Source organism: Staurois parvus, unplaced genomic scaffold, assembly GCF_062004578.1.
Source record: "Staurois parvus isolate SC_StPar_1 unplaced genomic scaffold, SC_StPar_1.0 ptg000144l, whole genome shotgun sequence".
Taxonomy (NCBI): Eukaryota; Metazoa; Chordata; class Amphibia; order Anura; family Ranidae; genus Staurois; species Staurois parvus.
Window position 1 is genome coordinate 2,112,120 of NW_028317940.1, and position 71,612 is coordinate 2,183,731.

Here is a 71,612-nt window from a genome sequence, read left to right on the forward strand (position 1 = left end):
AGTGACCTCTTGGAAATGAGCCAGTCAAGGAATTGTTCTTGTGGAACAATTGACAAGTTAATAAAGAATAAAGACGGGGGGAGTCTGGCCATACGGCAAGCAAGAACGTCTTAGAGAGGCCAGGAGCAAAGCCAAGATTCTGTTGAAGTGTGGAAAGAGGGCCCAGAGTTGAGGAGACTAGAGAAGCTGAGCAGGCTACTCAAAAGGTACATAAAATCGCCCAAATCAGTAGATGTGCCAGAAGGAGGATAGACCTCCAGTGTGACTGTCAGGTCCTTGGGACAAAAGCCAAAGGGACTGTCACAAACGCCTGTTCTAGGGTGTCAGGAATGGACTCACCATTGGTGGTGCTGTGGCTCACTTGCTCTGTGGGCTGCAGTACCAGCTCCTACCAGAGGGTGCTTTCAGCAGCCAGGGTCTCACTCCTGCAATGAAGCCATCACCTGAAGCTGATTGCAGGAGGTCTATTTAAGCAGGACCCAGCCTGCAATCAGTGCCTTGGTGTTTGTTTCCCATGAGCCCCTGTACCTGGTATCCTGTGAATCATCTGTTGCCGACCTCTGCATTGTTCCTGACCCTGCTGACCGTCTCCTGTTTAACCCCTGGCTTGCTTGACCATCCTTCTGCCTGCTCCTCTGTACCGCGTTGCCCGTGAGTTACTGTACCCGGCTTGTGACCCTGACCATTCTCTGCCTGCTCCTCCGGTACCTCGCTGCCCGCACGTTGCTGACCTGGCCTGCCTGACTACGCCTTACGCTACCCAGACGATCCATCCATCCCGCACGGATCTGTCCCTGTTACCAGGTCTGCCAGCCTCTTCACGTCAGGCTCCTTTCCCCACACACTTTTGAGCATGCTCTCTACCATTGCCGGACGTACTCAGGGGTCGCGACCTGGTCTCAGTCTGCTCCAAGTCTATCCCCACCATCAGGGGCTCTGGTGAATAAGCAGATTGGGACTTAGACCCCGCGCCCTGAGGAACCCAGTGCTATGGGCTGCTAGAGACGCCGCCAGGCGGTGCTTAACCAGTTGCCCTCCAGAGGATTTACCCCACTTAATGACCAGGCCTCTTTTTGCTACTCTGTGCTGCACTAATTCAACTGATAACTGTGCAGTCATGCAATGCTGCACCCAAACGAAATTTACGTCCTTTTTTCACACAAATAGAGCTTTCTTTCGGTGGTATTTGATCACCTGTGCGCTTTTTATTTTTCACGCTATAAACAAAAAAAGGCCAAAAATTTTGAAGAAGAACGATATTTTTTACTTTCAGCTATAAAAAATATATAGTAAACTCAAAGTTGGTTATAAATTTAGGCCAAAATGTATTCTGCTACATGTTTTTGGTAAAAAAAAATCCCAATAAGTGTATATTGATTGCTTTGTGTGAAAGTTATAGCGTCTACAAACTATGGTATAGATACTGCAATTTACGCCATTTTTTTGCTATACAGCGCTGCGCTAGTTTAACAGACAATTGCGCGGTCATGCAATATGGTACATACATGAAATTTACATCCTTTTTTTTTCCACCACAAATTGAGCTTTCTTTCGGTGGTATTTGATTGCCTGTGCGGTTTTTATTTTTTGCACTATAAAAAAAAAAGACTGACAATTTTGAGGGAAAAAAACAATATTTTGGACTTTTGCTATAAAACATGTCCAGTAAAAAAAAAATTTAAAAATCAAATTTAGTCATAAATTTCTGCCAAAATGCATTCTGCAACATGTCTTTGCTAAAAAAAAACCCAATACGTGTAAAATAATTTTTTACGTGAAAGTTATAGCGTTTACAAATGGCGGGAAAGATACTGGGATTTTTAGTTTTTTTTTATACTAATAATGGCGGCGATTAGCGACTTATGGCGGCGATCAGAGACTTATGGCGGGACTACGGCGGACATTCTGACATTGGGGGGTACTGACTTGGGGTTACTGACATCCCCAGTGACGCCAATACAGTGATCAGTGCAAAAAAAAAAACACTGACACTGTACTAATGGCACTGGGGAGGAAGGGGTTAAGTTTATTATTCAGGGAAAGGGTTATCTGTGTGAGAGGAGTGTTTTACTAGGGGGCGGGGGTGTGTACTGCAGGGAACACCGCTGATCGGGAGAGAGAAACTCTTCTGTCCCGATCAGCGTGTGCTGGAGATGTCAGGGAACTGACAGAATGCACAGCTGTGCTCTCTGTCAGCGATTGCCGGGACATAGCCGGTAACAACGGGCTGTGACCCGGCGACTGACATCCGCGGCTGTGATCGGCGGGACAGGTAGGGGGGCGGCGTGCCTCGTGCGCACCCCCTACCTGTTTACAAAACACACGTTTTAAAACGTGCTTTTGCCCAGCAGTGCCGCCCTGCCGCCGTATTTATACAGTGGTTGGGCGGCATGTGGTTACCAGTACCAAATGGCCTGCCTGACCATTCCACCTCTCCAGCCCTGACTACACCTGTGTTCCCACACATTTCTGGTCATACCCTGACATAGGGCTACCTGGTCTTTGTAAAGCCCATTGACTGAACAATCCACAATCGTGGTTAGATGGGTGGCCCAATAATATTTTTGAATATCCGGAAGTCTCATCCCGCCCTTGGACTTCAGAAGGGACAAGAAAGCGAGACTAATCCTAGGTGCCTTGGCGCCCCAGAGGAAGTTCCAGAAGGCCCTGCCAAGGCTGGAGAAAAAAATGTCTTTGGAAGGGCCACGGAGCCAACAAGTGTGCCAGAATATTTGTCTTTAAGACCTCCACTCATCTATATTTCTCTACACAAACATCTGCAACAAGTCATTTAAGTCTGAATGTATGTGAGGACTCATCTAGTTTGGGTGGATGGTTCAAGTGCTTGGGTGTAATTTTGTTCACTTTGTATTCACTGAACTTTATTGCTACCGTATAAGGGACCAGTAGCCCCCTATGTGATAGCATTTTATTGTGACAGGTTCCCTTAAATGAGACATCAGGGTTCTTTTTGAACCAGCGGTGTCCAAACTGCAGCCCGGGGGCCAGATGCGGCCCTTTGCTTGCTTTTATCCGGCCCTTGGGGCACTATTTTATCCACTGATACAAACAATGAGGCATAATTCCCCCCCAATGACACCAACTAAGGGGCACAATTCCTTCCAATGACACCGATGATGGGGCACAATTCCTCCCAATGTCACCAACTATGGGGCACAATTCCGCTCAAGTACACCAACTACGGGGTACAGTTCCTCCCACTGACACAAACGATTGGTTGCAATTCTTCCCACTGACACCGAAAATGGGGCGCTATCCCTCCCACTGACACTAAAGATGGGGTATTGTCTATTCTTACCGACATCGGGACGTTTTCTACTCCCAATGGCCACAGTTCGGCCCCCCCTAAAGTCTGAAGGACAGTCAACTGGGTTTTTGTTTAGAAAGTTTGGAGACCCCTGTTTTAGACCTTTCAAGTCTGTCCTGCCCTGCAGTGAAGCTAATAGAGAGCAGATTATGGTCCAATCACAGCTTCTCCGGCCACGCTGACTCGGGAACAATATCACTGAATTCCAAGGTGACATAATACACGTCATCTGGAGGCCCCGGCTTGGAATGTACCAAGACTTAAAGGATCTGCTGCTGATGGCTTGGTGTCAGATACCACAGTACAACTCGGGAGGTCTAGAGGAGTCCATACCACAACAGATCAGGACTGTTTTGGAGGCAAAAGTAGGCGCTATTCCATATTACGTTCATCATCACCATTGTATGGCTGATCAGCGTACAGTCCATACACACCCAGCACAAGGCTGGGGCCACACTACCAGACGGTTCTCGGGGCTGCAGTTCCTCTGAGCTCCACAAGGTGGGGATCTCATGTCTATCCAGACAGGAAGTCTCTATGGAAGATAGGAAATGATGTCAGGGACAGACAGGAAGTGATGTCAGGGACAGATAATAGGCTCTTTGTACGAAGTAGAGAGGAAACATTGCTGGAAGTGGCAGAAGAGGAGGTAATAAGATCTTATTTTCTATTTACACCCAGTAACCCCCCGTCGCATCTGTCCTGTTTCCACACCGTCAGGCGCGTCGCCTTCCCCCACCGTCGGGCGCGTCGTCTTCCCCCACTGTCGCGCGTCCATCCTCTTCCCCCACCGTCGCGCAGCCATCCTCTTCCCCCACCGTCGCGCCCGTCCTCTTCCTCCATAGTCACTGTGACATCTTTTATCTCCAGCAGATGATGATACACACATATATAGTGTGGGAACCCAGATTAACCCCTTCAGGGGCAGAACATTCCCCCACTTCCGGGGCCGAAACATTCTCCTCGTTGTGGAGATACATTCTAGTAATATAATCCTCTAACAAGCAGCACTGACAGTAAACAGACAAGGACCATCCTGAACATACATGGCCTACAGAGGGCGATGATTACACTACATAGGCAGCCAATGGGCAATTATTACACTATGCAGCCAACACAATGATGGAGTGCCGGGGTCAGGAGTATGGAGCATAGAGCCCCTTACATTGCTGGTCAGGTGGAAGAAAACATCCCCCAGCTGGCCAAGAAGACTATGTTCCACCATTGGTGTCAGAAGGAGGAAATTCTGAGGGAGGAAATAGGGAGGAAATACTGAGTGGTCTGAGGGAAGTAGAGGAGCTGAGGGGTCTGAGGGGAGTAGAGGAGCTGAGGGATCTGAGGGAAGTAGAGGAGCTGAGGGATCTGAGGGAGGTAGAGGAGCTGAGGGATCAGAGGGAGGTAGAGGAGCTGAGGGATCAGAGGGAGGTAGAGGAGCTGAGGGATCAGAGGGAGGTAGAGGAGCTGAGGGATCAGAGGCAGGTAGAGGAGCTGAGGGATCAGAGGCAGGTAGAGGAGCTGAGGGATCAGAGGCAGGTAGAGGAGCTGAGGGATCAGAGGCAGGTAGAGGAGCTGAGGGATCAGAGGCAGGTAGAGGAGCTGAGGGATCAGAGGCAGGTAGAGGAGCTGAGGGAGGTAGAGGAGCTGAGGGATCTGAGGGAGGTAGAGGAGCTGAGGGATCAGAGGCAGGTAGAGGAGCTGAGGGATCTGAGGGAGGTAGAGGAGCTGAGGGAGGTAGAGGAGCTGAGGGATCTGAGGGAGGTAGAGGAGCTGAGGGATCTGAGGGAAGTAGAGGAGCGGAGGGAATGCTACTGAGGCTAGAGGACTTTGGGGACCCTAAAGAGGTAGAGGGGTTATAGAGCTCTGAGGGGGTAGTGTGGTAGAGGGCTCTGAGGGGGTAGTGTGGAAGAGGGCTCTGAGGGGGTAGTGTGGAAGAAGGACTCTGAGGGGGTAGTGTGGAAGAAGGGCTCTGAGGGGGTAGTGTGGAAGAAGGGCTCTGAGGGGGTAGTGTGGAAGAAGGGCTCTGAGGGGGTAGTGTGGAAGAAGGGCTCTGAGGGGGTAGTGTGGAAGAAGGGCTCTGAGGGGGTAGTGTGGAAGAAGGGCTCTGAGGGGGTAGTGTGGTAGAGGGCTCTGAGGGGGTAGTGTGGTAGAGGGATCTGAGGGGGTAGTGTGGTAGAGTGCTCTGGTCCCTTGATAGGGTTGGTGGGCAGCAGAGCTCTGAGGGAAGAGGAGGCTGTAGGGCTCAGGGAGACTCTCAGGTAGGGAAGGGGAGGTTCTTGGTCAACAACGGTCCTCCCACCTGCATTTAATTTTTCAGGCCTCCTTACAGAACGCCTGCCAGGAAATGAAGGCAACCTTCATCTTCTTACCATCTCCTGGATACCAAGGGGAATGGAGTAGGACAGTGGCACTCATACTTAGAGGGGGTCTGTTTGCGCAGCATCGCCTAATGGGTGGTTAGCAGTCAGTGTTGAAGATCTGGGGGTTCAGTCCAATACCTTTCCATGACACAGGCTCTGGAAGTGCCCAGTGCTGGAATTCAGAGTTCCAGGAGCCCACCACCACTCTATACAATGTCCTGGATACTACAGCATACTCAGCAACCAGGAGAGGAAACCTCTCAACCCATGCTGTCCTCCTCCTACCCACACTGGGCTGCCATTGGAGGGAAGAGATTGGAGGGGAGGCTGCCATTGGAGGGGATTTCTGATTTGACAAAGCCAAGAGGGTTCTGGGTTCAGAAAAATGTATAAAACACTAAGCAGTCCGAACTAAATGTGTTCCCATGGGGGCCGTAGTTCCTAAATGTCCAGCAACCCTCCTATTCCCCCCTCTCCCCTCCCCCACATCCCCATCCTATCATTGTGTGACCGATACCATGCAAATCATTCTTACTGTCATTTCCCAAAGTTATCCGTCTACAAGGAGACCTGTATAGATCACATGACCAATGAGGATGGAGGAGGACCAGAGTCACATGACTGAGAGGATACTAAACCTCACCCTGGAGATCATCTACCTGCTGACCGGAGAGGTGAGGAGGATTCTGGGAGGTCACATGTCATCACTCTTATCTCTATTAATAAAACACAGACCTGACCGGAGAAGTGAGGAGGATTCTGGGAGGTCACATGACATCACTCTTATCTCTATTAATAATACACAGACCTGACCGGAGAGGTGAGGAGGATTCTGGCAGGTCACATGACATCACTCTCATCTCTATTATTAAAACACAGACCTGACCGGACAGGTGAGGAGGATTCTGGGAGGTCACATGACATCACTCTAATCTCTATTAATAAAACACAGACCTGACCGGAGAGGTGAGGAGGATTCTCGGAGTCTAACATGATGTTCCTATTGGTTCCTCAATACAGAGATTTCCTCTGAAGTCAGGTGATCATATGACCATCACAGTGCCTCTATGTGACTCCCTAAACCCTGAGAGACCCAACATGGAGAAGATTCTAGAAGTCACCAAGAAGATGATGGAGCTGCTGACAGGAGAGGTGAGCGGTGCCGGGAATTCTGGGACATTCTCCAGTAACAGACAAGGGATGTGTCTGGATGGTGACTGTATCATTGTGTGTGTCAGATTCCTTTAAGGTGTCAGGGTGTCACTGTCTATTTCTCCATGGAGGAGTGGGAGTATTTAGAAGGACACAAGGACCTCTACAAGGACGTCATGATGGACAATCAGCCGCCCCTCACATCACCGGGTAAGAGGAGACTTTATTGGAAAGGAGAGATCAGTACGGAGGATCCACCTAGATCCCCCATCATCTGATAAACACATAGAAACAATGGATTCAGTCAATGTGTGTGTTTCCTACAGATGGATCCAGTCATGGGAACCCACCAGAGAGATGTCCCCGTCCTCTGTATTCCCGGGATTCCACACAGGAAGGTCACACCATCCCTCACCATCATCAGGTAGATGGATCCAGTCATGGGAACCCACCAGAGAGATGTCCCCGTCCTCTGTATTCCCGGGATTCCACACAGGAAGGTCACACCATCCCTCACCATCATCAGGTAGATGGATCCAGTCATGGGAACCCACCAGAGAGATGTCCCCGTCCTCTGTATTCTCGGGATTCCACACAGGAAGGTCACACCATCCCTCACCATCATCAGGTAGATGAGGAACAATCACTGATAGTATCATTAGGATCTGTACATTATCTGCATTGTTACCATTGATGTCATTTTATAATATATTCAGAGTGGAAACCTGAGAAAGTCTAAAGTTAAAGGCAAAGAAGAGATAAAAGAGGAAGAGGATGAGGATGGGGGGATGGAGGAGTCAGAGATTTCAGAAGGACACAAAGATCTGTACCAGGATACCATGGTGGAGTCATCCAGCTACAGGAACCCACCAGAGAGATGTCCCCGTCCTCTGTATTCCTGGGATTCCACACAGCAAAGCCACATCATCCCTCACCATCATCAGGTAGATGATTGATAATTATTGGTAGTTATGATTTGTATGCAAGTTTATATGTTACAATAATAAATGTTTTACTTTTTATCCAGAGTGGAAACCTCGGGGATTATAATATTGTTGTTAAAGAAGAGTTTATAGAGGAGGATGAGGTGTATGGAGTAATGGAGGAACTTTCAGAAGAACACAAGGATATGATGGAGCCACCTAATACCAGGAACCCACCAGAGAGATGTCTCCGCCCTCTGTATTCCCGGGATTCCACACAGGAAGGTCACACCATCCCTCACCATCATCAGGTAGGTGGAGTTGAGGGTCGGGAACATAAAGTGATGGAACACTCTGACATGTGGAGACGATGTGTGGACTCTACAAGATGAGATGTTCTATGTGATCTCACATCATAGATCCTTCTATGTTACAGATGTTATTTTCTGCCATTCTGTTGGTTTAGGGTGAAGATGTGATGAACATGAAAGTTGAGGGTGAAGTAGAAGAGACGTATGTGAGGGATGATCAGCAATATACGGAGGAGGCTGGAATGAGGAGGACATTCCTAGTGGAGGATACTCCTACAAAGATCAGCACAGGTGAGAGTCACAAGTCTGAACTTGGACCTTCTTGTCTATCAGAAATCACATGACCCAGTACCTAGACTTGAGGTTGTGTGAAAAGCATGCCCCTCCCCCCAGCCCCCATTGGTTCCTGCTCCTCTGACAAGGCGGTGTAAATGTAGAAGTGATCTGGGAGAACCAAAGGCTCTTTGAAGAGGGGAGGAGTCCCAGCTGGTTGGGACATCCACAGAGAACATCTGCTCCCTCCTATCTCCCTGATCCAGATGGAATCTTGATGGAAGTGAACTAACCCTCTCCTATCTATTGATGATGTTTTTCTATTTTTCCAGGACCTGCCATGGAGAAACCCTCAAAGGATCGTCGCACTTTATCTCCAGGTTGTAAAATGGAAGATGAGGACATCCCAGGAGATTGTGCCGGAGAAAAGACAATGAGCTCCACTATGGATGGTGGACTTCCCAGTGTGGAGAGACCATGGAATCCCTCTAACTCTGAGCAACCTCGTATTGTGGGGGATGGGGCCGGGGCTCCATGTGCTGGAGAAAAGACAATGAGCTCCACTATTGATGGTGGACTTCAACGTGTGATTAGACCATCAAATTCCTCTGCCTCTGAACAACCTCGTACTGTGAGGGTTAGTGCTGAAATTCATGGGGAGAAGAAAGTTTATTGTCTTTTATATTCCTGCCCTGAATGCGGGAATTTTTTTTCCCAGAAATCAGACTTCGTTTTACATCAAAGACTACACACAGGGGAGAAACCGTATTCTTGCCTTGAGTGCGGAAAAAGCTTTTCACTCAAGGCCAATCTCAATGCACATCTCAGGTATCACACGGGTGAGAAGCCGTATTCCTGCCCTGAGTGCGGGAAATGTTTTGCACACAAGCCCCATCTTAACACACATCGGAGGTCTCATACGGGTGAGAAACCTTATTCCTGTTCTGAGTGTGGAAAATGTTTTGCGGAAAAATCAGGCCTTGTAAAACATCAAAGAACTCACACGGGTGAGAAACCGTATTCCTGTCCTGAGTGCGGGAAATGTTTTACACAGAATTCACAGCTTGTTAGACATCAAAGATCTCACACGGGGGAAAAGCCGTATTCCTGTCCTGTGTGCAGGAACTGTTATTCAAAAAAGTCACTTCTTATCAAACATCAGAGGACTCACACAGATGAGATGCCATAGTCTTGTCCTGAGTGTTTTTTCACGGAAGTCTAATCTTGTTGAACCCCTCGAGGTGTATTAGTGTCCTGAGTGCGGGAAATGTCTACTCTGTGGCTGATATGTTGCCGTACATCAGAGATCTCACACTGGGAAGAAGCACGCCTTGATATACACCTCAGAAAACACGTGGCTGAGTTCTCCTCTGATCTTTCTAATGTAGACACACTTTAAATTCTTGAGTAAACTTTTTTCTTTATAAAGTTCTGTCTGGCTTAGTCTGAGAGAAGGGGGTAATATTGCTGGTTGGGTCCCTCTAGCAGTGTAGTCTGATCTCTCCTGACCTTCAGCAGAAGCTTCCATGGAGGACATCATGGTGAGAGAGAAGGGGGGGGTTACTGCTGGTTGGGTCCCTCTAGCAGTGTAGTCTCTGATCTCCCCTGACCTTCAGCAGAAGCTTCCATGGAGGACATCATGGTGAGAGAGAAGGAGAGGGGGGGGGGGGGGGTCACTGCTGGTTGGGTCCTTCTAGCAGTGTAGTCTGATCTTCCCTGACCTTCAGCAGAAGCTTCCATGGAGGACATCATGCTGAGAGAGAAGGAGGGGGGTCACTGCTGGTTGGGTCCCTCTAGCAATGTAGTCTGACCTTCAGCAGAAGCTTCCATGGAGGACATCATGCTGAGAGAGAAGGAGGGGGGTCACTGCTGGTTGGGTCCCTCTAGCAATGTAGTCTGACCTTCAGCAGAAGCTTCCATGGAGGACATCATGGTGAGAGAGGAGGGGGGGTCACTGCTGGTTGGGTCCCTCAAGCAGTGTAGTCTGATCTCCCCTGACCTTCAGCAGAATCTTCGATGCAAAGCTGCTCCAGACTTTGCACCATGCAGTTTTAGTAAATAACCCCCAGAGTGCTACAAATATGCATACATAAACACATTCATCTTACAGTTATCTATCACTTCCTAGCTAATGAACTTTTATAATCATCTGTATAGAATAGAGATACGCTGAAAATTATGTAACTTCTGTTATAGCTGGTCCATGATACACTGAAAAATCCTTAGCTTGTGTTATAGCTGGACCACGATACACTGACAATTTCTTAACTACTGTTATAGCTGGTCCTTGATACACTGACAATTACGTAACCTCTGTTATAGCTGGTCCACGATACACTGACAATGACGTAACTTCTGTTATAGCTGGCCCACAATACACAGAAAATGACGTAACTTCTGTTATAGCTGGTCCACGATACACTGAAAATTACGTAACCACTGTTATAGCTGGTCCATGATACACTGACAACTACGTAACCTCTGTTATAGCTGGTCCATGATACACTGAAAATGACATAACTTCTGTTATAGCTGGTCCACGATACACTGACAATGACGTAACTTCTGTTATAGCTGGTCCACGATACACTGAAAACGACGTAACCTCTGTTATAGCTGGTCCACGATACACTGACAATTACGTAACTTCTGTTATAGCTGGTCCACGATACACTGAAAACGTCGTAACCTCTGTTATAGCTGATCTACGATACACTGAAAATGAAGTAACCTGTTATAGCTGGTCCACGATACACTGACAATTATGTAACTTCTGTTATAGCTGGTCCATGATACACTGAAAATGACGTAACCTCTGTTATAGCTGGTCCACGATACACTGAACATTACGTAACTTCTGTTATAGCTGATCCACGATACACTGAAAATGAAGTAACTTCTGTTAGAGCTGGTCCACGATACACTGACAATTACGTAACTTCTGTTATAGCTGGTCCACGATAGACTGACAATTACGTAACTTCCGTTATAGCTGGTCCATGATACACTGAAAATGACGTAACCTCTGTTATAGCTGGTCCACGATACACTGAAAACGACATAACCTCTGTTATAGCTGGTCCACGATACACTGAACATTGCGTAACTTCTATTATAGCTGATCCACGATACACTAAAAATGAAGTAACTTCTGTTATAGCTGGTCCACGATACACTGACAATTACGTAACTTCTGTTATAGCTGGTCCACGATACACTGACAATTACGTAACTTCTGTTATAGCTGGTCCACGATACACTGACAATTACATAACTTCTGTTATAGCTGGTCCACGATACACTGAACATTACGTAACTTCTGTTATAGCTGATCCACGATACACTGAAAATGACATAACTTCTGTTATAGCTGGTGCACGATACACTGACAATGACGTAACCTCTGTTATAGCAGTGTCAGGGAGCGAGGAGCCAGACACACAAGGAGGTGCAATTAAAGGTAGGTTTATTTACACAGAAACAAGGCAAGAGTCTATGCAAGTCCGACAGCAACAGCGGATGACTTGGTAGGACAGAAGTTCCCCTGCCGAGGTTGTCTTCCAGGATAATCAAGTCGAGAACCAGCAGGATTCGTAGCCAAAGCCAAAGTCAGAAGCCAGGAAGAATGGTCGCCAGAGTCGGGGTCAGAAGCCAGGAGGACTCTAACCCAAAGCCAAGTCGGTATCCAGGAGAGCAAAGAGATAACTAAACAGGAGATTGCTTCTGTGCAACAGACAGGACACGAATGCAATGGACAGCTGCAAACAGCAGACTTATATGTGATAAGCCACCACCTGTCAGGGCTCCAGGGTATGACCAGAGGTATGTGAACTGACGCAGGAAAACGCAGGCTTCAGATATGTTATAAACAATATAATTTATTAACACTAACAATACATAAACGCAGTGCAATACTAAAACATAACACAGTGCAAACGAACCAAACCACCCACAGATAACAATACATACAATGCAAGCGTAGTCAGGCAGGCCGGGTCAATAACAATCGGGCAGGTAGGAACAGGAGGAGCAGGCAGAGAGTAGTCGGGTCACGAGCTGGGTACAGCAACTAACGGGCAGGTAGGTACAGGGGGTCAGGCAGAGAGTGGTCGGGGTCACAAGCCAGGGATCAAACAGGAGAAGTCATTAGAGGTCCGGATCAGGCAGGGTCAGCAACGAATCAGTCAGACAGGAACGCAGGTAAGATACAGGGGCCCATAGAAAAGCACACACCAAGGCACAGACTGCAGGTCTGGCCATCCCTTAAATACACCTGCATAATCAGCTTCAGGTGTTTGGCTGACTACAGGGTTGAGTCTCTGATTGCTGAGAGCACCCGCTGGCCAGCCCTGGTACTGCAGCCCACAAGGCAGGTGAGTCCCACCATTACTGGCAAGTCCATTCCTGACACCACCTCCTGGGAGGAGCCGCAGAGGGCTGAAAGTATAAAGGATCCCACAATGCTTTGCAGACCTACGATGGATGCCAGCACATGGAGCAGCACAAGCCCTGAGGAAAGGTAGGACCTTGATAAGCTGGTCCACAATACACTGACAATTATGTAACTTCTGTTATAGCTGGTCCACGATACACTGACAATTACATAACCATTGTTATAGCTGGTCCACGATACACTGAAAATTACGTAACCTCTGTTATAGCTGGTCCACGATACACTGACAATGACGTAACCTCTGTTATAGCTGGTCCACGATACACTGAACATTACGTAACTTCTGTTATAGCTGGTCCTCGATACACTGACAATTATGTAACTTGTAATGGAGTAATGGAGGTTAAGTGGGAACATCAGGTCCTTTGGCCACGCTCTGGGTGTTTTCCTGCCGCTCCGGTGGTGTCCAAGCCTGTGGAGGTGGAGGCCATGCTCCGTACGCACGCCATCTTGGAAACCCAATCCATGTAGTGACATCCCTGTGAGCCTCCCTGCGCCCCTCTGCTACTCCCCGAGCCCTGAACACCACCGGAGTGGCAGGAAAACACCCAGAGCGTGGCCAAAGGACCTGATGCTCCCACTGGACCTCCATTACTTGACATGCCTACCTGTTACCTACCTATGTGAGTGCAATTTTACCATTAAATCTGCCTAATTTTAACAGTCTACTCTTAGAGTGGCGCTGCTGTCTCTCTTCTCTGCATTGGGAGTATCTACAATCTCTTACAGCCAGCTGCCCCCTCGGACAAGTCCATACTACTACAAGACCCCCACTGCAGATTGACTTGGACACCACCTCCACCTGGACCTTCCACTAACCCCCATTGCTGATGGTCCATCCGCAAAACGCACATAGGGTAGATGTGTCTCAGTGCTCCCTCCCCCCACTCACCTCTGGACCATGCTGCATGTCTGTCTTGGAATCTCTTGTTCCCGGATACTCTTCAAGGACAGACAAGTGGATTGGCATTTCCTAGCTGGGGTCTGAAGAGGTGCTCCTCACAAAGACTGTGCTATTGATTTATCAAGAGACTGTGCCACTCCAGCTGGAATAGAAAGTCCAGGATCTTAGCTTTTTGTCCAGAATTAGGAAATTTGTCCTCAGAGTTATTACCGCAAGTCAAGTTGGGCATCCCATATACCCCTAAACCCTACCCAAGTATCCCTGTCCTGGCCTGAGTTTCAACAGCCATTCCATTACAGCCAGTGACTGAGAAGCAGGATGGAACAGGTGGCCTTGAGACAGCCGGTCTGCTGTTTGGAAGAGGCCAGGAGGGGTCCTCTCTAAGAACTTTAGGTCTGTGTATCAGGATGCTCATGTATGCTAGATGAGGGGAAGGCTGTAAGACAGACTCTTGAAAATGGATTACCCAACCAAAAGCCTGAAGATTCTGAATAGTCTTTTGGATGTTTGCAGATAGCTGAGAAGGAGATTAATTCTTCAGAAGAAGGTCATCTTGGTACTTTCACCTGGATGTCCTGAGATTCCTTGAGGGAAAGTAAGGTGCAAATACCTTTTGTGAGTACTCTGGGTGCAGAGGATAGGCCAAATGGAAATGTGCCAAACTGGAAGTGCTTGTCTCCTAAGGTGAAGTGCAGGAGGAAACTCTGGTAAGGTGAGTAAATGTGAGTAGCCCGTGATGACAAGGCCTCTTGCACAATTCCCTTCCGAGCATGCCTGAAAGTTGGGACAGGAGCTGCAAGGGCAATGGAATGCTGCAGGGGCCAAGAAGCTGGATTTGAAGACCTGATTTACTGGGAGTATTGATGTGCTGAACTGCCCTGGGTTCGGCAAATGTGAAAGAACTTGAAATCAAAGGAACCTTAATCTGTCAAATTAAAAACGCCCATTTTCTGGACTATTAGGCAATAGGGTGTGAAAAAAAATATGCATGGGGGTGGAACACTACCCTGGTTAACATGTTCTAATGTAAACTTATTCTGTAAGGACAGCCTCATAAAAATCCCTTATGCCTACTTAGCAGAGCGTCTTGATATTCCTCCAATGAATGTGTATTGGGTGATCCTAAAGGATGAGCTGCCCCCTGGCTTCAAAGTTGGGTGGGCTAATTGACCCTGAGGTTGACAGTTAATTGGGCTAGTGGGGTAGCTGGGCCTTGGGTTGAAATCTGGGTGCACTAGCTAGATCAGGGCTTGACAAATGATTGGCCTAGCTGAGCCTGGGCTTGAATGCTGGGTGGTCCAGCTAAGCCTGGAGTTGACAATTGAGTTGGATAGTCAGGCCTGAATTTGAAAGCTGGGTGGGCTAGCTGGGCTGTGGTTTGAGAGCCAAGTGGTGTAGCTGGACCTGGGCTTGACAGTTGGGATAGTTCGGGTCTGGTTTTATAAGCTGAGCGAGGTAGCTTGACTTCATCTTGAGAGCTGTGTAGACTCACTGGCTAACTGGGCAGCCTAGAATGTGAGGTTTTGATTTTGGGCAGCTAATAAGTGACAGTTTGGATCCTTCTCTGAGCACAGACATGGAAGGGAGACAAAGGAGGAACTAGTAGATGGGACTTCACTTCGTAGGGGGCATTTTTGTCTTAGCCACCCTTCTCCTGACCCATGACCAATGTGCAACTTCTCCCAGGAAAGTCCCAGGTTGCAACAGTTGTGCAGGCACTGCTGAGGCCGCTCTCTTCATTCAAGTGGAAAACCAGGCTAGAGCCAGACCCATACGCATAAAGGGCCCTTAAGAAGCCATCTCTGGGCACAAATCATCATTCAATTGACAAGTATTTGGGGAAGCTGCAGCTGAATGATAGCTTGTAACTTATGAGCTACCCAGCAAAATATTGGGCCACAATAGGTCAGTATTATCTCATGTAGTTAGCTTTTACTAGCAGGGTGGTAATCTTACTCGGGAGACCCTTGGGGATCCTTCTCAGCCACTAGAAAACTGAGTGTTTCCAAAGGTGACCTGTATTCATCTATATACATATATATATGGATATACAGTACTGCCCCCTTTAGAGATCATTGATGTCAGTTGTTGCTGAGAGACGAAAATGGTTAATTGCTGGAGGAACCCCTAGAACCCCTTGGAGGAACCCCTAGAACCCTTTGAAGGAACCCTAGAACCCTTTGAAGGAACCCCTAGAACCCTTTGGAGGACCCCTGGCTGAGAAAGGCTGGACTAGGCAGTCATATATTTCTGTCCCCCTTGGTGGGAGTGGAGGTGACCCCTCTATGAGGACATACAGTCCATACACACCCAGCACAAGGCCGGGGTCACACTACCAGACGGTTCTCGGGGCTGCAGTTCCTCTGAGCTCCACAAGGTGGGGATCTCACTTCTACCCAGACAGGAAGTCTGTATGGAAGACAGGAAGTGATGTCGGGTATAAATGGGAAGTTCCGGGTGAGATGTGAGTCGGGAGGAAGTAGAGAGGAGACATTGCTGGAAGGGGCAGCAGAAAAGGTAATGAGATCTGATTTTCTATTTACACCCAGTAACCCCCGCGTCCGTCCTCTTCCTCCATCGTCGCGTCCGCCCTCTTCCTCCATCGTCGCGTCCGTCCACTTCCTCCATCGTCGCGTCCGTCCACTTCCTCCATCGTCGCGTCCGTCCTCTTCCTCCATCGTCGCGTCCGCCCTCTTCCTCCATCGGCGCGTCCGTCCTCTTCCTCCATCGTCACGTCCGTCCTCTTCCTCCATCGTCGCGTCCGTCCTCTTCCTCCATCGTCGCGTCCGTCCTCTTCCTCCATCGTCGCGTCCGTCCTCTTCCTCCATCGTCGCGTCCGTCCTCTTCCTCCATCGTCGCGTCCGTCCTCTTCCTCCATAGTCATGTCCGTCTTCTTCCTCCATAGTCACTGTGACGTCTTTTATCTCTAGCAGATGATGATACACACATATATAGTGTGGGAACCCAGATTAACCCCTTCAGGGGCAGAACATTCCCCCACTTCCGGGGCCGGAACATTCTCCTCATTGTGGAGATGTCACCTTCTCACCTTAGCAGTCTCTTGTCACGTGGGAGGAGCTCCGGACTTGGGTTGTACTGAAGAAGGTTGATAGCCCAGCTCCTCAGTAAACTTCAGTGTAAAGGAAACCTCTCTTTCAGCCGGATGAGTTCCACACCATGAAGCTCCCAGACTTTTTATTTACTGAATGGAGGTCAATAATAGTAGATTGGTGCGTTGGGGGTGAGGTGTGGGTGTGGGTGGGGGGCTGGCGATAAGCAAAGCTAACTGTAAATGAGAATGAAGATGTCCCGGCCATAGAACACCTACATCTAAGTATACTACTGGGATACGTCCCTGAGAGCTGTGCCGGTCTCCTCACACTACATACACCATGAAGGGGACCCCCATGTGTTTTATGGTGTGGTCCCCCTCAGCAGACAATGGCTCCTCTAGCGCCCTTTAAAGGTAACCAACAGACAATGAAATAAAGATCCTGTTTCTTGTCTTCAGATCTACAACTAAAATACTTCAGAGACAAAGCTGAGTGTGTCATTTCTGATCGGGGAGGTAGGAGAAAATATAACAGGTCTGATGGGAGAGACACACCAAGTACTAAGTCATACAATCTACGTGTGTCAGTCCCCACTGCGAGTAGCCCTTCCCCATCTCAATATTGTACAACACAATACAGTCCACATAATTCTCCGCTATCCGTCTACAGAGACCACACCAATGAGGATGGAGGAGGACCGGAGTCACATGACTGAGAGGATACTAAACCTCACCCTGGAGATCATCTACCTGCTGACCGGAGAGGTGAGGAGGATTCTGGGAGGTCACATGACATCACTCTCATCTCTAATAATAAAACACAGACCTGACCGGAGAGGTGAGGAGGATTCTGGGAGGTCATATGACATCACTCTCATCTCTATTAATAAAACACAGACGTAACCGGAGAGGTGAGGAGGATTCTGGGAGGTCACATGACATCACTCTCATCTCTATTAATAACACACAGACCTGACTGGAGAGGTGAGGAGGATTCTGGGAGGTCACATGACATCACTCATCTCTATTAATAAAACACAGACCTGACCGGAGAGGTGAGGAAGATTCTGGGAGGTCACATGACATCACACAGACCTGATCGGAGAGGTGAGGAGGATTCTGGGAGGTCACATGACATCACTCTTATCTCTTAATAAAACACAGACCTGACCGGAGAGGTGAGGAGGATTCTGGGAGGTCACATGACATCACTCCTATCTCTATTAATAAAACACAGACTTGACCGGAGAGGTGAGGAGGATTCTGGGAGGTCACATGACATCACACAGACCTGACCGGGGAGGTGAGGAGGATTCTGGGAGGTCACATGACATCACTCTGGTCTAGTCTGGCCAATAGACCATGTTCTTCTTGTAGATGATGTCAGATGATTGATATCTGTTTCTCTTTCTCCTGATCTGTAGGATTATGTTGTAGTGAAGAAGTCTAGTGGGGAGCCAATCTCAGGAGGATGGAGCAGGACCCAGAGCCCCACCATGGTGCCTCCCCCTCGTTCTCCGATACCTGAGAGGAACAAAGAGCAGAAGATCCTGGAACTGACCACCATGATGGTCCATCTGCTGACAGGAGAGGTGAGCGGTGCCGGGAATTCTGGGACATTCTCCAGTAACAGACAAGGGATATGTCTGGATGGTGACTGTATCATTGTGTATGTCAGGTTCCTATAAGGTGTCAGGGTGTCACTATCTATTTCTCCATGGAGGAGTGGGAGTATTTAGAAGGACACAAGGACCTCTACAAGGACATCATGATGGACAATCAGCTGCCCCTCACATCACCGGGTAAGAGGAGACTTTATTGGGAAGGAGAGAGCAGTACAGAGGCTCCACCTAGATCCCCCATCATCTGATAAACACATAGAAACAATGGATTCAGTGTGTGTGTTTCCTACAGATGGATCCAGTCATGGGAACCCACCAGAGAGATGTCCCCATCCTCTGTATTCCCGGAATTCCACACAGGAAGGTCACACCATCCCTCACCATCATCATGTAGATGGATCCAGTCATGGGAACCCACCAGAGAGATGTCCCCGTCCTCTGTATTCCCGGGATTCACACAGGAAGATCCCACCATCCCTCACCATCATCAGGTCGGTGGAGTTGAGGGTGGGGAATATAAAGTGAGATAACACTCTGACATGTGGAGACGATGTGTGGACTCTACAAGATGAGATGTTCTATGTGATCTCACATCATAAATCCTTCTATGTTACAGATGTAATTTTCTGCCATTCTGTTGGTTTAGGGTGAAGATCTGATGGACATGAAAGTTGAGGGTGAAGTAGAAGAGACGTATGTGAGGGATGATCAGCAATATACAGAGGAAGCTGGAATGAGGAGGACATTCATAGAGGAGGACACTCCTACAGAGATCAGCACAGGTGACCAGAATATGTTCTTCGCCTGTCTCTGCTCTGTTACCGCCCCCCCCCCCTTCCCCCTTCATTGGTTCCTGCTCCTCTGACAAGGCGATGTAAATGTAGAAGTGATCTGGGAGGACCAAAGGCTCTTTGAAGAGGGGAGGAGTCCCAGCTGGTTGGGACATCCACAGAGAACATCTGCTCCCTCCTATCTCCCTGAATCTTGATGGAAGTGAACTAACCCAAAGGGGTGTAAATGTAGAAGTGATCTGGGAGGAGGAGCAAAGGCCCTTTGACTGATCTCCCTGATCCTGATGGAATCTTGATGGAAGTGAACTAACCCTCTCCTGTCTATTGATGATGTTTTTCTATTTTTCCAGGACCCGCCATGGAGGAACCCTCAAAGGATCGTCTCACTTTATCTCCAGGTTGTAAAATGGAAGATGAGGACATCCCAGGAGATTGTGCCGGAGAAAAGACAATAAGCTCCACTATGGATGGTGGACTTGCCAGTGTGGAGAGACCATGGAATCCCTCTGACTCTGAGCAACCTCGTACTGTGGGGGATGGGGCTGGGATTCAGCAGGAAAACTCACTCAATTCATTTATCTGTCCTGAATTTGGGGAAAGTTTTAGTTCTAAAATTCTTTCTGTACATCAGAGATCTCACACGGGTACAGAGAATCATTCCTGTTCTGAGTGCGGGAAATATTTTTTATATAAATCAGAACTAGTCATACATCAAAGGTCTCACACGGGTGAAAAGCCATATTGTTGTCCTGAGTGCAGGAAATGTTTTTCACAGAAGTCCTATCTTAAATCACATCAGAGGTCTCACACAGGTGAGAAACCGTATTCCTGTTCTGTGTGTGGAAAATGTTTTACACAAAAATCAGACCTTGTGAAACATCAAACAATTCACACGGGGGAGAAGCCATATTCCTGCCCTGAGTGTGGAAAATGTTTTTCCCAGAGTTCCCACCTTTACACACATCAGAGATCACACACGGGTGAGAAACTTCATTCCTGTTCAGAGTGCGGGAAATGTTTTCCCCATAAATCACAACTAGTCAGACATCATAGATCTCACACAGGGGAGAAGCCGTATCCCTGCCCTGAATGCGGGAAATTTTTTTCACAGAGGTTTTATCTTAATATACATCAGAGGTTTCACACAGGTGAGAAGCCATATTCATGTCCCGAGTGCGGAAAATGTTTTCTACAAAAATCAGACCTCAATAAACATCAAATATGTCATACAGGGGAGAAGGCATATTCCTGCCCTGAGTGTGGTAAATGTTTTTTTCACAAAGCAGACCTTCGTAAACATCAAATATGTCACACAGGGGAGAAGGCGTATTCCTGCCCTGAGTGCGGGAAATGTTTTTCACAGAATTCCCAACTTAAAACACATCAGAAGTCTCACACAGGTGAGAAGCTTCTTTCCTGTTCGGAGTGCGGGAAATGTTTTTCCCATAAATCAGAGCTGGTCAGACATCTCAGATCTCACACAGGGGAGAAGCCGTATTCCTGCCCTGAGTGCGGGAAATGTTTTTCACTCAAGTCCAATCTTAAAACGCATCAGAAGTCTCACGGGAGTAAGAAGATGCATTTCTGTTCTTAGTACGAAAAATGCTTTCAACAAAATCCAATCTTACTTTACATCAGATATGCCTTTCCCTGGAAAATCTGGGAACTGCTATCCACCATAATCAGAACTTGTCAGACGGTATTTATCAGCCTGTACAGGCAGCTTCATTTACTTGCAGAGTGTCACCTGCTGGATGAAAGTGGAAAATACAACATTTTCTGATGTAACATTTCATATTTACCCCAAGAAAGCATCTGTATGAACACATTTTTCTAGTATGAAACAAAAAATTAAAAACGTATATTCTAACTCATGATGTTCTTTGTAAATTGGTTGGTTGTAAGCTGGTTGATAAAAGTCTGCCTTTAGATTTGTGTGATGAAATCTTTTCTTCTCCTTCTGTTATAGCTGGTCCATGATTTAGATGTATTATTGTCCCATGGTAGAGTCCTCCTTTCCTATAGGGCTTTTATCTATAACTTTTGTGGCCCCTCCTATAGTTATAGCTGATCCATGATTTCCGTAATGAACAGGACTCTCAGCATTAAGTAATTTCAGGAAAAAAGTTCTTGATCTTAGTAGTATCTCTTATAGTGTAGATTTATTATTGTCCCATGGTAGAGTCCTCCTTTCCTATAGGGCTTTTATCTAAAACGTTTGTAGCCCCGCCTTTAGTAATAGCTGCTCCATGGTTTCCTTAATAAACAGGACTCCCAGCAAGGTGCATATGGTTTTAATTTGAGTCTCCATCTTGTGTCTTAGTAGTTTGGTTTTCCCAGCTTGTCCTTGTTGGAACAGCCAACTCTCCCCCTTCTCATAGACCTCAGGATGTCTCTAGTATACTCCTATGATAAGTCCATCATTCCATAGAGCCATCTATCATTCCTCCCGTAATTCCTCCTCCGCACCATTACCTTGTTGGAACAGCCGACTCTCCCCCTTCTCATAGACCTTGGGATGTCTGTAGTATACTCCAATGATAAGTCCATCAGTCCATAGACCCATCTATCATTCCTCCCGTAATTCCTCCTCCGCACCATCACCACCTCCAACCACAAGATCATTTTTCTCTTTTCTATTCTTTTCTTTTCTCCATCTCCTCCATTTTCTAACACTACAAGTAAGGCACCATCACCATCTCCAACCACAAGATCATCTTTCTTCCTCACTTTCAGATCACATCTAACGTAGAGAATCCCCCCTCCATCTTTTCTATGTCGGCGGGAGGTAGGGCTATTTTCGGCAGCTGTATCGGTGCCTATTTTCATATTGGACAAAGGGGTTTTTTTTGGCCACTGAAATTTCGGTGTATCTCTACCATGTAGTTGGAACAGTCGACTCTCCCCCTTCTCATAGACCTCAGGACGTCTGTAGAATACTCCAATGATAAGTCCATCAGTCCATAGACCCATCATTCCACCCGTAATTTCTCCTCCGCACCATCACCACCTCCACCTCCACCACAAGATCATTCTTCTCTTTCCTTTTCCTCTGTTCTTCTTCTCCTTATCCTCTTCTCCTCCTCGATTTTCTAACTCTACAAGTACAGCCCATTCTGTAGGTTTTAGTCTTCATCTTGTGTCTTAGTAGTTTGGTGTTCCCAGCTTGTCCTTGTTGGAACAGCTGACTCTCCCCCTTCTCATAGACCTCAGGACGTCTGTAGTATACTCCAATGATAAGTCCATCAGTCCATAGACCCATATATCATTCCTCCCGTAATTCCTCCTCCGCACCATCACCACCTCCAACCACAAGATCATTGTATTTTCTTTTCCCTTTTCTCCATCTCCTCCAGTCTCCTCCATTTTCTAACACTACAAGTAAGACACCATCACCACCTCCAACCACAAGATCATCTTTCTTCCTCACTTTCAGATCACATCTAACATAGAGAATCACCCCATCTTTTCTATGTCGGCGGGGGGCAGGGCTATTTTCGGCACCTGTATCGGTGCCTATTTTCATATTGGGCAAAAGGGTATTTTTTGGCCGCTGAAATTTCTGTGTATCTCTACCATGTAGTTGGAACAGTCGACTCTCCCCCTTCTCGTAGACCTCAGGACATCTGTAGTATACTCCAATGATAAGTCCATCAGTCCATAGACCCATCTATCATTCCACCTGTGATTTCTCCTCCGCACCATCACCACTTCCACCACAAGATCATTCTCCTCTTTCCTTTTCCTCTGTTCTTCTTCTGTTTCTCCTCTTTTCTCCTTATCCTCTTCTCCTCCTCCATTTTCTAACTCTACAAGTACAGCGCATTCTGTAGGTTTTAGTCTCCATCTTGTGTCTTAGTAGTTTCGTGTTCCCAGCTTGTCCTTGTTGGAACAGCCGACTCTCCACCTTCTCATAGATCTCAGGACGTCTGTAGTATACTCCAATGATCAGTCCATCAGTCCATAGACCCATCTATCATTCCTCCCGTAATTCCTCCTTCGCACCATCACCTTGTTGGAACAGCCGACTCTCCCTCTTCTCATAGACCTCAGGACGTCTGTAGTATACTCCAATGATAAGTCCATCAGTCCATAGACCCATCTATCATTCCTCCCGTAATTCCTCCTCCGCACCATCACCACCTCCAACCTCAAGGTCATTCTTGATTTCTCTTTTCCTCTTTTCTCCTCCTTCTCCATATTGTAACACTACAAGTAAGGCCCATCCTGTAGGTTTTAGTCTTCATCTTGTGTCTTAATAGTTTGGTGTTCCCAGCTTGTCCTTGTTGGAACAGCCGACTCTCCCCCTTCTCATAGACCTCAGGACGTCTGTAGTATACTCCAATGATAAGTCCATCAGTCCATAGACCCATCTATCATTCCTCCCGTAATTCCTCCTCCGCACCATCACCACCTTCAACCACAAGATCATTTTTCTCTTTTCTATTCTTTTCTTTTCTCCATCTCCTCCATTTTCTAACACTACAAGTAAGGCACCATCACCATCTCCAACCACAAGATCATCTTTCTTCCTCACTTTCAGATCACATCTAACGTAGAGAATCCCCCCTCCATCTTTTCTATGTCGGCGGGAGGTGGGGCTATTTTCGGCAGCTGTATCGGTGCCTATTTTCATATTGGACAAAGGGGTTTTTTTTGGCCACTGAAATTTCTGTGTATCTCTACCATGTAGTTGGAACAGTCGACTCTCCCCCTTCTCATAGACCTCAGGACGTCTGTAGAATACTCCAATGATAAGTCCATCAGTCCATAGACCCATCTATCATTCCACCCGTAATTTCTCCTCCGCACCATCACCACCTCCACCTCCACCACAAGATCATTCTTCTATTTCCTTTTCCTCTGTTCTTCTTCTCCTTATCCTCTTCTCCTCCTCGATTTTCTAACTCTACAAGTACAGCCCATTCTGTAGGTTTTAGTCTTCATCTTGTGTCTTAGTAGTTTGGTGTTCCCAGCTTGTCCTTGTTGGAACAGCCGACTCTCCCCCTTCTCATAGACCTCAGGACGTCTGTAGTATACTCCAATGATAAGTCCATCAGTCCATAGACCCATCTATCATTCCACCCGTAATTCCTCCTCCGCACCATCACCACCTCCAACCACAAAATCATTCTTCTCTTTCCTTTTCCTCTTTTCTTCTGCTTCTCCTCTTTTCTCTTTCCCCTCCTCCATTTTCTAACACAAGTACGGCCATTACTGTAGGTTTTAGTCTCCATCTTGTGTCTTAATAGTTTGGTGTTCCCAGCTTGTCCTTGTTGGAACAGTCGACTCTCCCTCTTCTCATAGACCTCAGGACGTCTGTAGTATACTCCAATGATAAGTCCAGCAGTCCATAGACCCATCTATCATTCCTCCCGTAATTCCTCACCATTACCACCTCCAACCACAAGATATTTTTTTTCTTTCATTTTTCTTCTTTTAGCTGTCAGATTCTTGCAGTAAACCAAATGAAACAAACCTAATATGTATTATTATGCCATTTCTAAATATGATTGCTGTTTATACAAACTACTTACAGTTACAGGAAAAACAACACAAAACATAGAGTGATATACAGTTGTGTTCAAAATAATAGCAGCGTGTTGAAAAAAGCGAATAAAGCTCAAAATCCTTCTAATAGCTTTTATTTCCATACACACAAATGCATTGGGAACACTACACATTCTATTCCAAATCCAAACATGAAGAAAAATATATCAAATTTGTGTTGTTCCTCTAAAAAATTTGAAGAAAAGTGAATATTAGTCTGTTCAAAAAAATAGCAGTGTTTGTATTCTTCTTTACAAACTCAAACATTCACTATATAAACTGACAAAATGTTTGAAGATTTTGCTTTCCTTTGAATCACTTAATGAATATTTAGTTGTATAAGCACTGTTTCTGAGAACTGCTGTACATCTGTGTTGCATGGAGTCAACCAACTTCTGGCACCTGTGAACAGGTATTCCAGCCCAGGATGATTGAACTACATTCCAGTTCTTCTCTCTTTCTTGGTTTTGCCTCAGAAACGGCATTTTTGATGTCACCCCACAAGTTGTCTATTGGATTAAGATCCGGGGATTGGGCTGGCCACTCCATAACGTCAATCTTGTTGGTCTGGAACCAAGATGTTGCACGTTTACTGGTGTGTTTGGGGTCGTTGTCTTGTTGGAACACCCATTTCAAGGGCATTTCCTCTTCAGCATAAGGCAGCATGACCTCTTCAAGTATTCTGATGTATTCAAACTGATCCATGATCCCTGGTATGTGATAAATAGGTCCAACACCGTAGTATGAGAAACATCCCCATATCATGATGCTTGCACCACCATGCTTCACTGTCTTCAGTGTACTGTGGCTTGAATTCAGTGTTTGGGGGTCGTCTGACAAACTGTCTCTGGCCACTAGACCCAAAAAGAACAATCTTACTTTCATCGGTCCACAAAATGTTGCGCCATTTCTCTTTAGGCCAGTCAATGTGCTCTTTGGCAAATTGTAACCTCTTCAACACATGTCTTTTTTTCAACAGTGGGACTTCTTGCAGATAGCTTGGCTTCACATAGGCGTCTTCTAATTGTAACAGTACTCACAGGGAACTTTACACCTTCTTTGATCTTCCTGGAGCTGATTGTTGGCTGAGTCCTTGCCATTTTGGCTATTCTTCTATCCATTTGAATGGTAGTTTTTCGCTTTCTTCCACGTCTTTCAGGTTTTGGTTGCCAGTTTAAAGCATTTGCGATCATTTTAGCTGAGCAGCCTATCATTTTCTGCACTTCTTTATATGTTTTCCCCTCTCCAATCAACTTTTTAATCAAGGTACGCTGTTCTGAACAATGTCTGGAACGACCCATTTTCCTCAGAATTTCAGAGAGAAATGCACTGTAACTAGCATGTACAACATTTGCTGCCTTTCTTCCTTAAATAAGGGCAATAATTGCCACCTGTTTTTCAAAGAATGAATGACCTCACTAATAGAACTCCACACTGCTATTATTTTGAACATGCCCCTTTCAATTAGTGATTCAATTACACAGAATCAGCAGCATGCATGTCAGGATTGTTGGGTCCGTTGGATTTCTATTACTCTACTACATCTGCTAGTAAATTATTTGCCATGTAGAAATATAATTTCTACCAAAAGCAGTGATTGATCAGGTTAGTGATGTCTGATTGCTATTATTTTGAACACAACTGTATATATATATATATATATATATATATATATATATATATATATATAAACATATACACATTCACACACAATCTATCATTTCCTAGCCAGTGAACACTGATAATAATCTTTGTACAAGAGGGATACAATACAAGTCACTTAGCCTCTGTTATAGCTGGTATACAATTTCTTTCATGAACAGGACTCCCGACATGTAATCACAGGAAACATTTCTTGATCTTAGTAGTCTCTCTTTCTATAGTGTATTTTATATTTTATTGAATAGGAAAAAAGATCCGTACGACCGCCACTGTGCTAAAATCTTCCTCTTTATTGAAACGACCACCAAAAATTAAATCGAAAATACAATAGGTTGCCGCATTTCGGCTAAAAAGTATTAGTCGTGACATATATTGTAGCTTTATTAATTACCCATTGGAGAGTCTGCCCCTTATGACAGCAGGCCACTTTCTTTTCAGGTTTAAACTATACATTTTCCTATATAGGTAATGAAAACTTTAGCATTGTGACCATAAAAACCCAACTCCATTCTTTGTATACCAAGTTACATTCTATGCATTTAAAAGAGAATAAAGTGGAGTCATATCAACTGTCCCATGCAAAGGACTACAAGCTTGCCAGCAACTGTCAAGCAGGGCACAATGAAGGAAGGACAACGTCTTCGTTGAGGTGGAAGGCTGATACCACCTTAGGTGGAAAGGAGGGTCTTAGGTGCAAGACTACTTTATCTTTCTGGAAAGGCTCCCTACAAGAGAGTCGCTTACTGGTAGACACGTCTGACAGATGTGATAGTCACCAAGAAGGCAACTTTGCAGGAGAGGTCACCCAAGGGGAGTTCCTTAATGGGTTCAAAGAGTTTAAAGCCAGAGATGTTTGAGATGTAATGAACAATGCCAAAACCTGCCCCTTAAGAGTCCATGAAGCTAAATTCTGATGAAGTCCCGATTGTAGGAAAGCCACAATGCTAGGTACATTTATGGGCATGAAGTGCCTGTGCTCACACTGGGCAAATAATTATTTCCAGGTACAGTAGTAGATTTTTCTGGAAGTCTCTTTTCTGGCTTTGAGCAGAATGAAGGTGTAAGAGATATCGCTGTCCCTCAAGACTGAGTTTCAACAGCCATGCCATTAAAGTCAAAGACTGAGAAGCAGGATGGAACAGGCGGCGTTGAGACAGAAGATCTACTCTGTTTGGTAGAGGTCAGGGTTTGTCTCCTAGAGGTTTAACTATGTCTGTGTACAAGGTTCTTCTGGGCCAGAATGTTGCAATAGGAATCGACAATTTCTTCTCTTGCTCTATTTTCTGGATCAGTCAATGAAGAATCCATACTGAAGTGAAGGCATATGTTAACCTGGATGGAGTCCTGGGAATTACCAGATCATCCAATGACAGTGTTAGAGGATCTTTGGTCTTAGCTACAAACAGGGCTAACTTGTTGAACCAGGGGGTAGGATATCCACATCAAGAGTTCCCCATTTCGAGCATAGGAGATTGAAGATGGCAGGATGAAGGGCACATTTCTCTTGGTCCAAGCAGTGATGACTAAGGAAATCCACCTTGTGTTGTAGAGGACTTGGGGGGAAATGAATGAAGGAAACAACCTTGAATGAGACTACTGTGAGGTGTAGTACTTAGATCAACCAGCATCCACCCAGCCCCAAAGCACTCATTTGCTTCAGGAATTCAGCACCGTGATTTATATACTCCTCAGTTAAGAAACGTAGATGACTTCGGTTGTGTAATGTTCTTACTCAAAAACCTTTCTCCATGTGTCTTTGTTGGGTTGTCTCTATGCTGATATAGTTTTGGAGGAAATGTGTATATGTGCCTTTAGAGAATGAGCTGGCCCTTGGATGGGTTAGTTGGGTCCTGTCTAACAGGTGAGTGGGGTATCTAGGCCTTGAGTTGAAAGCTGGGTGGGCTAGCTGGTTCTGGGCTTGACAAATGAGTGGTCTAGCTGGTTTTGGGCTTGAAAGCTGGATGGACTAGCTAGGTCTTGATTAGACAGCTGGGTGGGTTGACAGTTGTGATAATTTGGGCCTGGTTTTGTAAGCTGAGTGAGGTAGCTTGACTTGGATTTGAGAGCTGTGTAGGCTGATTGGCTGGCTGGGTAGCTCTAGAATAAGATGTCTGGTTTTGGGCAAGTGATAAGTGACAATTGGCATCCTTCTTGGCTTAGCACAGAAAGGGAAGGGAGAAAGAAGATCTAGTAGAAGATCTAGTAGATGGGACTGCACTTCATAGAGAGCATATTTGTCTCAGTCATCCCTCTCCTGACCCACCACCAATGTGCCGCCACTCCCAGAAAAGTCCCAGGTTGCAACAGGCCGCTTTCTTCACACAGGTGGAGGATCGATCTAGAGGCAGACCCATACACCTAAAGGACCTTTGATGAGCCGTATCTGTGTATAAATCATTGTGTAATTGAAATTACTATTTGGGGAAGCTGCAGCTGAACAATGGCTTGTAACTGATAAGCTACCTAGTAAAATATTGAACCGCAATACGCCGGTATCATTTCATTCAGTTCGCTTTTACTAGCCAAATGGTACTGGGAATTCTCATGGAGATCCTACTTAAATGCTGGACTACTCAGGAAACAACGCTCAACAGGAGGCCGTCTTCACTCTACGAGACGTTTCTTGGGGCTGCAGTTCTTCTGAGCTCCACAAGGGGTGATCGCACTTTTTCCCAGACAGGAAGTCTCTGTGGAAGACAGGAAGCGATGTCAGGTATAAATAGGAAGTTCTGGTTGAGAGGTGAATTGGGAGGAAGTAGAGAGGAGACATTGCTGGAAGTGGCAGCAGAGGAGGTAATAAGATCTGATTTTCTATTTACACCCAGTAACCCCCGGTCATGTCCGTCCTCTTCCTCCATTGTCACACCCGTCCTCTTCCTCCACAGTCATGTCCGTTTTCTTCCTCCAACGTCACGTTCGTCTTCTTCCTCCATCGTCACGTCCGTCTTCTTCCTCCATCGTCACGTCTGTCCTCTTCCTCCATAGTCATGTCCGTTTTCTTCCTCCACCGTCACGTCTGTCCTCTTCCTCCATCGTCATGTCCATCTTCTTCCTCCATCGTCATGTTCCTCCTCTTCCTCCATCGTCATGCTCCTCCTCTTCCTCCATCGTCATGTCCGTCCTCTTCCTCCATCGTCACGTCCGCCCTCTCCCTCCATTGTCACATCCGTCCTCTTCCTCCATAGTCACTGTGACGTCTTTTATCTCCAGCAGATGATGATACACACATATATAGTGTGGTAACCCAGATTAACCCCTTCAGGGGCAGAACATTTCCCCACTTTCGGGGCCGGAACATTCTCCTCATTGTGGAAATGTCACCTTCCCACCTTAGCAGTCTCTTGTAACGAGGGATGAGATTCGGATTCTGGTTGTAACTGAAATTTAAGTCCAATTTGTAGGATTATAATTTTGGTAGAATTTGTGGTTGATTAACTTTGGTGCTCATCCATAATGCCTTTTGTATCCTTTGAACCTGCTTTGCATCCTCACAGCAGCCAATAATGAGGATGGTGTATGGATAACCCCACCCTTGACTATAAGAAAGGAAGTCAGAGATCAGCCAATGATGGGGAGGAGGCAGGTTTCCTCACCAATCACTATAAGAGTAATTCCATCCTCTTCCTCTTCTTTCCTCTTCATGTCCGTCCTCTCCCTCCACCATCATGTCCGTCCAATTCCTCCATCGTCATGTCCGTCCTCTTCCTCCATAGTCACTGTGATGTCTTTTATCTCCAGCAGATGATGATACACACAGATATAGTGTGGTAACCCAGATTAACCCCTTCAGGGGCAGAACATTCCCCCACTTCCGGGGCCGGAACATTCTCCTTATTGTGGAGATGTCACCTTTCCCACCAATCACCTTCTCACCTTAGCAGTCTCTTGTAACGAGCGATGGGATTTGGATTCGGGTTGTAATGAAATTTGAGCCCAATTATTGGCTGATCTCAGACCCCTTTTATAGTAAGAAGTGGGGTTATCCACCTCCTCCCCATGTTACTGGCTGATCTCAGACCCCTTCTTATATTGAGGGGTGGGGTTATCCACCTTCTTAGCCCATTATTGGCTGATCTCAGACCCCTTGTATGGTGAGGGGTGGAGTTGTCCACCTTCTCAGCCCATTATTGGCTAATCTCAGACCTCCTCTTATAGTGAGGGGCGGGGTTGTCCAACTCCTCCCCCATTATTGGCTGATGTCAGACACCCTCTTATAGTGAGTGGTGGGGTTATCCACCTTCTCAGCCCATTATTGGCTGATCTCAGACCCCTCTTCTAGTGAGAGGTGGGGTTATCCACCTGATCCCCCATTATTGGCTGATTTCAGACCCCATGTATAATGAGAGGTGGGGTTATCCACCTGATCCCCCATTATTGGCTGATCTCAGACCCCTCTTCTAGTGAGAGGTGGAGTTATCCACCTGATCCCCCATTATTGGCTTATCTCAGACCCCTCTTCTAGTGAGAGGCAGGGTTATCCACCTGATCTGAGGAGGATGAGGAATATGGTGTAATAAAGGAGCTTTTTGAAGGACACCAGGGTCTCTATGAGGATGTTATGGTGGAAACACCTAAAACCAGGAACCCACCAGAGAGATGTCCCCGTCCTCTGTATTCCCGGGATTCCACACAGGCAGGTCACAAGATCACTCACCATCATCAGGTAGGTGGAGTTGAGGGTCGGAAACATAAAGTGATGGAACCCTCTAACATGTGGAGACGATGTGTGGACTCTACAAGATGAGATGTTCTTTGTGATCTCACATCATAAATCCTTCTATGTTACAGATGTTATTTTCTGCCATTCTGTTGGTTTAGGGTGAAGATCTGATGAACATGAAAGTTGAGGGTGAAGTAGAAGAGACGTATTTGAGGGATGATCAGCAATATACGGAGGAGGCTGGAATGAGGAGGACATTCATAGAGGAGGACACTCCTACAGAGATCAGCACAGGTGACCAGAATATATTCTTCTCTTATCTCTGCTCTGTTACGCCCCTCCCCCCTCCCAGCCCCCATTGGTTCCTGCTCCTCTGATAAGGCGGAGTAAATGTAGAAGTGATCTGGGAGGACCAAAGGCCTTTTGAAGAGGGGAAGAGTCCCAGCTGGTTGGGACATCCACAGAGAACATCTGTGTAGCTGGCCAGCTAAGACCGGTCCTAGGTTGCTAATATGGTTCACATATATGTGTATACCAAACCTGCCAATAACCTCAGTGCAGTGTACAGTATATGTGCATATGTTAAAGCCAAAAGCAGAATCATTGCTGTAATTTATGTCTCTGAATGTTATATAACATTTATAAATTCATTGTGTTAGCAGAAGCAGAAAAGGAAAAATATACTTTTAAGAGTCAGCACATAGGTAAGCCAATCACAGCCAGCCTCACACTGCACAGAGCCTTAACCAATCCCAGCCAGTTTCACATTTGTGCCTGTGTAAAACCCCCTGCTAGATCTTTCTAGAGCCATTTGCTCACCAGACAGAAGAGGAAACAGACAGAGTTCCAGTCAGAGATAAGTTCTATGGAAGCAGAGAAGGCCAAATAGTTCCAACGAAATGAGCCATTGTAAGGTAAACTGAAACAAGTCATTGTAGAGTAATACGAAACGAAATACGTAAAGAATCACAATATGCAACCGTAATCCATAATCCACAATACGTCTACCGTCTTATGTTATCTGACAAGATTGAACTGTTGAATCTCCTTGTTTCTTGGTGATTTTCATTCACCACGTGTTTGTACATGAACTGTCCGCTGCACAAGCAGCAGTGTTATATGAGGAAGATTGAAGTTATTAAAGAAGTTAACTAAAGTATTCGGTGTGCTCTTTAAACCTACTGCATCCATAGAGCGGCATTGGAGGAATTACAGAGTAAAGTCAGTCTAATCAAACAGAAGAAACAGCAATTGCATAATTTTTCTAATGCCACAGCGCACAAGGCACTACATAGTGCTGCGCCTGCCACAAACTGCTCCCTCCTATCTCCCTGATCCAGATGGAATCTTGATGGAAGTGAACTAACCCTCTCCTATCTATTGATGATGTTTTTCTATTTTTCCAGGACCCGCCATGGAGAAACCCTCAAAGGATCGTCTCACTTTATCTCCAGGTTGTAAAATGGAAGATGAGGACATCACAGGAGATTGTGCCGGAGAAAAGACAATAAGCTCCACTATGGATGGTGGACTTCCCAGTGTGGAGAGACCATGGAGTTCCTCGGACTCTGAGCAACCTCAGAAAGTGAGGGATGGGAGGGAGATGAAAGTTTCCTGTCCTGAATGTGGGGAAGGTTTCAGTTCTATATTAAGTCTTTCTGTACATCAGAGATCCCACACAGGTGAGGAGATTTATTCCTGTCCTGAGTGCGGGAAAGGTTTTTTATATAAATCAGAACTAATTAGACATCACAGATCTCACACGGGAGAGAAGCCGTATTCTTGCTCTATGTGTGGAAAATGTTTTACAATAAAATCAAACCTTACAAAACATCAAAGAACTCACACGGGTGAGATGGCATATTTCTGCCCTGAGTGCGGGAAATGTTTTTCCCATAAATCAGAACTAGTCAGACATCACAGATCTCACACAGGTGAGAAGCCGTATTCCTGTCTTGAGTGTGGAAAATGTTTTACAATAAAATCAAACCTTACAAAACATCAAAGAACTCACACGGGTGAGATGGCATATTTCTGCCCTGAGTGCGGGAAATGTTTTCCCCATAAATCAGAACTAGTCAGACATCACAGATCTCATACAGGGGACAAGCCGTATTCCTGTCTTGAGTGTGGAAAATGTTTTACAATAAAATCAAACCTTACAAAACATCAAAGAACTCACACAGGTGAGAAGGCGTATTTCTGCCCTGAGTGTGGGAAATGTTTTCCTCATAAATCAGAATTTGTCAGACATCACAGATCTCACACGGGGGAGAAACCATATTGCTGCTCTGAGTGCGGGAAATGTTTTTCACTCAAGGCCAATCTTAAAACACATCAAAGGTCTCGTGTGTGCAAAAAGGCGCGTTCCCGTTCTTAGTGTGAAAAATGCTTTCAACAAAATCAAATCTTACTTAACGTCAGATAAGCCTTTCATGGAAAAAGCTGTTTTTCTGCCCTGAGTGAAGGAATGCTATCCACCATACTCAGAACTCTGGTTGGGTCCCTCTAGCAGTGTAGTCTGATCTCCCCTGACCTTTAGCAGAAGCTTCCATGGAGGACATCATGGTGAGAGAGAAGGGGGGGGGGGGTCATTGCTGGTTGGGTCCCTCTAGCAGTGTAGTTTGATCTCCCCTGACCTTCAGTAGAAGCTTCCATGGAGGACATCATGATGAGAGAGAAGGAGGGGGGGGGGGGGGGTCCTGTAGGTTTTAGTCTCCATCTTGTGTCTTAGTAGTTTGGTGTTCCCAGCTTGTCCTTGTTGGAACAGCTGACTCTCCCCCTTCTCATAGACCTCAGGACGTCTGCAGTATACTCCAATGATAGGTCCATCAGTCCATAGGCCCATCTATCATTCCTCCCGTAATTCCTCCTCCGCACCATCACTACCTCCAACCGCAAGATCATTCTTCTCTTCCCTTTTCCTCTTTTCTCCTTCTCTTCTTTTCTCCTTGTCTTTTCTCCTTCTGCTTCTCTTCTTTTCTCCTCTTTTCTGCTTCTCCATATTCTAACACTACAAGTACGGCTCATCCTGTAGGTTTTAGTCTTCATCTTGTGTCTTGGTAGTTTGGTGTTCCCAGCTTGTCCTTGTTGGAACAGCTGACTCTCCCCCTTCTCATAGACCTCAGGCCATCTGTAGTATACTCCAATGATAAGTCCATCAGTCCATAGACCCATCTATCATTCCTCCTGTAATTCCTCCTCCACACCATCACAACCTTCAAACCCAAGATAGTTTTCTTTCTTCTTTTTTCAGCTGCCTGATTCTTACAGTAATGCCAAGGAGAAAAACCTATTATGTATTATTATGCCATTTCTAAGCAAGACTGCTGTGTATGTAAACTACTTACAGTTACAGGAAAAAAACAAGACATATAGAGTACTATAAGTATGCATGCATACCAACATTCACACACTATCATTTCCTAGCCAATGAACAATGATAGTATGTTGTATGCAATATGGATACACTAAAAGTCACTGCTTCTGTTATAGCTGGTCCATGATTTTCTTAATGAACAGGACTCTCAGCATTAAGTGATTAAGGGAAAAAAATTCTTGATCTTTGCAGTCTCTATCTTTTATAGTGCAGCTTTATTGTTTTCCCATTGTAGATTCCTCCTTTCCTGCAGGCCTTTTATCTTAAAACTTTGTAGCCCTCTCCTGAAGTTTTCTGCAGGTCGCCTGTAATGGGTGCCGCCTACCCAGGTCTCTCCCATAGCTTTGTTTCTCTGCACATGCTATGTACAGCATAATGATGATTTCTCGGCCACTTTTACAAAGCGATAACATGGTTTTTGAGGGCCTTTGGTGTATACAACGTGGATTTATAATTTCGTGACTGTTGAGGAACAGATATAAATACAAATTTTTGCGCCTGGAGTTAAAAGTAGAATTTTGGGCAAAACCTAACTGCTGTTAAACAGGCCCCTTCCTTCCTCCTAACACCTATTCTGAATAACCGGTGTGAGATAGAATTGTACAGTATACTAACCTATGTTGAGGGCGCTCTGGTCCAGTCATGTGATCTCCCGTGTCAACCAGCGGGACATAAGAGCGCGCTCCAACAACAGCTGGTAAGGCCTGGGCGTTTGACATCACCCATAGGCTTCAATGGCCTATCTGTTGTCAGGTCCGCCCTGCAGCCACTCTGGTTGACACAGGGAAGCCAGATCATGTGGCTGGACCGGAGCAGCCTGACAATACATAGGTGTCATGGAAACCACCAGGACTTGGTCTCCTGGAGGGGCCTGGAGGCCAGCCTGCTTCCCACCAACTATGGACCTAGAACTAAGGAGAGCCCCCTCTTGGGGTTACAAGGAACCATAACCTCCAGAGTCCAGACTGCTAGATGCCGGGAAGGAGTCCATTGTTTTCTTGTGTTTGTTTGTTTATGTAATGTCATTTTCTCCTGGGACTTGTAACATGGGCCATACCTGTCTAGGGGGAAGGTTTTTCTGTATAAATGTTGTGCTGTTTGTTAATAAAATCAGTCCTTGATTTACTCCAACATTGGTTCTGTCTGAAGCTTGGGATTCATTTTTCTATATTCTGGTTCCAGAGTGGAGGAAGCTGTAGCCTAGTAGAGATACCCTCTGGGGTGTCAGGCAGACTGCCACTTTGGTTGGCAGCTGTGGGATCGGCTTCCTCCCTATGGGCAGTCCAAACCACCACCTGATGATCTGCCATGAGTTCTGGAGGGAGGCTCTCCAAGTGGAGCAATACTGTTATGGAAAGGTCCTCCCTATACCCATTGATCAGTACTGGCTGCAGCTGGACTTGCATTTACTGTTCCTAGGAGGAGAACATCCTCGGAAGGAATGGTTGATAGACTGGTCCAGATGGAACTGATGCTCGGCAATGGTTCAGGCACTGCAATGGTATGCCACCCTGGTGTGTCTGTAGCTGGAGAACAGCAATCCCATAGAAGGCTATGACTTCAGCAGCCCGGGACCGATATTTGAGGCGCTTCTGGAGGATCCACAGTTTGGTAGTGCAGCAGAATGGAGATGGGAGCACATCCAAGATTTTAGGGAGTTGAAGGTTCTCAGTGAGCTCAGATTGAGGACTTGGACTTTATAGTCACACAAGAATGGGAGCTGGAACAAACATATAAAAGACTGTTCGACGACGCTCAACAGTATGCCTCAGCACCCATGGATGTTATGGATAATGAGTTACCCAACGAAGCACTGGCACTGGGCCAAAGTGCCGCCGGCCCGTGCCCTGGATCTTCAGCAATTTTGGAGCAGCAGGGAGAGGAGGTGGCTGTCCTCATTCCCCAGAGGCAGTCTAAGGTGCTGGAAGGGGAGGAAGCCGTCCTCACTCCCCAGAGGCAGTCTGAGGTGCTGGAAGGGGAGGAAACCGTCCTCACTCGCCGGAGGCAGTCTGAGGTGTTGGAAGGGGAAGGAAGCCGTCCTCACTCCCCAGAGGCAGTCTGGAGTGCAGGAAGGGGAGGAAGCCGAACTCACTCCCCAGAGGCAGTCTGAGGTGCAGGAAGGGGAGGAAGCTGTCCTCACTCCCCAGAGGCAGTGTGAGGTACTGGAAGGGGAAGAAGCCATCCTCACTCCCCAGAGGCAGTCTGAGGTGCTAGAAGGGGAGGAAGTTGTCCTCACTCTCCAGAGTCTGAGGTTCAGGAACAGGAAGAAGCCATTCCCCCCTTACCAGAGGCGGGTCAAGGACCATGGAAAAGAGGAAGTTGTTCTCCCTCTCAAGTGGCAGTTAAGAGTCTTTAGAGAAAGGAAGCAGTCCTCCCACTTCAAAAGCCAGCCGGAGTGGAGGATGTGGGCTCCCCAGCAGAAGCTCTGGCATAAGGGCAGAGTGCCACCAACCTCTTCCCAGCACTGGCAGCAATTTCAGTGCTCCTGGGAGCCAGGTCAGGTGGAAGCTGAAGTGAAGCTCCTAGCTAGCAACAGGGCAGAGCACCGCTGTATTACCTGTAATAAATAAATCTTGGTGTTCCTATGAAAGAGGTGAGAAAGTAGGCCACCTAGTGAATTCATCAAAGAACTATGAGAATGATACAGGAGGTCAAAAATATCACAGCAATCCTCAGAGGAACGAGAAAAAAGACAAATACTGTGCACTCTAAAAGACGAGAAGAAAGTGGATGTGCATACACCTAGCAGCTCTCCTGCAGACTATTACATCTATTTCCTTCCTCAGCAGATATCATTGTACACAGGAGGTGATCTGTGGACCTCCTTCTGGAGCTCTGGATATTACAGAATACTAGAGGAGTCCACTTTTCTATGACGGGTTGTGATGAGTGATGCCCCCTGTGGGTCAGACATGTCAGAGTCCCTGTCCAGATGTTTTATATCCATGGGATGTAATAAAGGCCCTGTACCGTCTATATAATATTCATACTGGGGGGGCCAAAGTTCAGTCCACGTTTGTGTTCAGAACGAACCTTAAGTTCATACTTTAGACAATGTCTGTATACAACGATCAGATATAACATTGTGACCACCCACCATAACCCTTGCAGGCATGGACTCCACTAGACCTCTACGTATGCTGTGGTATCTGGCACCAAGCTGTCAGTAGCAGATCCCAGACGTCCTGTAAGTCGGGAAGTGGAGCTTCCATATATCAGACTTGTTTTTCCAGCACATCCCACAGATATGTGACTGGATTGAGAATTGGAGAATTTTGAGGCCAAGTCAACACTGTAAATTAATTGTTGCGTTCCTCAAACCATTCTTAAATTAGTAAAACCAGGTCACCTTCTTCCATTGCTCCATGGACCAGTTCTGGCTGCAGGGCACCCTGACCGGTCTGCAGCTACACAGCCCCATACACAACAAACTGCAGTGCGCTGTGTGTTCTGACACCTTTCTATCAGAACCAGCATTCACTTCCTCATCTCCCTCCCCACCTCCATCAATGGGCCTTCCCTTCCCACCTCCATCAAAGAGCCTTCCCTCTCCACCTCCACCAATGAGCCTTGCCTCCCCACCTTCACCAATAAGCCTTCCCTTCCCACCTCCACCAATGAGCCTTCCCTCCCCACCTCCACCAATGAGCCTTCCCTCCTCACCTCCATCAATGAGCCTTGCCTCCCCACCTCCACCAATAAGCCTTCCCTCCCCACTTCCATCAATGAGCCTTCCCTCCCAACCTCCATCAATGAGCCTTTCTTCCCAACCTCCATCAATGAGCCTTCCCTCCCCACCTAAATCAATGAGCCTTGGCAACCCATGACCATCACCAGTTCTTCCTTGGAACACTTTCAGTCAGTCCTGACCACTGCAGACCAAGAACATCCCACAAGAGCCACAGTTCTGGAGATGCTCTGACCCAGTCATGACCCGGGAATTCCATGTTCACTGACTAGGAAGTACAGGAACGCTAAAGAAAGGAACAATAAAAACAGTCAGCAGTGATCAAGGACACTGTAACTGGTGTGGGGGAGATCATGAACACTGTAGTAGCCCCGTGGCTACCAAGGAGCCAAAATCAAAAATTTACCTAAACCTGATAGCACCTAACTAGGATGGTGCTACATCAGCATGGAGACAAGCCAACGAATATCCACAGAGCGAGGCTTGTGACTGAGAACTTTATTGAAATATCTTAGCTGAACATTATGGAGTCAACTTGCTGAAGTTTGGAAAAAACAAATGTCCTGGTTGTTGGTTGACCTATATAATGGGCACAATAAACAGTCACCATTGTTGGAGGAACATCAAAAAGCTTTGCTCAGTAGGACTCTTCCATACCTTCATCCAGGAGTGGTGGCCTTTATGAGGAATATACGTGGCTTACCCAACCTTGGTCATAGGTGTGACCCTTCCACTAGGCTGATCTAGGCTCAGGAAGGATGGATTGACGGAGAATATTATGTGATAGAACTTTTCGTCCTCTGCTTAGGGTCCACAAAAATGTGATGAGGGCGATAAGGTAGACTATCCACAGAGGATGGGGTCACCTTTCATGTACACACCCCTAAATCATGTAGTACAGTGGTCTCAAAAATGCGGCCCTTTGCTTTCTTTTATCCAGTCCTTGGGGCACGGTTCCATCCATTGACCCTAACAAAGGGGCACAATTGATCCCAGTGACACCCACGATGGGGCACAATTCTTCCTACTAACCCTAACAGAGGGCACAATTGATCCCAGTGATACCAACGATGAGGCACAATTCCTCCTTCTGACCCTAACAAAGGGGCACAATTGATCCCAGTGACACCCACGCTGGGGCACAATTCTTCCTACTAACCCTGACAGAGGGACACAATTACAATTAATCCCAGTGACACCCACGATGGGGCACAATTCTTCCTACTAACCCTAACAGAGGGACACAATTACAATTAATCCCAGTGACACCAACGATGGGGCACAATTCTTCCTACTAACCCTAACAGAGGGGCACAATTACAATTAATCCCAGTGACACCAACTCTGGGGCACAATTCCTCCTTCTGACCCCAACAAAGGGGCACAAATGTACCCAATGGCACTAACGATGGGGCACAATTCCTCCCACTGACACCAATGATGGGGCACGATTAATCTTACTGACACCAAATATGAGGCACTATTCCTCCCAATGACACTAAATGATGTGACACTATTCTTCCCATTGACATCAACAATGGGGCACCATTCCTCCCAATGTTACCAATGATGGGGCACTATTTATCCCAAAGACATCAATCATGGGGCACTGTTTCCCCCAATGACGGGGCACAATATCTCCCAATGGAAACAATGGTGCACTATTCCTCCCAATGACACCATCGATGGGGCACTATTCCTCCCAATGACAGTGAACTATTTCTACCAATGAAACCAAAAATGGGGCACTATTCCTCTCAATGACTGCAATGATGGGGTACAATTCCTTCCTCTGACCCTAACAAAGGGGCACAATAGTTCCCAAAGGCACTAATGATGAGGCAAAATTCCTCCCACTAACCCCAACAAAGGGGAACAATGGTTCCTAATGACACCAACAATGGGGCACTATTCCTCAAACTGACCTCAACAAAGGGGAACAGTTATTCCCAATGGCACATTTAATCATGACTGACAACACAAATGAGGCACTATTCCTCCCAATGACACCAGTGATGTGACACTATTCTTCACAATGACACTAACAATGGGGCACAATTCCTCCAAATGTCACCAATGATGGAGCATTATCCATCCTAAAGACACCAACCATGGGGCACTATTCCTCCCAATGACACCACCGGTGGGGCACAAGTTCTCCCAATGACAGTGAACTATATCTCCCAATGACACCATCAATAGGGCACTATTTCTCCAAATGACACCAACAATGGTGCACTATTTCTCCCAATGACACCAATGATGGAGTACTATTTCTCCTAATGACACTAATGATGGGGCACTATTTCTCCCAATGACACCAACGATGGGGTACTATTACTCCCAAGGACACCACCGGTGGGGCACAAGTTCTCCCAATGACAGTGAACTATATCTCCCAATGACACCATCAATGGGGCACTATTTCTCCAAATGACACCAACAATGGGGCACTACTTCTCCAAATGACACCAACGATGGTGCACTATTTCTCCCAATGACACCAATGATGGAGTACTATTTCTCCCAATGACACTAATGATGGGCCACTATTTCTCCCAATGACACCAACGATGGGGCACTATTCCTCCCAATGACAGTGAACTATATCTCCCAATGACACCAACAATGGGGCACTCTTTCTCCCAATGACACCAGTGTTGGGGCACTATTTCTCCCAATGACACCTACAAAGGGGCACATTGTAATAAATGTCCCTGCAGTTTGTTTTCAGTGATGAGAATGGAGTTGGTGTTCCAGAAACATGGCTTGGCTCCTCCCAAGACTGGGCTGTTTGTTGTATTCATGCTGATCCTCTTGTTTAGAGGGACACAAGATGTTCTCTGTAGTCCAGTAAGACAAGACTTCTGTGAAAAACATTTCCCACACTCAGGGCAGGACTACTGCCTCTAACCCATGTGCAATCTGCGATGTTTGGTAAGATTGGAGTTATGTGAAAAACATTTCCCACACTCAGGGCAGGAAAATGGCCTCTCTCCTGTGTGAGACCTTTGATGTATAACAAGTTCTGTTTTCTGTGTGTAACATTTCCCGCACTCCGGACAGGAATACGGCTTCTCGCCCGTGTGCAGTTTCTGATGTCTTGAAAGACTGGTCTTATCTGATAAACATTTCCCGCAATCAGGGCAGGTGTAAGGCTTCTCACCCGTGTGTAATCTCTGATGTCTGGAAAGATAAGTCCTCCTTGCAAAAAATTTCCCACACTCAGGACAGGAAAAAGGCCAATCCCCTGTGTGAGATTTTTGATGTATAACAAGTTCTGATTTCTGTGGGTAACATTTATCGCAGTCGGGGCAGGAATACGGCTTCTCCCCCGTGTGCAATCTCTGATGTCTGGAAAGATTGTTCTTCTGTGAAAAACTTTTCCCGCACTCAGGGCAGGAATACGGCTTCTCTCCCGTGTGAGATCTATAATGTATGATGAGTTCTGATTTACGAGGGAAACATCTCCCGCACTCAGAACAGGAATTTCGTTTCTCACCCGTGTGAGATCTCTGATGGACACAAAGACTTAAGTCAGAGCTAAAATTTTCCCGACATCCAGGACAGGAAAATGTCTCCTCCCCCTGAATCCCGGCCCCATCCCCCACAGTATGAGGTTGCACAGAGTCAGAGGGACTCCATGGTCTCTCCACACTGGGAAGTCCACCATCCATAGTGAAGCTCATTGTCTTTTCTCCGGCACATGGAACCCCGGCCCCATCCCCCACAGTACGAGGTTGCTTGGAGTCAGATGGATCCCATGGTCTCTCCACACTGGGAAGTCCACCATCCATAGTGGAGCTCATTGTCTTTTCTCCGGCACAATCTCCTGGGATGTCCTCATCTTCCATTTTACAACCTGGAGATAAAGTGAGACGATCCTTTGAGGGTTTCTCCATGGCGGGTCCTGGAAAAATAGAAAAACATCATCAATAGATAGGAGAGGGTTAGTTCACTTCCATCAAGATTCCATCTGGATCAGGGAGATAGGAGGAAGCAGATGTTCTCTGTGGATGTCCCAACCAGCTGGGACTCATCCCCTCTTCAAAGAGCCTTTGGTCCTCGCAGATCACTTCTACATTTACACTGCCTTGTCAGAGGAGCAGGAACCAATGGGGGCTGGGGGGGCGGTAACAGAGCAGAGATAAGAGAAGAATATATTCTGGTCACCTGTGCTGATCTCTGTAGGAGTGTCCTCCTCTATGAATGTCCTCCTCATTCCAGCCTCCTCCGTATATTGCTGATCATCCCTCACATACATCTCTTCTACTTCACCCTCAACTTTCATGTTCATCAGATCTTCACCCTAAACCAACAGAAGGGCAGAAAATAACATCTGTAACATAGAAGGATTTATGATGTGAGATCACATAGAACATCTCATCTTGTAGAGTCCACACATCGTCTCCACATGTCAGAGTGTTCCATCACTTTATGTTCCCGACCCTCAACTCGACCTACCTGATGATGGTGAGGGATGGTGTGACCTTCCTGTGTGGAATCCCGGGAATACAGAGGATGGGGACATGTCTCTGGTGGGTTCCTGGTATTAGGTGGCTCCATCATTTCATTGGGTTCTTCTGAAATCTCCTCCATCTCACCATGCTCCTCATTCTCCACTTTGTACTCTTCTTTGACACCAAAATTAAAATTGAAGAGGTTTCCACTCTGAATATATAATAAAACATTAATTGCAGCAAACAAGCTTGTATATAAATCATAACTACCAATAATTGTCAATCATCTACCTGATTATGGTGAGATATAGTGTCATCTTCCTGTGTAGAATCCTGGGAATACAGAGGATGGGGACATCTCTCTGGTGAAATTCTGTTATTGGGTGACTCCATCATGATGTCTTTGTAGAAATCCTTCATCATACCATACTCCTCATCCTCCTCTTTATTATCTTTTTTAACATCCATGTTATCCCCAAGGCTTCCACTCTGAATATATATTAAAACATTGATTGTGACAAACATGCTTGTCTATAAATTTTAACTATCAGTGATTGTTCCTCATCTACCTGATGATGGTGAGGGATGGTGTGACCTTCCTGTGTGAAACCCCGGGAATACAGAGGACGGGGACATCTCTCTGGTGGATTCCCATGGCTGGATCCATCTCCTCTCCTCTTACCCGGTGATGTGAGGGGCGGCTGATTGTCCATCATGACGTCCTTGTAGAGGTCCTTGTGTCCTTCTAAATACTCCCACTCCTCCATGGAGAAATAGACAGTGACACCCTGACACCTTATAGAAACCTGACACACACAATGATACAGTCACCATCCAGACACATCCTTTGTCTGTTACTGGAGAATGTCCCAGAATTCCCAGCACCGCTCACCTCTCCTGTCAGCAGCTCCATCATCTTCTTGGTGACTTCTAGAATCTTCTCCATGTTTTGTCTCTCAGGGTTTAGGGAGTCACATGGAGGCACTGTGATGGTCATATGATCACCTGACTTTAGAAGAGGAAATCTCTGTATTGGGGAACCAATAGGAACATCATGTTAGACTCCCAGAATCCTCCTCACCTCTCCGGTCAGGTCTGTGTTTTATTAATAGAGATAAGAGTGATGTCATGTGACCTCCCAGAATCCTCCTCACCTCTCCGGTCAGGTCTGTGTTTTATTAATAGAGATAAGAGTGATGTCATGTGACCTCCCAGAATCCTCCTCACCTCTCTGGTCAGCAGGTAGAGGATCTCCAGGGTGAGGTTTAGTATCCTCTCAGTCATGTGACTCCGGCCCTCCTCCATCCTCATTGGTCATGTGATCTATACAGGTTTCCTGTAGACCAATAATTGATAACAGAGAATGATCTGGACTGTACTGGTTGTACAATATTAGGATGGGGGGAAAGGGGGGGGGTAATATGAGGGTCTATATCATGGAAGAACGGTCCCCAGTGGGATTACACACAGAGGGACATTCAGTTTTGGGTTTACTATAGTTTTGAGGTCCAGGAACCTCTCACCCTTTGGCCTACCAGATCAGAAATGACATTTTCTATGTAGAGTCTTTTTTATAATATTAAAGATTTAATATTTCCTTTATGTCTAAATAAAACCCCCATCCAAGTCTATAAAATGTAAGGATAGACTGATAAGGTGAAATTGGAAGGTGACACATATTCAAAATGTAGAGAATGTTCCGGCCCCGGAAGTGGGGGAATGTTCTGCCCCTGAAGGGGTTAATCTGGCTTCCCACACTATATATGTGTGTATCATCATCTGCTGGAGATAAAAGACGTCACAGTGACTATGGAGGAAGAGGACGGACATGATGATGGAGCAAGAGGACAGATATGACTATGGAGGAAGAGGCTGGACGTGACTGTGGAGGAAGAGGACGGATGTGACTGTGGAGGAAGAGGACGGATGTGACGATGGAGGAAGAGGATGGACGTGACCATGGAGGAAGAGGATGGACGTGACCATGGAGGAAGAGGATGGACGTGACCATGGAGGAAGAGGATGGACGTGACGATGGAGGGAGAGGAAGGACCTGACGATGGAGGAAGAGGACGGACGTGACGATGGAGGAAGAGGACGGACGTGACGATGGAGGAAGAGGACGGACGTGACGATGGAGGAAGAGGACGGACGTGACGATGGAGGAAGAGGACGGACGTGACGATGGAGGAAGAGGACGGACGTGACGATGGAGGAAGAGGACGGACGTGACGATGGAGGAAGAGGACGGACGTCACTATCGAAGAAAATAATGGGTGTGACTGTCACGGATCCAACCCACAAGCACACGCCCACAGCAACTAGCTAACCGAGGCATGTACATCCGGCCGTGACTTGGGGTAAGAGGGAATGAGGGGGACTTACTCTGAATATATATATAAGACCGGCCGTGATATACTTTCACAGCCCGCACTACCTCTGGCCACCACTAGAGGGGGACTCCAATCCAGCTGGCTGACACACACAGGCAGATACAAATCTTATATACAATCTGGTGCACGCTAAGGGTTGGGGAGCAGTCTAGCAATTGGCACACCCTTCTAGGATTCCTCCAGCTATCCTACCAGCTAGAACCCCAGTGTTCATCACGCTTCCACTGTCCACACCCCCCCACACCAGACACACCCCCACACCAGACACACAACAAACAGTAGCTTGCCACCACCCAACATTTTATCCGCAGACTGGTCTGCTGGGCCACCACACACACACAGATCTCCGTCTGGCAGATCTGCTAGTTTACAGTCTGCATGCAATCAGCCAACACGCAGTGCAATTGCATACAGATTGGCAATGAACTTGACCGAGCATATAAAGACACTAAACTTCAATAAAATACAATCTCTCCGAAGATATGAGCCCGAGCTTAAGTACCCAGAAGTCACTATTTAATTTTATGATATAATATCCCGAAAGTGGGCAGTGCATAAAATATGTACAAAGAAAAAACAGTTTCAGAAAATACATAAAGACACACAATTGGCTATTGACTATAAAATAAAAGGGAATACAAATAAAACTTTTACCAAGATTTATCCTGCGACTGGAGCAAGTCAGAGAAAGTCCGCAATTCGTCAGTCAAATAGAACGGGCTCCATACGAATCACCCCATCCATATCTCAGGGTCCTCAATTTATTGAGATATGGACGTAGGCTGGGCATCAACTCTGGGGGGTGTTCCTGTACCAGCCCACCAGGAATTCTGGGTACTGAAGTGCCCAAAGTCGATTGGACCAGGAAAGGTTTGAATCACCAAGTCAGGGATAGAATTTCAGACACCAGCGCGTCAGTCCGATCGCAACAGTACCAATCACTGTTCAGGTGTCGCAATCAGGCGCCATATAACCGTTTTCTGCGTTTCTCTGGGATTCCACAGAGGCTACAAATACAGTTTTACAAGCAGATGTAGCCTACAGTGTGTCCAATCAGAAGGAAGGATTTTTATCTCTCTGCAACTAATATTTTAGTTTTCATGAGATGAAATATTTTCCTTTGATCTGTGGATATACCTCCCCTGCTGCTTCTCGAAGCTGAAATGGCTGGAGCTCCTCTTTTAAACTTCAAGAAGGTGGCAAAGTCTGACTACATAGGTGATAACATTTTATTGACATCCAGGTGTCACCTCTAGCCTAGAAGCTGCTCTGTCCTTTTAGATGCTAATTGGGGACATGTGTCTCTGACTGAATACTGAACACTTAACTTATCTTTAATAACATGGAACTAAGCTAGATATACAATGACATATTTCTAAGATCACATCTCAGCTATCCGAATCCTACATTTATGTTACAGTGATGATGGAGGAAAAGGATGGACACGACAATGGAGGAAGAGGACGGGGACTGCGATGGAGGAAGAGGATGGGCACTGCGATGGAGGAAGAGGATTGGCACAATGATTAAAGACGAGGACAGATACAACGATGAAGGAAGAGGACGGACGTGACAGTGGAGGAAGAGGACGGATGTGACGATGGAGGAAGAGGATAAATATGATGGTGGAGGAAGAGGACGGACGTGACGATGGAGGAAGAGGACTGACGTGACAATGGAGGAAGAGGACGGACATGACAGTGGAGGAAGAGGACAGACGTGGCGATGGAGGAAGAGGACGGACATGACAGGGGGTTACTGGGTGTAAATTGAAAATAAGATCTTATTACCTCCTCTGCTGCCACTTCCACCAATGTCTCCTCTCTACTTCCTCCCAACTCACCCGGAACTTCCTTCTTATACCTGACATCACTTCCTGTCTGTCCCTGACATCACTTCCTGTCTGGGTAGAAGTGAGATCCCCACTATATGGAGGTCAGAGGAACTTCAGCCCCGAGAACCGTCTGGTAGTGTGATCCCGGCCTTGTGCTGGGTGTGTATGGACTGTATGTCCTCATAGAGGGGTCACCTCCACTCCCACCAAGGGGGAGATAGAATAGAAATATATTGGCTCAACGCTTGTTGTAACTAGATTCCTTTTTCTCAGTTTTTTTGTCTTTTAGATATACAGAAAAATAAGATTGCACTTTATGTCTTTGACTTTTACATCTGTACAGTAAACCATTTGTTGAGAAAGTACTCAGATGCAGATGTTCCGATTGTTTAGAGCAAAAGGTCTCCAAGCTACGACTCTCAGGCTACATCCGGCTGGCTGGACATGCGTGTGCCGGTCCATGCATTATAATACAGAGACCTATGCATTCACTGACAGATTCCTTATGTTGTGGTTTGTTTCTAGGACTGCCAGTGTCCTATCAACCATTGAGGTGGCCCCAGCATATACAGGAAGACTGGGTGTCCTCCATCCAGGTCAGCTTCCCTTATGGGCTTTGGCTCTGCTTCTCTGACATTTGAAAGATAAAAATGGTCTCTGATGAGCACACACAAATGTAAAGGGGGACACTGCTGGGCACACAGGGATGTAGAGGGGTCTCTGCTTGGAATAAGTGGATGTAAGGGGGGACTCTGCTGGACAAATATGGAAGGAGGAACTCTACTGAGTACACCTGTATGTAAGTGGGAATTCTGTTGGGCATGCTTAGACATAAGGTTGGCTGTGTCTGGTATTCATAGATGTAAGAAGGCACCCTTTTGGACACCCCATGATGGATGGGGGGATCCTGCTGGGCACACGTGGATGTATAGGTGGACTCTCCTGGGCACACATGAATGTAAGGGCGGACTCTCCTGGGCAAACATGGATGTAAGGATGGACTTTCCTGGGCACACATGGATGTAAGGGTGGACTCTCCTGGGCACACATGGATGTAAGGGTGGACTCTCCTGGGCACACAGGGATGTAGAGGGGTCTCTGCTTGGAATAAGTGGATGTAAGGGGGGACTCTCCTGAGCACACATGGATGTAAGGGTGAACTCTCCTGGGCACACATGGATGTAAGGGTGGACTCTGCTGGGCACACATGGATGTAAGGGTGGACTCTCCTGGTCACACATGGATGTAAGGGGTGGACTCTCCTGGACACACATGGATGTAAGGGTGGACTCTCCTGGACATACATGGATGAAAGGGTGGACTCTCCTGGACACACATGGATGAAAGGGTGGACTCTCCTGGACACACATGGATGAAAGGGTGGACTCTCCTGAGCACACATGGATGTAAGGGTGGACTCTCCTGGGCACTCATGGATGTAAGGGTATACTCTCCTAGGCACACATGGATGTAAGGGTGGACTCTCCTGGGGACACATGGATATAAGGAAGGACTGTCCGGGGCACACATGGATGCAAGGGTGAACTCTCCTGGGCACACATGGATGTAAGGGTAGACTCTCCTGGGCACACATGGATGTAAGAGGTGGCTGTGTCTGGTATTCATAGATGTAAGAGGGCACCCTTTTGGACACCCCATGATAAATGGGGGGAATCCTGCTGGGCACACATGGATGTAAGGGCAGACTCTCCTGGGCACACATGGATGTAAGGGTGGACTCTCCTGGGCACTCATGGATGTAAGGGTGGACTCTCCTGGACACACATGGATGAAAGGGTGGACTCTCCTGAGCACACATGGATGTAAGGGTGGGCTCTCCTGGGCACTCATGGATGTAAGGGTATACTCTCCTGGGCACACATGGATGTAAGGGTGGACTCTCCTGGGGACACATGGATATAAGGATGGACTGTCCTGGGCACACATGGATGTAAGGGTGAACTCTCCTGGGCACACATGGATGTAAGGGTAGACTCTCCTGGGCACACATGGATGTAAGAGGTGGCTGTGTCTGGTATTCATAGATGTAAGAGGGCACCCTTTTGGACACCCCATGATAAATGGGGGGAATCCTGCTGGGCACACATGGATGTAAGGGCGGACTCTCCTGTGCACACATGGATGTAAGGGTGGACTCTTTATAAACCTGACTTTTTTCCTAGAGACAGAACAGCTTTTCTCATATAAACTGACATAGGAAGGAAGTAGGAAGGGATCAAACCCAGTGGGAGGAGCTACAAATGTTTTAGTTAAAAGGTCTGAGGAAATAGCTGAAAGGGGGACTCTACCTTGGGACAAAGTCACATGATAGGAAACAGAGGGAGCCTGCCAAGATCAAGAACCCATTTTCTTGCAATCACTTAATGCTGAGAGTCCTGTTCATTAAGGAAATGGTGAACCAGCTATAGCAGACGCCACATGACTTTAGTGTATCCCTGTTGCATACAGACTATTCTCAATATTCATTGGCTAGGACAAGATAGTATGTGAAGCTCTGTATGTATGCATATTTGTAGCACTCTACAGGTCTTGTATTATTTTTCCCATAATACACACAGCAATTTTGTTCAGTGAAAGCATATTAATATACTACTGGGTTTGTTTCCCTGAATTTACTACAAGAATCAGAAAACTGAAAAAGCAAAATGTGTGACATGATTTATGAGTCTATGAACTGATTAACTGTAGTTAAAAAAAAAATCAGCGCAAGGGACCTTACTCCCTATTAGTTTGATATGTCCCTTGTTCTGCTGGCTCTTGTATTCCTTGAAATCTTTATCCTGTTCTGACTCAACTACCAGGCCATAAACTTTATCTCCAGCGATGTATACAGCTATACCACGTGGTGTTGAATTTATCCTTTGCATCGGGTCAGACAGTTTAACTCACATGTAGAGGAAGTCAGATGAGGAAATCCATTTGAATGTTCCGTTTAATGGAGAATAATCATAGGTAGAAAACCATTAATGTTGTAAGCCTCATGGAAAGATGCATTCAGAAAACAGGATACAGTGGAATGACTACCAGAGAGAGGCAGGGGGGAGGGATATACACAAGTACGGTAAGAGAAAGAGCTCAGCTTAGACAGAAGGAGACAGCTTAAAGACACAGAGCAATAATAAACAAGTGATGGCCACAGAGAAATAATAAATCAAATAGTGTAACACAACACATCCTCTGATCCCTCCCCCTGACTCCTGCCACCATGATCTTTACTAAAAGGTTGGTGACTAATAACCTGACTGATCTCACTCAGCTCCTGCCCTACTCTGGATAGGCACTCATCAACAGTGCCCAACTAAATCGGCACTTTTTGCCGAGCTTCTCCATTCATAATAGCTGTATTATGGGTGAGACAGGATCTATGAATGCAGGAGGTGGACCCATCCCCCACACCAAATAAAATTCATATAATCCATTAGAATAGGGCAGGGGTCTCTAAACTTTCTAACCAAAGGGCCAGTTTGCTGACCTTCAGACTTTTGGGTGGGCCGGACTGTAGCCAGTGGGAGAAAAAATAACAAAGAATCAGTGCCCCATTGTTGCTTTTAATGGGAGGAATAGTGCCTCGTTGTTGATATCAGTGAGAAGAGTGTCCCATTGATGGTGTCAGTAAGGGGAGTGGTGGCCCAACCATGGTGACAGTTGGTGGAATAGTGCTCCAAGGGCCAGATAAAAGCAAGCAAAGGGTCACATCCAGCCCCAGGGCAGCAGTTTGGACACCACTGGTCTAGACTGATGAGGTGAGAAGGTCATTCGTGGAAAAGGTGACATCTCCAAAATGAAGGAAATGTTCGAGCCCCACAATGTGCACAAGTCACAAATCAACCATTATACGAAACATTAATTTCTGTTATTTAGGAACACCTTATCGGCTGGACGGTGACCTTCTCATTGGACGATATTAGGAGGCGGTCTTATAGAAACACAACACAACATTCCAGGGAGGGAACGACTGCTTCTAATACCATGTCTGGCATTATCTGCTAAGTCCTTCCAGTACCTGAACCTGGTATCATATAGAGAGCCTAGCATTAGCATATAAGCACTTAATATCGTCCATTAGTTAACGTTTTATTTTTTTCCCCAAAATATTTGCATTTTTATCATAGAAATTATTAAAATGTCACTTCAGAAAATTTCATATTTCACACGTTCATCTGGCAGGTGGTACTCTTCAAGCAAATGAAGCTCTGTGTGAAGGGTGAGGGCTACTGCAATGTCATAGGGCCTGATCTCCCTTTCTCTTCATCCACGACCAATATTTAGCTCCTCTCTCTCCATGATGTCCTCCATGGAAGGTTCTGCTGAAGGTCAGGGAAGATCAGACTACACTGCTAGGAGGGACCCAACCAGCAGTGACCCCCCCCCCTCCTTCTCTCTCACCATGATGTCCTCCATGGAAACCTCTGCTGAAGGTCAGGGGAGATCAGACTACACTGCTAGAGGGTCCCAACCAGCAGTGACCCCCCCCCCTTCTCTCTCCTAGCAGAGGAAGCCAGACACAACTTTGAAGTCTTTAGTGATCTCTGATCTCCTTATAAAAAGTGTTTCTTCCATGATAAAGATCAGAGGAGCGCTCAGCTTCTGGAGGTGTATATCAAGGTGTGCTTCTTCCCAATGTGAGATGTCTGATGTACGGCAACATATCCATAGAGAAGACATTTCCCGCACTCAGGACACCTCAAGGGTTGTGTGCGTTTTCTGATGTTTGGTAAGAACAGACTTCCATGAAAAACTTTTCCCACACTCAGAGCAGGAATACGGCCTCTCCATGTGAGAAATTTGGTGTTTGACAAGATCTGATTTCCGTGAATAACATTTCCCACACTCAGGACAAGAAAACAGCGTTTCACGAGTATGGCATATCTGATGTTTCGCAAGACTGGTATCCCATGAAAAACATTTCCCGCAGACAGGACAAGAATAGGGCTTCTCCCCCGTGTGAGTTCTCTGATGTGTGATAAGATTGCCCTTCCTTGAAAAACATTTCCTGCATTCAGAGCAGGAAAATGGCTTCTCCCCAGTGTGAGTTCTTTGATGCTTCACAAGGGCTGAATTCTGTGGAAAACATTTCCCGCACTCGGGGCAGACATAAGGTTTCTCACCCGTGTGCATTCTCTGATGTATGGAAAGATGGGACCTCTGTGAAAAATATTTTCCACACTCGGTGCAGGAATACAACTTCTCGCCCGTGTGCAATCTCTGGTGTTGGGCAAGATTGGACTTTAATGAAAAACATTTTCCACACTCGGTGCAGGAATGCGGCTTCTCACCCGTGTGCAGTCTCTGATGTAAAGAAACATGGGACTTCCGTGAAAAACATTTGCCGCAGTCAGGGCAGGAATACAACTTCTCCTCTATGTGAGATCTGTCATGTATTAGAAGTACTGATTTAGGAGAACCGTCATCACCATCCCCCACAGTACGAGGTTGCTCAGAGTCAGAGGGACTCCATGGTCTGTCCACACTGGGAAGTCCACCATCCATAGGGAAGCTCATTGTTTTTTCTCCGGCACATGGAATCCCGGCCCCTTTCCCCACAGCACGAGGTTGCTCAGCGGCCAAGGAATTCCATGGTCTCTCCACACTGGAAGGTTCACCATCCACAGTGGAGATCATTATCTTCTCTCCGGCACAATCTCCTGGGATATCCTCATCTTCCATTTTACAACCTGGAGATAAAGTGAGACGATCCTTTGAGGGTTTCTCCATGGCGGGTCCTGGAAAAATAGAAAAACATCATTAATAGATAATAGAGGGCTAGTTCACTTCCATCAAGATTCCATCTGGATCAGGGAGATAAGGGGGGAGCAGATGTTCTCTGTGGATGTCCCAGCCAGCTGGGACTCCTCCCCTCTTCAGTCAAAGGGCCTTTGCTCCTCCTCCCAGATCACTTCTACATTTACACCGCCTTGTCAGAGGAGCAGGAACCAATGGGGGCTGGGGGGGCGGTAACAGAGCAGAGATAAGAGAAGAATATATTCTGGTCACCTGTGCTGATCTCAGTAGGAGTGTCCTTCTCTAGGAATGTCCTCCTCATTCCAGCCTCCTCCGTATATTGCTGATCATCCCTCACATATGTCTCTTCTATTTCACCCTCAACTTTCATGTTCATCAGATCTTCACCCTAAACCAAAAGAAGGGCAGAAAATAACATCTGTAACATAGAAGGATTTATGATGTGAGATCACATAGAACATCTCATCTTGCAGAGTCCACACATCGTCTCCACATATCAGAGTGTTCCATCACTTTATGTTCCCGACCCTCAACTACACCTACCTGATGATGGTGAGGGATGGTGTGACCTTCCTGTGTGGAAACCTGGGAATACAGAGGACGGGGACATCTCTCTAGTGGATTTCTGGTATTAGGTGGCTCCATCATGACTTCCTTGTAGAGATCCTTGTGTTCCTCTGAAAGCTCCTCTATCACACCATCCTCATCATTCTCCTCTTTAACAACAATATTATAACCCCCGAGGATTCCACTCTGAATACATAATAAAGCATTCATTATAACATGCTTGCATATAAAATATAACTACCAGTGATTGCTCACCTACCTGATGATGTGGAGGGATGGTGTGACCTTTCTGTGTGGAAACCCGGGAATACAGAGGACAGGGACATCTCTCTGGTGGGTTCCTGGAATTAGGTGGCTCCATCATATCCTTGTGTCCTTCTGAAGACTCCTCCATCACTCCATATTTCTCATCTTTATACTCTTCTTTTATGACAATATTATCATCCCCAAGGATTCCACTCTAAACATTCAAAAAGACATTCAATGTAACAAACATGCTTGTCTATACATTTTAGCTATCAGTGATTGTTCCTCATCTACCTGATGATGGTGAGGGATGGTGTGGCCTTCCTGTGTGGAATCCCGGAAATACAGAGGATGGGGACATCTCTCTGGTGGGTTCCTGTAGCTGGACGACTCGACCATGGTGTCCTGGTACAGATATTTGTGTCCTCTGGGAAACTCTGACTCCTCCATCATCCCATCCTCATCCTTCTCCTCTTTTATCTCTTCTTTAATATCGACCTGTGTGGAATCCCGGGAATACAGAGGAAGGGGACATCTCTCTGGTGGGTTCCCATGACTGGATCCATCTACCTGATGATGGTGAGGGAGGGTGTGACCTTCCTGTGTGGAATCCCGGGAATACAGAGGAAGGGGGCATCTCTCTGGTGGGTTCCCATGACTGGATCCATCTACCTGATGGTGAGGGATGGTGTGACCTTCCTGTGTGGAATCCCAGGAATACAGAGGATGGTGACATCTCCCTGGTGGGTTCCCATGACTGGATCCATCTGTAGGAAACACACACACTGACTGAATCCATTGTTTCTATGTGTTTATCAGATGATGGGGGATCTAGGTGGAGCCTCCGTACTGCTCTCTCCTTAAAGTCTCCTCTTACCTGGTGATGTGAGGGGCGGCTGATTGTCCATCATGACGTCCTTGTAGAAATCCTGGTGTCCTTCACAAAGCTCCTTCATCACTCCATACTCCTCATCCTCCTCTTTATACTCCTCTTTAATACCAATATTATCATCCCCGAGGATTCCACTCTAAAAATATAAGCAATTAGTTGTACTAAACGTGCATATAAAATATATATACACATATACTATATTGCCCCAAGTATTGGGTCGCCGACCTTTCCATGCACATGACCTTTAATGGCCTCCCAGTCTTAGTCTGTAGGGATCAATATTGAGTTGGCCCCGCCCTTTACAGCTATAACAGCTTCAACTCTTCTGGGAAGGACGTCCACAAGGTTTAGGAGGGTGTCTATGGGAAGGTTGGACCATTCTTCCAGAAGCACATTTGTCAGGTCAGGCACTGATGTTGGGGGAGGAGGCCTGGCTCGCAATCTCCACTCTAATTCATCCCAAAGGTGTTCTGTGGGGTTGAGGTCAGGACTCTGTGCAGGCCAGTCAAGTTCCTCCACCCCAAACTGGCTCCTCCATGTCTCCATGTCCACCATAATCCCCCCTCCACTAAACTTTACACTTGGCACAATGCAGTCAGGCAAGTACCATTCTCCTGGCAACTGCCAAACCCATACACGTCCATCGGATTGCCAGACAGAGAAGCGTGATTGGTCCCTTCAGAGAACACACCTCCTCTGCTCTAGAGTCCAGTGGTGGCGTGCTTTACACCACGGCATCCGACGCATTGCACTTGGTGATGGAAGGTTTGGAAGCAGCTGCTCTGCCATGGAAACCCATTCCATGAAGCTCTCTACGCACTGTTGTTGGGCTCATCTGAAGGCCACACCAAGTTTGGAGGTCTTTAGCTATTGACTCTGGAGACAGTTGGCGACTTCTGCGCACTGTGCGCTTCAGCATGCGCTGACCCCGCCCTGTCATGTGACGTGGCCTACCACTTGGTGGCTGAGTTGCTGTTGTTCCCAGTTGCTTCCACTTTGTTATAATCCCACTAACAGTTGAGCGTGGAATATTTAGTAGCCAGGAAATGTCACAGATGGACTTATTGCACAGGTGGCCACCTATCACGGGACCACGCTTGGAGTCACTGAGCTCCTGAGAGCGACCCATTCTTTCACCAATGTTTGTAGAAGCAGTCTGCATTTCTGGGGGCGTGATTTTATACACCTGTGGCCAGTGAATATGAAATATATTTGAAACATATTTCTAAAATATTCTTCCCAAATATATTGCCATATATTTGAAATGCTACAATTTTGGCCATATTCAATAGATTTTAAAATATCAAAATATATGTCAATATACACACACACACAGTTGAAATGTGTTATCATTACAAAATATATGAAAAATATTTTTAAAAAACACATTTCAAATATACTGTATGTCTTTAAAAAATACAATTCTACATTTTTGGAATGCATTTACAAATATATGTAAAAATGATTTTTTTTTTTATATGTTAAAAAAAATCTGAAGAATATTTTTTTAAATATATTCTTCAGGTTTTTTTAACATATAAAAAAAGTAATTTTAACATTCTTTTTACATATATCTGTAAAGGCATTCCAAAAATGTAGATTTGTATTTTTAAAGACTTACAGTGTATTTGAAATGTATTTTTTAAAATATTTTCATATATTTTGTAATAAAAACGCATTTCAACATGCAGTATGTGTATATATATATATATATATATATATATATATATTTTTTTATTAAAATATATTGAATATGGCCAAAAAATTGCAGCATTTCAAATATATTTTTCTTCCATGTGGGATGTGCGGTATAACAGTCTCCTTATGTATTTTTAAAAAGATTTTTCATATATTATGATATATATATATATATATATATATATATATATTTTTTTTTTTTTTTAATATGGGCAAAACTGCATTTCAAATATATGTCAATATATTTGGGGAGAATATTTTTAAAATATATTTCAAATATATTTTTCTTCCATGTGGGTAGAAATGCTAGAGGTGTGTTTTTTAAAGTGGTTTCTCAGCAAAATAAAGCGTGGAGACATGGATTTGGAGGGGTTTGTTTTAAATGTTAAAAATAAATTAAATAGCGCTGTTGGTTCGCTCAGCTAAACAAACCCTCCTACATGCATGCCTGAGCCAAGGGCAGATGGATTCCAGGAAATAAATGCTACATAAATTGTCTGCCCTTACTCAAGATGGCCACGGATAAAAATGTTGGGGGGGGGGGGTGTTCAAAGTGATTTTTCAAATATATTTTTCTTACATGTGGGTAGCCGCAGCCATCTTGAGTAAGGGCAGACGATTCCTGCAGCATTTACTTCCTGGAATTCATCTGCACCCTTAGCTTATGGACACAGGCATGTTTAGCTGAGAAAACCCCTCCTCCCCTCCCAAAGACTCCTGGGATGTATGACATCACCCTGGCCTAGGCCAGAAACTAGGAAGTAACAGAAAAGGATATTTAAAAAAAAGTATACAACAAGTAAATACGATATCCCTTCCTATCTATTCACCAATGCTAGCAGAGTAAGGATCATGAATAGTCCATGTTGGTTGAGAGTGAAGTTCCGCTTTAAGCCCCGACCGGTACAACCATGGCAAACAGGCGACACCAGAACACTATAAAACTACATCCAGGCAAAACGTAGGACTCTGCAGTCTTGAAATATAATTCCACCCTCCATGTTGCCAATGTGAGGGACAAGAGGAACTGGGCAAAGTGGCCACCAATAAGGGACAACAACAAAAGTCATGAAAAAATCAGATCTTCTCACCTCCTCTGGTGCCATTTCCAGCAATGTCTCCTCTCGAATCACCTCTCCCCTGGAACTTCCTATTTATAGCTGACATCGCTTCCTGTCTACCATAGAGACTTCCTGTCTGGGTAGAAGCGAGGTCACCACCTTGTGAAGCTCAGAGGAACTGAAGCTCTGAGAACCGTCTCGTAGTGTGATGAATGCCTTGTCGTTGTTGCCAACTGTCCCGGATCCTGCCCAACAGTCTCGTTATTTGGTCTACTGTCCCATCATGTCCAAGTCCCTCAGGTTCCAGGACTCTGTGCAGAGTGGCGATGATGGCTGGGACACTCTCCGGGTTCCATCACCAGGCACTGCAATTATATCAGACTGTTGGGTGGAGGGATCTCCTTTCTGACAATGAGTGGCAATGAGGTGATGATGGCTGGGACACTCTCCGGGTTCCATCACCGGGAGCTGCAATTATATCGGACTGTTGAGTGGAGGGATCTCCTTTCTGACAATGAGTGGCAGTGGGGTGATGACTGACGGAGGATGTTCATCATGGGACTTTTTTTTATAATAAAGGACTTTCCAAGAATGGTACCAGTGTGGTTATTTACCGTTTCCCTTTTATGAAGGAGTTAGGGGTACTACGTACCCCTTATTCATTTATATAGGTGGGGGAGGGCTGGTATGTTGATGCCCTCCTATTGGTAAAGGTGGCTTCCAGATTCCAATAAGCTCCCTACCCGCAGACCTCCCACAACCACCCGGCCAGGGTTGTGGGGAAGAGGAGCTTGCTAGGTACATCTCTTGCTATGAAGGGTCCTCCTAGGAAGGTTCTTCCTCTATGTTGTGGGTATGTGGCCTGGTATGGTTCAGGAGGGGAAGGACATCCAGACTGCATGCTAGGATAAGGGTTTGGTATGGATTTATTTCTAAGGTGTGTGTTTATTTACTTTTTAATGGGGTGCTTTGTACCATTCACATGGTGGGAAAACAGTATCTGGTGGCCCCCCTTTTTTTTAAAAGGAGCTTTCAGATTCTGATAAGTCCTCCTCTGCACCCCTGTATCGATTTTGCCAGGGTTGCAGGAAAGAGGTCCTTGTCCTCATCAAACAAGGGAGAACCTTGCTATGGGGATAGTGATGGTATGTGGCCTGGTATGGTCACCCTTCCCCCTGTCCTGGACATCCAGACTGCAGGTCTATAGGTCTGAAGGACGATATGGGTCTTGTATGGATTTGTTATAAGGTGTGTGTGTTTATTTGCTTTTCAGTGGGGTGCTGTGCACCTCTTTCTCATTCGCATGGTGGGGTAGCAGTATCTGATAGCCAACTACATTTAAAAGGGGCTTCTAGATTCTGATAAGTCCCCCCTGCACCCCTACAACCTCCAGGCCAGGGTTGCGGGGAAGAGGCCCTCATCTTCAATGGTGGAACATGGTCATCTAGCTCTCAGGGTGAAGATACCAAACTGAGTCTCCCCGATGATGGGTGGTTGGTAGGGTGGGAGGTGGTAGAGGTTGTGTGTGTAACTTGCGAGCCACTATAATAATTCCTCTGGATCGCTAACATTAATCACATACTCAAACTGTGTTAAAAAACCATAAAACTAAAAAAAGTTGCGCTCCCAATCTCCTACAACTAATAAATTAATGACTTCAAATTTTATCCATAAAAATCAAACAATATACCATAGATAAATAAATATCAAGTTAAATGTGATGTGAATCAAATAAAAATCCAAAAAATATAAAAATCAGTCCCATTATTCAAATAGTCCAAAAAAAGGAATTTGTGATGACGTGATCCAAACACACCAATTGCGACTTTTTGTGAATCCTTAAATCATTAAAGATGTGCGCTCACCTCCTTACAAGCCTAACAGATAGGCTTAATACACTTTTTGTTCACATACATGGAACCTGCTAGAATTTGCTGCAGCATGGAATGGATGTTGGATACCTCCTATGTACTCCACAATGCTTCTCTCCTTATACACTTGTTATCCCTGAATGGATCTCTCCCTCCTTCAGTTGCTCAGGATTACCTGCTCACTCCCAGGGGCGGACTGACCATTTGGAAACTCAGGCACTGCCCGAGGGCCCGGGGTCAGTAGGGGGCCCCATGAGATGCCCCAATACCTTTTTCATAGGCTTTTTTGAGTTTAGGCAAGAACACAGGGGCCCCATGATCCCCTATTGCCTGGGGGCCCCATGAGTTGTCAGTCCGCCCCTGCTCACTCCTCTTTAGATGTTCCTCAGTGTCATGACGTAAAAAAGAAATGTGGACATAGTGCTTTATCCTTATAAAACTTTGTCTTTATTTAAATGCTTAGAATATGGACTCACATGAAATATAATAAACCACTCCCCTCCTGAGGATTACCCCCCTTAATGACCAGGCCTCTTTTTGCTACTCGGCTCTGCAATAATTCAACTGACAATTTTGCGGTCGTACAATGCTGTACCCAAACGAAATTTACGTCCTTTTTTTCACACAAATAGAGCTTTCTTTTGGTGGTATTTGATCACCTGTGCGCTTTTTATTTTTCACGCTATAAACAAAAAAAAAAAAAATTTGGAAGAAAAACGATATTTTTTACTTTCAGCTATAAAAAATATATAGTAAACTCAAAGTTGGTTATAAATTTAGGCTAAAATGTATTCTGCTACATGTTTATGGTAAATAAAAATCCCAATAAGTGTATATTGATTGCATTGTGTGGAAGTTATAGCGTCTACAAACTATGGTATAGATACTGCAATTTACGAAATTTTTTTGCTATACAGCGCTGCGCTAGTTTAACAGACAATTGCGCGGTCCTGCAATACGGTACATACATGAAATTTATGTCCTTTTTTCACACAAATAGAGCTTTCTTTCAGTGGTATTTGATCGCCTGTGCGTTTTTTATTTTTTGCGCTAAAAAAAAAATGCTGACAATTTTGAGAATAAAAAACAATATTTTGGACTTTTTGCTATAAAACATGTCCAGTAAAAAAAATTTTGTCATAAATTTCAGCCAAAATGCATTCTGCGACATGCCTTTGCTAAAAAAAAGCCCCAATACGTGTAAATTAATTGGTTTACGTGAAAGTTATAGCGTTTACAAATGGCGGAAAGATACTCGGATTTTTAATTTTTTTTTATACTAATAATGGCGGCGATCAGCGACTTATGGCGGCGATCAGTGACTTATGGCGGCAATCAGTGACTTATGGCAGGACTGCGGGACTGCGGCGGACATTCTGACACTGGGGGGGAACTGACGTGGGGTCACTGACATCCCCAGTGACACCAATACAGTGATCAGCGCAAAGAAAAAACACTGACACTGTACTAATGGCACTGGGGAGGAAGGGGTTAAATTTTTTATTTACTGAAAGGGTTAACTGTGTGAGTTGAGTGTTTTACTAGGGGGCGGGGGTGTGTACTGCAGGGGGGGGGGGACACACTGATCTGGAGAGATAGACTCCTGCTCAGCATGTCAGGAGCTGACAGGACTGACAGAAAGCAGAGCTACTGCAGCCCTTCTCTCTGTCAGTGATTGCCCCTAATCGGCAGGACACAGCCGGTAATGACCGGCTGTGACCCGGCGACTGACACCCGCGGCCGGGATTGGCGGGACAAGTAGGGCGGTGGCGCGCGAGACCTGTTTTGCAAACACACGTTTTAAAATGTGGTTTTGCCCAGCCGTGCCTCCCTGCCACTGTATTTCTACAGTGGCTGGACTGCATGTGGTTAAAAAGCGCTTTTGTATTAAGAAATCTTTTGCCTGTGTGTGCCGCACAGCGTGTGTACTCGCCGTTTGATCTCTGTTCCCGAGTGACATCGTCCCTTGCTTTCCTGTTTTCCCCCTTTTTTTTTGTCAGGACGAAGATACCAAACTGAGTCCCCCCATGATGGGTAGTTGGGAGGTGGTAGGGGTTGACTTAGACCCAGTGGATACCTTTCCATCTTTGATGTCCTACTTGGAGCGTCCCCTAATCTCCGGGGAGGGTGGTGCCCCCTGTGATGTTGGATTATATGCCGTATCTCTGATGTCATTTTATGCGATTGTTGTACAATAAACTTGATTTGAGGTTAGCCTATGAGGTGTGCGGCCTATTTCCTCTTTTTCTTTGTTTTTGGATAGTTGGTTAGGTGGCACCCTTCCAGATCTTCTGATGGCGCCTCATCTATACTCCTAGTGATTGCATGTGGACTCCCCAGCTTTCCTGTTTTCTCAGGACGAAAATAACAAACTGAGTCCCCCGATGATGTGTGATCATTGTTTGTCAGCAAAAATCCCCTCCCACACCCCATTAGAAAATGATCCCTTGTAGTGGGGCTGTGCCTGCATTGCAGGGGTCAAATGCTCATAATGTCTAGGAGAGAGGTGGAACAGTTTTACTTACCTGATCCTCAGATCCTCTGGCAGGCAGCCACCCCCTCCCCACGTTCGTGAAATGAGCTGTTCCTCATGTCCAGTGCAGGGCTATGGACCCTGCTCTGGTCTTGATGATGTCATTCGATTGGTGGAGTGTGGGGGTGCAGATGCTGTTGGGAGGAGAGCTGGATTGGTCGTAGTAGATGTAATTTTATTGTTCCCCATAAATGAGCCCTTGCATTTTCGGCACAGACCCACTGCAAATTTTTTTTTTTGCCCAAATTTGGGCTTTAAGCATACGTTCTCAACAAGCATTCCCCCTACTAAAAGTATAACCCCTCCTGCTGAAATCCTCCCTCCCAGATCAAATCCTCTCCCCTAAAACCCCTCCTGCTGAAATCCTTCCTCCCAGATCAAATCCTCTCCCCTAAAACCCCTCCTGCTGAAATCCCCCCTCCCAGCTCAAATCCTCCTTCCTCAAACCCCTCCTGCTGAAATCCCCCCTCCCAGCACAAATCCTCTCCCCTCAAACCCCCTTCTAGCACAAATCCTCCTCCAAAATCACCCCTCAGAGTACAAATACTCCCCCACATATTTCGCCTCTTAGCACAAATCCTCTCCTCTCCCCAAATCCCCCCTCCTAGCACAAACCCCTCCCCAGCACTAATTCCCCCCCAAAAAAATTCCCCTCCTAGCACAAGGCCCCCTTCAAAGTACATATCCTTCCAAAGTATCACCCATCCTGGCACAAACCCCTCCTTCCAAACTAGCACAACCCCACCTCTCCAAATCCCCCCCTAAAGTCCCCCTTCTAGCACATATCTCACCCCCAACCCCCCTCCTAACATAAATCCCCCCCTCAATTCCCTCTCCTAGCACAAATCCCCCCTCAAGTCCCCCTTCTAGCACAAATCCCACCCCAACCCCCCTCATATAAATCCCCCCCTCAATTCCCTCTCCTAGCACAAGTCCACCTCCTAGCACAAATCCCACCCCCAACCTCCATCCTAGTATAAATCCCCCCTCAATTCCCCCCCCCCCTCAATTCCCTCCCCTAGCACAAATCCCCCCCTCAAGTTCACCTCCTAGCACAAATCCCACCCTTAACCCCCCTCCTAGCATAAATCCCCCCTCAATTCCCTCTCCTAGCAAAAATCCCCCCCTCAAGTACCCCTCCTAGCACAAATCCCACCCCCAACCCCCTCCTAGCATAAATCCCCCCTCAATTCCCTCTCCTAGCACAAATCACACCTCAAGTACCACTCCTAGCACAAATCCCACCCCCAACCCCCTACTAGCATAAATCCCCTCTCCCCCTCAATTCCCTCACCTAGCAAAAATCCCCCCCCCAAGTACCCCTCCTAGCACAAATCCCACCACCAACCCCCCTCCTAGCATAAATCCCCCCTCAATTCCCTCTCCTAGCACAAATCACCTCTCAAGTACCACTCCTAGCACAAATCCCAACCCTCCTACTAGCATAAATCCCCCCCCCCTCAATTCCCTCACCTAGCACAAATCCCCTTCTCAAGTCCACCTCCTAGCACAAATCCCACCCCCAACCCCCCTCCTAGCATAAATCCCCCCTCAATTCCCTCTCCTAGCACAAATCACCCCTCAAGTCCCCCTCCTAGCACAAATCCCACCCCAACCCCCCTCCTTGTATAAATCCCCTCCTCAATTCCCTCTCCTAGCACAAGTCCACCTCCTAGCACAAATCCCACCCCAACCCCCCTCCTAGCATAAACCCCCCCCCTCAATTCCCTCTCCTATCACAAATCCCCCCTCAAGTACCCCTCCTAGCACAAATTCCACCCCCAACCCCCGCCTAGCATAAATCCCCCCTCAATTCCCTCTCCTAGCACAAATCACCCCTCAAGTACCACTCCTAGCACAAATCCCACCTCCAACCCCCCTACTAGCATAAATTCCTCCCCCCTCCCCAATTCCCTCACCTATTTATTTATTTAAGGTACTTATATAGCGCCGTCAATTTGCGCAGCGCTTTACATATATATTGTACATTCCCATCAGTCCCTAACCCACAAGGGGTGTACAATCTAAGGTCCCTAACTTACATTCATACATTCACATACTAGGGACAATTTAGACAGGAGCCAATTCACCTACCAGCATGTCTTTGGAGTGTGGGAGGAAACCGGAGTACCCGGAGGAAACCCACGCAGGCACAGAGAGAACATGCAAACTCCAGGCAGGAGGTGCCGTGGTTGGGATTCGAACCAACGACCCTAGTGCTGCCACGTGAAAGTGCTAATCATTTAGCCACTGTGCTGCCCCCCCTCAAGTACCCCTCCTAGCACAAATCCCACCCCAAACCCCCTCCTAGCATAAATACCCCCTAAACTCATTCTCCTAGCACAAATCACCCCTCAAGTACCACTTCTACCACAAATCCCACCCCCAACCTCCCTACTAGCATAAATTCCCCCCCCCCTCAATTCCCTCACCTAGCACAAATCCCCCCCCCTCAAGTCCACCTCCTAGCACAAATCCCACCCTTAACCCCCCTCCTAACATAAATCCCCCCTCAATTCCCTCTCCTAGCACAAATCACCCCTCAAGTACCACTCCTAGCACAAATCCCACCCCAACCCCCCTACTAGCATAAATCCCCCCCTCAATTCTCTCACCTAGCACAAATCCCCCCCCCCCTCAAGTACCCCTCCTAGCACAAACTCCACCCCCAACCCCCTCCTAGCATAAATCCCCCCTCAATTCCCTCTCCTAGCACAAATCACCCCTCAAGTCCCCCTCCTAGCACAAATCCCACCCCAACCCCCCTCCTAGCATAAATCCCCCCCTCAATTCCCTCTCCTAGCACAAATCCCCCCTCAAGTACCCCTCCTAGCACAAATTCCACCCCCAACCCCCGCCTAGCATAAATCCCCCCTCAATTCCCTCTCCTAGCACAAATCACCCCTCAAGTACCACTCCTAGCACAAATCCCACCTCCAACCCCCCTACTAGCATAAATCCCCCCTCAATTCCCTCACCTAGCACAAATCCCCCCCTCAAGTCCACCTCCTAGCACAAATCCCACCCTTAACCCCCCTCCTAGCATAAATCCCCCCTCAATTCCCTCTCCTAGCAAAAATCCCTCCCTCAAGTACCCCTCCTAGCACAAATCCAACCCCAAACCCCCTCCTAGCATAAATCCCCCCTCAATTCCCTCTCCTAGCACAAATCACCCCTCAAGTACCACTCCTAGCACAAATCCCACCCCCAACCCCCTCCTAGCATAAATACCCCCTTAATTCCTTCTCCTAGCACAAATCACCCCTCAAGTACCACTCCTACCACAAATCCCACCCCCAACCTCCCTACTAGCATAAATTCCCCCCCCCTCAATTCCCTCACCTAGCACAAATCCCCCCCTCAAGTCCACCTCCTAGCACAAATCCCACCCTTAACCCCCCTCCTAGCATAAATCCCCCCTCAATTCCCTCTCCTAGCATAAATCACCCCTCAAGTACCACTCCTAGCACAAATCCCACCCCAACCCCCCTACTAGCATAAATCCCCCCCTCAATTCCCTCACCTAGCACAAATCCCCCCCCCCCCAAGTACCCCTCCTAGCACAAACTCCACCCCCAACCCCCTTCTAGCATAAACCCCCCCTCAATTCCCTCTCCTAGCACAAATCACCCCTCAAGTACCACTCCTAGCACAAATCCCACCCCAACCCTCCTCCTAGCATAAATCCCCCCTCAATTCCCTCTCCTAGCACAAATCACCCCTCAAGTACCACTCCTAGCACAAATCCACCCCAACCCCCCTACTAGCATAAATCCCCCCCCCTCAATTCCCTCTCCTAGCACAAATCACCCCTCAAGTCCCCCTCCTAGCACAAATCCAACCCCAACCCCCCTCCTTGTATAAATCTCCCCCTCAATTCCCTTTCCTATCACAAGTCCACCTCCTAGCACAAATTCCACCCCCAACCCCCCTCCTAGCATAAATCCCCCCCTCAATTCCCTCTCCTAGCACAAATCCCCCCTCAAGTACCCCTCCTAGCACAAATTCCACCCCCAACCCCCGCCTAGCATAAATCCCCCCTCAATTCCCTCTCCTAGCACAAATCACCCCCTCTAGTACCACTCCTAGCACAAATCCCACCTCCAACCCCCCTACTAGCATAAATTCCCCCCCCCTCAATTCCCTCACCTAGCACAAATCCTCCCCTCAAGTCCACCTCCTAGCACAAATCCCATCCTTAACCCCCCTCCTAGCATAAATCCCCCCTCAATTCCCTCTCCTAGCAAAAAATCCTCCCTCAAGTACCCCTCCTAGCACAAATCCAACCCCAAACCCCCTCCTAGCATAAATCCCCCCTCAATTCCCTCTCCTAGCACAAATCACCCCTCAAGTACCACTCCTAGCACAAATCCCACCCCAACCCTCCTACTAGCATAAATGCCCCCCCCCCCTCAATTCCCTCACCTAGCACAAATCCCCCCCCCTTCAAGTACCCCTCCTAGCACAAACTCCACCCCCAACCCCCTCCTAGCATAAATTCCCCCTCAATTCCCTCTCCTAGCACAAATCACCCCTCAAGTACCACTCCTAGCACAAAGCCCCCCCCCCCCAACCCCCATACTAGCATAAATCCCCCCCCCCCTCAATTCCCTCACCTAGCACAAATCCCCCTCTCAAGTCCACCTCCTAGCACAAATCCCACCCCCAACCCCCCTCCTAACATAAATCCCCCCTCAATTCTCTCTCCTAGCACAAATCACCCCTCAAGTCCCCCTCCTAGCACAAATCCTACCCCCAACCCCCCTACTAGCATAAATCCCCCCTCAATTCCCTCTCCTAGCACAAATCACCCCTCAAGTACCACTCCTAGCACAAATCCCCCCCCAACCCCCCTACTAGCATATATCCCCCCCCCCTCAATTCCCTCACCTAGCACAAATCCCCCTCTCAAGTCCACCTCCTAGCACAAATCCCACCCCCAACCCTCCTCCTAACATAAATCCCCCCTCAATTCTCTCTCCTAGCACAAATCACCCCTCAAGTCCCCCTCCTAGCACAAATCCCACCCCCAACCCCCCTCTAGCATAAATCCCCCCCTCAATTCCCTCTCCTAGCACAAATCCCCCCTCAAGTACCCCTCCTAGCACAAATTCCACCCCCAACCCCGCCTAGCATAAATCCACCCTCAATTCCCTCTCCTAGCACAAATCACCCCCTCAAGTACCACTCCTAGCACAAATCCCACCTCCAACCCCCCTACTAGCATAAATTCCCCCCCCCCTCAATTCCCTCACCTAGCACAAATCCCCCCCTCAAGTCCACCTCCTAGCACAAATCCCACCCTTAACCCCCCTCCTAGCATTAATCCCCCCTCAATTCCCTCTCCTAGCAAAAATCCCTCCCTCAAGTACCCCTTCTAGCACAAATCCAACCCCAAACCCCCTCCTAGCATAAATCCCCCCTCAATTCCCTCTCCTAGCACAAATCACCCCTCAAGTACCACTCCTAGCACAAATCCCACCCCCAACCCCCTCCTAGCATAAATACCCCCTTAATTCCTTCTCCTAGCACAAATCACCCCTCAAGTACCACTCCTAGCACAAATCCCACCCCCAACCCCCCTCCTAGCATAAATCCCCCCTCAATTCCCTCTCCTAGCACAAATCACCCCTCAAGTACCACTCCTAGCACAAATCCCCCCCCCAACCCCCCTACTAGCATAAATCCCCCCCCCTCAATTCCCTCACCTAGCACAAATCCCCCTCTCAAGTCCACCTCCTAGCACAAATCCCACCCCCAACCCCCCTCCTAACATAAATCCCCCCTCAATTCTCTCTCCTAGCACAAATCACCCCTCAAGTCCCCCTCCTAGCACAAATCCCACCCCCAACCCCCCTCCTAGCATAAATCCCCCCCTCAATTTCCTCTCCTAGCACAAATCCCCCCTCAAGTACCCCTCCTAGCACAAATTCCACCCCCAACCCCCGCCTAGCATAAATCCCCCCTCAATTCCCTCTCCTAGCACAAATCACCCCCTCAAGTACCACTCATAGCACAAATCCCACCTCCAACCCCCTACTAGCATAAATCCCCCCCCCCCTCAATTCCCTCACCTAGCACAAATCCCCCCCTCAAGTCCACCTCCTAGCACAAATCCCACCCTTAACCCCCCTTCTAGCATAAATCCCCCCTCAATTCCCTCTCCTAGCAAAAATCCCTCCCTCAAGTACCCCTCCTAGCACAAATCCAACCCCAAACCCCCTCCTAGCATAAATCCCCCCTCAATTCCCTCTCCTAGCACAAATCACCCCTCAAGTACCACTCCTAGCACAAATCCCACCCCCAACCTCCCTTCTAGCATAAATCCCCCCTCAATTCCCTCTCCTAGCACAAATCACCCCTCAAGTACCACTCCTAGCACAAATCCCCCCCCCAACCCCCCTACTAGCATAAATCCCCCCCCCCCAATTCCCTCACCTAGCACAAATCCCCCTCTCAAGTCCACCTCCTAGCACAAATCCCACCCCAACCCCCCTCCTAGCATAAATCCCCCCTCAATTCCCTCTCCTAGTACAAATCACCCCTCAAGTCCCCCTCCTAGCACAAATCCCACCCCAACCCCCCTCCTTGTATAAACCTCCCTCTCACTTCCCTCTCCTATCACAAGTCCACCTCCTAGCACAAATCCCACCCCCAACCCCCCTCCTAGCATAAATCCCCCCCTCAATTTCCTCTCCTAGCACAAATCCCCCCTCAAGTACCCGTCCTAGCACAAATTCCACCCCCAACCCCCGCCTAGCATAAATCCCCCCTCAATTCCCTCTCCTAGCACAAATCACCCCCTCAAGTACCACTCCTAGCACAAATCCCACCTCCAACCCCCCTATTAGCATAAATTCCCCCCCTCAATTCCCTCACCTAGCACAAATCCCCCCCTCAAGTCCACCTCCTAGCACAAATCCCACCCTTAACCCCCCTCCTAGCATAAATCCCCCCTCAATTCCCTCTCCTAGCAAAAATCCCTCCCTCAGGTACCCCTCCTAGCACAAATCCAACCCCAAACCCCCTCCTAGCATAAATCCCCCCTCAATTCCCTCTCCTAGCACAAATCACCCCTCAAGTACCACTCCTAGCACAAATCCCACCCCCAACCCTCCTACTAGCATAAATCCCCCCCCTCCTCAATTTCCTCACCTAGCACAAATCCCCCCCCCCCCCCCAAGTACCCCTCCTAGCATAAATCCCCCCAATTCCCTCTCCTAGCACAAATCCCCCCCAAGTACCCCTCCTAGCACAAATCACAACCCCCCTCCTAGCATAAATCCCCTCCCCCTCAATTCTTTCTCCTAGCACAAATCCCAGTTCGGAACTGCAGAATATCGGGGTACCATGACAAGGCTCTGCAGCTTACACATGTATTTGCACATGTGTGCAAACTAAACCCCCGTGTTTAACTGCTGGACAAGACAATTCAGTTGGTTGGTTGCAGGTTGGCTGGTAAGGTGAGCTGGGAATTTTTCTCTGTTGTTCGGTTGATCGGAACACCTCAACATCAGGTTCCAGCTTACACTAGTTCTAGATTTCATTAGCACTGGTCTGGCTGACAACTAAAACACTGGTGCTGTCCAACACTGGTACTAGGTGGCACTGGAACTGGTGTGGCTGGTGCTCAGGACACTTGCATTGGCTTACATTGGTACTCTGATGCTGGCCTAAATTGGTATTAGATGGCACTGGTGCTGGTGTGGCTGGCAATCAAAACACTGGTGCTGGCCTACATTGGTAGTGGTGAGCTGGTAGTCAAGAGAATAATGTTGGCTTACACTAGTACTGGTGTGGCTGGTGACCAAGGTACTGGTACTAGATGACACTGGAACTGGTGTAGCTGGCGGCCAAGGTACTGGCGCTTGTTGACACTGGTACTGGTGTGGCATGCGACCAAGGTACTGGTGCTTGTTGACACTGGTACTGGTGTGGCTGGCGACCAAGGTACTGGTTCTTGTTGACACTGGTACTGGCGTGGCTGGCGACCAAGGTACTGGTGCTTGTTGACACTGGTACTGGCGTGGCTGGCGACCAAGGTACTGGTGCTTGTTGGCACTGGTACTGGCGTGGCTGGCGACCAAGGTACTGGTGCTTGTTGGCACTGGTACTGGCGTGGCTGGCGACCAAGGTACTGGTGCTTGTTGACACTGGTACTGGCGTGGCTGGCGACCAAGGTACTGGTGCTTGTTGACACTGGTACTGGCGTGGCTGGCGACCAAGGTACTGGTGCTTGTTGACACTGGTACTGGCGTGGCTGGTGACCAAGGTACTGGTACTAGGTGGCACTGGAACTGGTGTGGTTGGCGACCAAGGTGCTGGTGCTTGCTGACACTGGTACTGGTGTGGCTGGAGATCAGGACACATTGGCTTACATTGGTACTCTGATGCTGGCCTACACTGGTACTAGGTGGCACTGGAACTGGTGTGACTGGCAATCAGGACACTGGTTCTGTCTTACACTGGTACTAGGTGGCACTGGAACTGGTGTGACTGGCAATCAGGACACTGGTTCTGTCTTACACTGGTACTAGGTGGCACTGGAACTGGGGTGACTGGTGTCCAGATGACAGTACTTCTGTGGCCAGTCCAGGACACTGGTTTCGGCTGACACTGGTTCTGGTGTGACTGGCAATCGGGACACTGGTTCTGTCTCTCACTGGTGCTCGGTGACACTGGTGCCGGCGTGGCTGGCAATCAGGACATTTGTGTTGGCCTACACTAGTATTAGATGAAATATATACAGGTGCTGCCGGTGATCATCATGGTAAGCTCTCCCTTTTCCCTCACAGCCAATCAGTGTATGAAATAAAAGGGGAAGCAGGCTACATTATGATTAGTCATAGTGATCACATGGTACAGAGCCAACCTCTCTGGCTCTGTACCCTCCTTTTTTGGTTTTGGGACCCGGACTCTTCAACAAAGGGGAAGATTTTACCCTCCAACCCTGGACAGTTCCCATGAAGGACCTCCTAGTACATGTTACCCCGCACAGTGTGCACATCGACCATGACAAGAAACATTCATTTCTTTTATTTAGGAACGCCTTATCAGCCTGACGGTGACCTGGACTCCCACTGCAGAATATCTGGATTATAGAGACACCAGACATCCCAGAGAAAGGAAAAGAGGTTTTATTAACATTTCATATACAAAGTCATTCTAGCAGTGGGATCTGTTATAATATACAGAGCCGAACATTAGCATATAAGCACTTAATATTATCATTTAGCCATTAGTAAAACATTCACTTTTTTCTCTTCACACATATATAGATTTGCATTTTATTATGGAAATTAAGAAAAGTTACTTCAGAAAATGTCATTTTGTTACACTTTTATCTGCAGGTGGCTCTCTCCATGCAAATGAAGATGTCAGTGCAGGGTGCTAACTACTGCATTCCCATGTAGTCTGATCTCACCTTCTCTTCATCCACAAGCAATGTCTAGCTCCTCTCTCACCATGATGTCCTCCATGGAAGCTTCTGCTGAAGGTCAGGGGAGATCAGACTACACTGCTAGAGGGACCCAACCAGCATTGACCCCCCCCCCCTTCTTTCTCACCATGATGTCCTCTATGGAAGCTTCTGCTGAAGGTCAGGGGAGATTAGACTACACAGCAGGAGGGACCCAACCAGCAGTAACCCCTCTCCTTTCCTCTCACCAGGATGTCCTCCCTGGAAGCTTCTGCTGAAGGTCAGAGGAAATCAGACTACACTGCTAGAGGGACCCAACCAGCAGTGACCCCCCCTCCTTCTCTCTCACCATGATGTCCTCCATGGAAGCTTCTGCTGAAGGTCAGGGGAGATCAGACTACACTGCTAGAGGGACCCAACCAGCAGTGACCCCCCCCCCCCTCCTAGCAGAGGAAGCCAGACACAACTTTGAAGTCTTTAGTGATCTCTGATCTCCTTATAAAGTGTTTCTTCCATGATAAAGATCAGAGGAGCACTCAGCCACGTGTTTTCTGAGGTGTATATCAAGGTGTGCTTCTTCCCAGTGTGAGATCTCTGATGTACGGCAACATTTCATCCATATAAAAGACATTTCCCGCACTCAGGACACTAATACACCTCGAGGGTTGTGTGGGATCTCTGATGTATGGCAACATATCATCCATATAGAAGACATTTCCCACACTCAGAACACCAATACGAGGGTTGTGTGGGTTCTCTGATGGTTCATAA

The 71,612-nt window shown here is 46.9% G+C and overlaps 5 protein-coding genes across 7 annotated transcripts in view; 3 read left to right on the forward strand and 2 right to left on the reverse strand.

Annotated features, from left to right (window-relative positions):
* Positions 1–3,889: 3,889 nt before the first annotated feature.
* LOC149465098 (gastrula zinc finger protein XlCGF53.1-like) lies at positions 3,890–6,965 on the forward strand. Its single transcript, XM_089673755.1, has 3 exons — positions 3,890–3,977; positions 6,236–6,359; positions 6,706–6,965. The coding sequence occupies exons 2-3, from the start codon at positions 6,276–6,278 to the stop codon at positions 6,931–6,933; spliced, it is 312 nt and encodes a 103-aa protein (XP_089529881.1). The 5' UTR covers positions 3,890–3,977; positions 6,236–6,275; the 3' UTR covers positions 6,934–6,965.
* A 99-nt stretch (positions 6,966–7,064) lies between these two features.
* LOC149465099 (uncharacterized) lies at positions 7,065–35,548 on the forward strand. The gene is made up of 7 exons (XM_089673770.1): positions 7,065–7,465; positions 7,554–7,781; positions 7,865–8,071; positions 8,227–8,362; positions 8,677–9,458; positions 19,819–20,723; positions 32,710–35,548. Exons 1-7 carry the CDS (start codon positions 7,145–7,147, stop codon positions 33,416–33,418), a joined length of 3,288 nt encoding a protein of 1,095 aa, XP_089529896.1. The 5' UTR covers positions 7,065–7,144; the 3' UTR covers positions 33,419–35,548.
* LOC149465100 (gastrula zinc finger protein XlCGF66.1-like) lies at positions 16,137–19,652 on the forward strand. Of its 3 annotated transcripts, none has more exons than XM_089673722.1 (7): positions 16,137–16,218; positions 17,424–17,518; positions 18,178–18,345; positions 18,432–18,555; positions 18,668–18,866; positions 19,022–19,157; positions 19,517–19,652. In XM_089673722.1, exons 2-6 carry the CDS (start codon positions 17,435–17,437, stop codon positions 19,032–19,034), a joined length of 588 nt encoding a protein of 195 aa, XP_089529848.1. In that variant the 5' UTR covers positions 16,137–16,218; positions 17,424–17,434; the 3' UTR covers positions 19,035–19,157; positions 19,517–19,652. The 3 variants fall into 3 exon arrangements, with proteins under 3 accessions (XP_089529848.1, XP_089529849.1, XP_089529847.1); XM_089673723.1 differs by lacking the exon at positions 16,137–16,218 and adding an exon at positions 16,236–16,931; XM_089673721.1 differs by lacking the exon at positions 16,137–16,218 and having other exon boundaries at positions 16,975–17,518.
* A 3,040-nt stretch (positions 35,549–38,588) lies between the features above and the next one.
* On the reverse strand, positions 38,589–57,129 carry LOC149465101 (uncharacterized). The gene is given in 8 exon segments (XM_089673771.1): positions 38,589–41,611; positions 51,590–52,536; positions 52,808–52,943; positions 53,099–53,308; positions 53,382–53,582; positions 53,663–54,135; positions 54,246–54,396; positions 57,050–57,129. Coding segments are annotated over 8 exon segments (2,952 nt in total). The 5' UTR covers positions 57,065–57,129; the 3' UTR covers positions 38,589–40,792.
* A 13,415-nt stretch (positions 57,130–70,544) lies between these two features.
* LOC149465102 (uncharacterized) overlaps positions 70,545–71,612 on the reverse strand; it is a 5,832-nt gene continuing 4,764 nt past the window's right edge. The window contains exon 7 of the mRNA XM_089673701.1: positions 70,545–71,612. This exon is cut by the window's right edge and continues 841 nt beyond it. The gene's annotated coding sequence lies outside the window, so the exon portion shown is untranslated.

What these genes read in the sequence shown, in the direction of transcription:
- LOC149465098 (XM_089673755.1), top strand. Translation starts at nt 6,276, where the DNA reads ATGAGGATGGAGGAGGACCAGAGTCACATGACTGAGAGGATACTAAAC. An exon ending in TCTACCTGCTGACCGGAGAG is followed by an intron (nt 6,360 to 6,705) that starts GTGAGGAGGATT and finishes TCCTCAATACAG; the next exon opens with AGATTTCCTCTGAAGTCAGG.
- LOC149465099 (XM_089673770.1), top strand. Translation starts at nt 7,145, where the DNA reads ATGTGTGTGTTTCCTACAGATGGATCCAGTCATGGGAACCCACCAGAG. An exon ending in TCATCCCTCACCATCATCAG is followed by an intron (nt 7,782 to 7,864) that starts GTAGATGATTGA and finishes CTTTTTATCCAG; the next exon opens with AGTGGAAACCTCGGGGATTA. An exon ending in CCATCCCTCACCATCATCAG is followed by an intron (nt 8,072 to 8,226) that starts GTAGGTGGAGTT and finishes CTGTTGGTTTAG; the next exon opens with GGTGAAGATGTGATGAACAT.
- LOC149465100 (XM_089673721.1), top strand. Translation starts at nt 17,294, where the DNA reads ATGGGAGAGACACACCAAGTACTAAGTCATACAATCTACGTGTGTCAG. An exon ending in TCTACCTGCTGACCGGAGAG is followed by an intron (nt 17,519 to 18,177) that starts GTGAGGAGGATT and finishes CCTGATCTGTAG; the next exon opens with GATTATGTTGTAGTGAAGAA. An exon ending in GCTGCCCCTCACATCACCGG is followed by an intron (nt 18,556 to 18,667) that starts GTAAGAGGAGAC and finishes TGTTTCCTACAG; the next exon opens with ATGGATCCAGTCATGGGAAC.